Here is a 72,089-nt window from a genome sequence, read left to right as displayed (position 1 = left end):
TCTGGATCCATCTGTAGTCCCTGGCCAGAGACCAAATATCCTAGAAAAGGAAGAGATTGGCATTCAAACAGACATTTCTCAATTTTGGCATAGAGTTGGTTGTCACGAAGTCTCTGAAGAACCATACGGACATGCTGGCGGTGTTCTTCTAGATTGGCAGAAAAAATTAGGATATCGTCCAGATATACAACAACACAGGAGTATAACAGATCACGAAAAATTTCATTGACAAAGTCTTGGAAGACGGCAGGGGCGTTGCACAGTCCAAAGGGCATGACCAGATACTCAAAGTGTCCATCTCTGGTGTTAAATGCCGTTTTCCACTCGTCCCCCTCTCTGATGCGGATGAGGTTATAGGCGCCTCTTAAGTCCAATTTAGTGAAGATGTGGGCACCTTGGAGGCGATCAAAGAGTTCAGAGATGAGGGGTAAGGGGTAGCGGTTCTTAACCGTGATTTTATTAAGACCGCGGTAGTCAATGCAAGGACGTAGGGAGCCATCTTTTTTGGACACAAAGAAAAATCCGGCTCCGGCAGGAGAGGAGGATTTACGGATAAAGCCCTTTTTTAGATTCTCCTGGACGTATTCGGACATGGCAAGAGTCTCTGGGGCAGAGAGAGGATAAATTCTGCCCCGGGGTGGAGTAGTGCCCGGGAGGAGGTCGATAGGGCAATCATAAGGCCTGTGAGGAGGTAGAGTCTCAGCTTGTTTTTTGCAGAAAACATCCGCGAAGTCCATATAGGCCTTAGGGAGACCGGTTACTGGAGGAACCACAGAGTTACGGCAAGGGTTACTGGGAACCGGTTTTAGACAGTTCTTGGAACAAGAGGACCCCCAACTCTTGATCTCCCCAGTGGACCAATCCAGGGTAGGGGAATGAAGTTGAAGCCAGGGAAGTCCAAGGAGAATTTCCGAGGTGCAATTGGGGAGGACCAAAAGTTCAATCCTCTCATGATGAGATCCGATGCTCATAAGAAGGGGCTCCGTGCGGAAACGTATGGTACAGTCCAATCTTTCATTATTTACACAATTGATGTAGAGGGGTCTGGCGAGACTGGTCACCGGGATGTTGAACCTGTTGACGAGAGAGGCCAAAATAAAATTTCCTGCAGATCCTGAGTCCAAGAAGGCCACTGTAGAGAAGGAGAAGGCAGAGGCAGACATCCGCACAGGCACAGTAAGACGTGGAGAAGCAGAGTAGACATCAAGGACTGTCTCATTATTGTGCGGAGTCAGCGTACGTCTTTCCAGGCGGGGAGGACGGATAGGACAATCTCTTAGGAAGTGTTCGGTACTAGCACAGTACAGGCAGAGGTTCTCCATACGGCGTCGTGTCCTCTCTTGAGGTGTCAGGCGAGACCGGTCGACCTGCATAGCCTCCACGGCGGGAGGCACAGGAACAGATTGCAGGGGACCAGAGGAGAGAGGAGCCGAGGAGGAGAAACGCCTCGTGCGAACAGAGTCCATATCTTGGCGGAGTTCCTGACGCCTTTCGGAAAAACGCATGTCAATGCGAGTGGCTAGGTGAATAAGTTCATGTAGATTAGCAGGAATTTCTCGTGCGGCCAGAACATCTTTAATGTTGCTGGATAGGCCTTTTTTGAAGGTCGCGCAGAGGGCCTCATTATTCCAGGACAATTCTGAAGCAAGAGTACGGAATTGTACGGCATACTCGCCAACGGAAGAATTACCCTGGACCAGGTTCAACAGGGCAGTCTCAGCAGAAGAGGCTCGGGCAGGTTCCTCAAAGACACTTCGGATTTCCGAGAAGAAGGAGTGTACAGAGGCAGTGACGGGGTCATTGCGGTCCCAGAGCGGTGTGGCCCATGACAGAGCTTTTCCGGACAGAAGGCTGACTACGAAAGCCACCTTAGACCTTTCAGTGGGAAACAGGTCCGACATCATCTCCAGATGCAGGGAACATTGGGAAAGAAAGCCACGGCAAAACTTAGAGTCCCCATCAAATTTATCCGGCAAGGATAAGCGTATCCCAGGAGCGGCCACTCGCTGCGGAGGAGGTGCAGGAGCTGGCGGAGGAGATGACTGCTGAAGCTGTGGTAGTAACTGTTGTAGCATAACGGTCAGTTGAGACAGCTGTTGGCCTTGTTGCGCTATCTGTTGTGACTGCTGGGCGACCACCGTGGTGAGGTCAGCGACAACTGGCAGAGGAACTTCAGCGGGATCCATGGCCGGATCTACTGTCACGATGCCGGCTGGCAGGTAGTGGATCCTCTGTGCCAGAGAGGGATTGGCGTGGACCGTGCTAGTGGACCGGTTCTAAGCCACTACTGGTTTTCACCAGAGCCCGCCGCAAAGCGGGATGGTCTTGCTGCGGCGGTAGTGACCAGGTCGTATCCACTAGCAACGGCTCACCTCTCTGGCTGCTGAAGATAGGCGCGGTACAAGGGAGTAGGCAAAAGCAAGGTCGGACGTAGCAGAAGGTCGGGGCAGGCAGCAAGGATCGTAGTCAGGGGCAACGGCAGAAGGTCTGGAAACACAGGCAAGGAACACACAAGGAACGCTTTCACTGGCACTAAGGCAACAAGATCCGGCAAGGGAGTGCAGGGGAAGTGAGGTGATATAGGGAAGTGCACAGGTGAACACACTAATTGGGACCACTGCGCCAATCAGCGGCGCAGTGGCCCTTTAAATCGCAGAGACCCGGCGCGCGCGCCCTAGGGAGCGGGGCCGCGCGCGCCGGGACAGAACAGACGGAGAGCGAGTCAGGTAGGGGAGCCGGGGTGCGCATCGCGAGCGGGCGCTACCCGCATCGCGGATCGCATCCCGGCTGGCAGCGGAATCGCAGCGCCCCGGGTCAGAGGACGTGACCGGAGCGCTGCCGCGGGGAGAGTGAAGCGAGCGCTCCGGGGAGGAGCGGGGACCCGGAGCGCTCGGCGTAACAGTTATAGTATTATATTCAGTGGGTACAGAGTGTGGCAGTATTATATTCAGTGGGTATAATGTGTGGCAGTATTATTCAGTGGGTACATTGTGTGGCAGTATTATATTCATTGGATACAGTGTATGGCAGTATTATATTCAAAGGGTAAAGTGAGTTGTAGTATATACGGAGGGTACAGTGTGTCAGAATTATATTCAAAGGATACAGTGTTTGGCAGTTTTATAATACTTGTTTTCATAGAGAGGTTCAGAATCCGCTGACATAGTGAGGAGCCGTCTGGGCATCACGTTCTTCAGCGAGAACATTTAGCTGGACCTGGCGGTATGTACAATCTGAATTAGATAAGGAAAGACTATAGAGAAGACGTCACCTGTAGTCACTGATATCATTGTGTATTGTCCTGACTGTCCCATCAGAGCTGTAGTCACTTGTAAGTTTTGCAGTAATGATGGGTGAAACAACAACTCCCAGCATAACCTCACCACTACTTAGGTCATACTGAGAGCTGTAGTTTTAAATTGTAAAAACTTCTTTAGCGCTTTCCCATTCTGTGGCAATTGGTATATTTGATTATTATACTGGATACATTTAATAATATTGTAAGTTCTTTAAGAAACACCTTATTTTCTGTCCACCAAAACGAAATTCTCTAATAGTGCCCCTCCCGAGACTAGACTCTGGATCCGCCCCTGGTCCCGATACTAGTATCAGGGCCAGGGGCAGACTGACCGGCTGGGTAAAGAGCCCGCTGCAGTTGCTGGGGATATCCCTGCGCTGCTCCTGGTCTGCGTATCATTAGCAGAGACAGGCAGAGCCGGGATGAAGGTACCTGATGATGGCTCCACCCCCAGCACAGGAGAGGATGGGGGCCAAGAGCTGACAGGCCTCCGGAACACAGAGCAGCTTCATGTGAGGTGAGTGATGTCCTCCCTCTCTCCCCCCTGATCAGTAGTATATCCTGGGGCTGGGTCATGTGTATAGTAGCAGTCCAGTGGGGTCACTTTCCCTCCTTCAGTGTCCACAGGTCACATTATCAGAACAATTTTTGGGAAAAATCGCGGCAAAATTGCCAACGGCTATCCGGGCATGCTGGGAGTTGTAGTTTTGCAACATCTGGAGGTCCGCAGGTTGAAGATCACTGTTGGGTTCAGAATCAGTTTTTTTTTCTAGATTTTGCACCTTTATTGCCTGTGCGTCCTATAGGACGAAAAATATGGTATATTTCATAGTGAACCCGAATTGAGGTTAAAAACATATATAAAATATAAATCCCATTTATTAGATTATAATGCAATATACATCAGTGCAGGGCCCTTGCACAAGATGTATTTAATATAGTACAACTCTTAAAAATATTAAGATAATAAAATATAGCAATCAGCCACCTTTTGATAAAAGTACATTTTTGGAATTTTTTTTTGGCTATGCTATAGATAAATTGATGTCCGTTCAGCGAGTTTAAAGGGGTATTCCAGGAAAAACTTTTATATATATATATATATATATATATATATATATATATATATATATATATAATCAACTGGCTCCAGAAAGTTAAACAGATTTGTAAATTACTTCTATTAAAAAATCTTAATCCTTTCAGTACTTATGAGCTTCTGAAGTTAAAGGGGAACTCCGGTGGAAAAAATTTTTTGACAAATCAACTGGTGCCAGAAAGTTAAACAGATTTGTAAATCACTTCTATTTAAAAATCTTAACCCTTCTAGTACTTATCCGCTGCTGTATACTACAGATATACTACAGAGAAATTTGTGATATTCTTTTCAGCCTGACCACAGTGCTCTCTGCTGACACTCTTTTTATTATAAATATATAAAACTTAACAAAACCGAAAAACAGGCTTAACTAGCAATAACAAAGCACAACACAACAAAACCTGCCTAACCGGCCAGCCCAGCTTAGCTAATCTAACAAAACACATAACATTATACCTACATATAAATTACCTACATATAAATTATGAAAAATACTATCACACACACACACACATACCCACGCATTCTTTACATAAACATAAAAATAGCTTTACTTAGCTTTAAACTAAACAACCAAACTTGGTAAAAACTCAACTGCACATTACATTCACAACTAACATCCACCCTTTTTTTTTTTTTTTTTTTTTTTATATAATTTTTTTTTTTTTTTTACTTTTTTATTTTATTCATACACATATATATATATATATATACATACACATATCTACATATATATATATACATACATACACACTTTTTTTTTTTTTATAATTTTTTTTATTTTTTTTTACTTTTTTATTTTATTCATACACATATATATATATATATATATATATATATATATACATACACACATCTACACATACATATACATACATATACTTTTTTTTTTTTATCTACACTACCATAATATAACCAATATTTAAAGTAATATAAAAATGCTAACTAAATCTGATCCGACTGCCTATCCCCATCCCCTCATAAAATAAAATAATCAATCCATACTATATAATAATATATACAATACAAATATAAAAATACAAATACATAACCTAAATGCAAATATATACATAAACCATATACACCAAAAACCAAACTATACATCTACAAAACACATGACATCCTACACTAGTCTAACCCATCACCCACACAACCACCCACCTTGACATGGGTCAGAGTCCATAGTCCATGGATATCCAGTCCAGTCCATAACTGACCCATGCAAGCCCCTCCAAACATCCACCAACCCACCAATTCCCCCACCCAACCTAATCTATACCCAAACCAACTATACAAATACAACTTCAAAACACAACATAACATCATATACAAATACAAAACAATACAACCCACCTTAGGCCCAAGTTCGGTCGCCTGTAAGCCCTTTAGGCAATACATATTCTGAAAACAAAACAAAAAGACTAGGGTGTACATGCATAGCCCACCACCAGGAAGAAGGATGGCAATCCTGATATTACTTTTTTAAACTCTCTCCACTAACGTTTCCCTTCGACTCACCCTACCGTTATCCCTTCAACAAACTGACCCTGCACTCACCCTCTCTCTGTCCCTATATTGCTATCCCTAACCAGAAACAGGGGTACTCTACCCAAGAGGTCTAGTACCTAGGGCACATCAAATGAAAAACCTCTCCACAGGAGAGAAGCCCTACTGTTACCAAGACTGCCATACTCCAAAGACCTGATCTTCCCGAGGTCACCGGTGATGTTCCTACAGACCTCCACCTCGGAGAGGACTTTCCGCTGTGTAGATACTAGACACCGTGCATTCCACGTGTAGTACCTAACCACTAAACTGACTACAAATAAAGTGCCCCGGTCTCGGCCACCCAGGTTCCTGAATGCCCCATAAGCCCACTCCGGATAGGTAAGGCCAGCAAGGTGACTCCAGCCAATGGAAGCGCCCACCCGGTTGTAGACCCCTACATTAAAAGGACAATGAAGCAGGAAATGGTCCATGCTTTCCAGCGTGTCCCCGCACTCTTCTCGGGGACATCCCCGGTCATCAGAGCTCCTACACTTCAAATTGTCCTTTACATATAGCTTCCCCTGAAAGCAGCGCCAGGCCAAGTCCCAAAACTTCTGGGGGATCCTTTTCATGTTTAAAAGGTACAACCCCACCCTCAGATCCCGACCTGGGCAGTCCCTGAGCGCCAGAGGCTTCTGGAAGTGGGTCAACAGAACCCGTTTGTCAAGGAACTGCCTTGACTGGGTCCTGATCTCCCACACTCCCAGACCCCACCGACGTATCGCCTTCAGAGTCGGGGTAGCATAAGCCGGAAGATATCCGTGTGGCGTACGGAGGTCCTTCACTCGCCCTCCTCTCTCCCATTCCTGGAAGAAAGGCCGAAACCATTCCCTGCAGGAGAGTACCCACGGAGGAGCCCTCTCTGACCAGAGGTTTGAGATGTTAGCTTTCAAGAAGGTGTTTGTTAAGAACACCACAGGGTTTACCATAGATAAACCCCCTAGTCTCCTCGTGCGGTACGTAACCTCCCTCTTGACTAGGTTCATCCTGTTTCCCCATAACAGTTGGAAAAACAGGCTGTAGATCTTAGTGTAGTAAGCCTCTGGCAAGATACATACGCTGCCCAGATAGATAAACAAGGGGAGCAGGTACGATTTGATCAGGTGTACCCTTTCCCTGAGGGTCATAGACCAACCCTTCCACTGGTTCACCTTCTGAGTGGCATCCTGGAGCTTACCATCCCAGTTTTTGGTGGAATAATCATCCTGACCGAATGTGATGCCCAAAACTTTTGCTGACTCTTGGGGCCCTGGAAGGGTGTCCGGGAGATCAAACGTGGGATCTCCCCCTCCCAGCCAGAGACTCTCACACTTATCCCGGTTGATCTTAGACCCGGATGCCTCCGAGTAGCGGTCCACTTCTGACATCACCACATCGACCTCCTCTCTCAAGGACACGAAAATGGTGACATCATCAGCGTACGCCACTACTCTCTGGGGGACATCCAGCTCCACCAGACTCATCCCGACTCCCGCCAACGGCCCACAATCTACCCTCCTGACGAAGGGATCGATTGCGAACACGTATAAAAGCGGGCTCAAAGGACAACCCTGACGGACTCCGGACCCCACCTCAAAAGAGCGGCCAGACCACCCGTTCACTAGCGGGAAACTCTCTGCCCCTGCATACAAGATCTTAAGCCAATTAACAAAAGTACTCGGTAAGCCATATCTCAGGAGGACAGACCAGAGGTACTCATGGTTCACCCGATCAAATGCTTTGGCCTGATCCAAGGACAGCAAGTACCCCTTCCAGAGACCCGCACTACTCCGCTCCACTGCCTCCCTGACACTAAGGACCGCACTTAAGGTGCTTCGGCCTGGAACAGAGCAGTGCTGGGCCCCCGAAAGGAGCCGGGGTGCAAACTTCACCAGCCGATTAAACAGTATCTTGGCCAGAAGTTTCCTGTCCGTATTGAGAAGAGCTATGGGCCTCCAATTCTCAATACGGCTGGGATCTTTACCCTTTGACAGGAGAATCAGGGCTGACCTCCTCATTGACTTCGGCAGAGTGCCCGAGGAGAGACACTCATTGAATACCTCAGTCAAGAGGGGAGCTAAAGACTCCTTAAAGGTCCTGTACCACTCGGATGTTAAGCCATCCGGACCTGGCGACTTCTTAGGGGCGAGCCCCTCGATCGCCAGTCTCACTTCCTCTTCCCTGATTTCTACTGCCAAAACATCAAGAGAAGGGTCTACCCCTGGCTCAGGAATGGTTTCAGCCAGGAAAACCGACATCTTGTCTCGATCCAGATCCTTCCTCCCCAAGAGGTGCGAGTAGAAGGATCTGACAACCTCCAAGATCCCTGATCTGGACCGATTCAGAGATCCTGTACTATCAATCAGTCCTGAAATGACTTTACTACTCACTGACATCTTACAGTTTCTGTAAGGGTCGGGCGAGCGGTACTTCCCGAAATCCCTCTCAAAAACCAAAGATGCGTGCCTATCGTACTGACACCTCATCAGCAAGGATTTCACTCTGGAGATATCCTCTCGGCTACCTCCAGTCGAGACAAGGAGCTCGAGTTTCCTCCTCAGACCCTGATACAGGCGATACCTGTTCAGGGACCTGAGGCTCGAGAGCTGGCGGAAGAACCCCGCAACCCGCTTCTTGAATATCTCCCACCACTCCAGCTTATTACTACAGAGGCCCAGTAAAGGTACCTGACTCTGAAGAAAATCCTCAAAGGACTGTCTCACCTCTGCTTCCTCCAGGAGGGACGAATTCAGCTTCCAATAACCTTTACCCATCCGGGGGGTCTCTGAAACATTCAGGGAAAACAAAATCATACAGTGATCGGAGAACTCCACCTCAACCACGGACACTGCGGAAGAGACGGCTTCCTCCTTTAAATAAAACCTATCTATCCTAGACCTGCGACTACCTTGATGATAGGTGAAACCCGCGTGGCCCGAGGGGCTCCGGATGTGGGCGTCCTCTAGGCGAGCTTCTCTAGCTATGCTAATCAGTGCCACACTATCGCAAGTCAGCGGACCATTGGAGCCTCTCCTATCTTGGGACCTCGTGACATTATTGAAGTCCCCTCCAAAGATCACTTGCCGACTCGTAAAAAGAAAGGGCTTAATCCTCATAAAGAGATCTTTGCGGCCCCACTTGGTTTGTGGGGCGTAGATGTTAATGAGCCGGAGCTCTTGTCCCTTCATGAGGACATCTAAGATCAGGCACCTCCCCATTTCTAACTCAATAACCCGTCTGCATTCAACTGGAGCGGTAAAAAGGACCGCCACCCCACTATACGGCTCAGCCGCAAGAGACCAGTGGGAGGGACCGCGCCTCCACTCTCTTCTGGCTTTTACCAGAGAGGCTAGATCTGACAACCTGGTCTCTTGTAAAAAGAAAATGACGGCTTCAACACGGCCGAGAAAATCAAAGGCTGCGAATCTAGCCGTATCCGACTTAATGCTGGCGCAGTTAATAGATGCCAGCGTCAGTGGGGTGAGTGCCGCCATCCTGGGTGATTGAGTTAGATGGCCTCACCCCTTATACCTTCTTCCTCTCCTTCCCTCTATCCCCATCTGAATCAGAGGAAGACCCTTTACCCCTTTTTAGGCTCAGAGACATATCCATCCCAGGATCTTTACCTCTGGCATCTGGTGTTACCTCCACCCCTGAGGAAACTGTCCCAGAGGAAGGAGGCTCGGCACCTCCTGGAGGCCGCACTGCTTCCTGAACCTCAAGAGGAGGAGGGAAGGTAGTATCCCCGAGGGCCTCATACCGATTTGAATGGACGATCAGAGGGTCGGAGACTGAATTGTTCCTTCTATGGTCTGAGGCTACAACTGAAGAGGAGGATGGCGCCACCTTACTCTTACCCTTTTTCCTCCTCTTCTTTTTCTGGCCACCATTTACTGTCTGCCCCTCCTCCTCCTCCTCATCCACAGTTTCGGATTCAGAGGCATGACTGGAGGAAGGAGCATCTTGACCTTCTTCCCTACGCAGTCTCCCCATCTCCTCGTCCAGTTTGGCCTCACCCAAAGCCTCAGAATTATTCTGACCTCCTTCTGAGCCAGTGTCTGGAGTGGGACCCCGAGCTACCCCTGGCACCTGGGCATTCTCAAGGGCCCTCTCCAACCTGCGCTTCTCCTCTCGCCTCCGCATAGAGGGGGTCTTATGTTTTTCCTTCACTGGCTTTGGTGCCCCCTCTCCTCCACTGGTCCCTTCCCCCGCCGGGGCAACCGTTAGGCTTTCCCCAGCCGGGGCGGTCACAGCATTAGAGAACGAGCGCGGACACCGGCTGAACGGGTGACCTAAGTCACCACACAAGTTACACCGAATTTGTCCACAGGTGGCCGCCAGGTGACCCACCCCACAGCAGAGGGCGCATATCTGCTGAGTGCAGTTGGCACTAAAGTGGTTTGGGTCACCACACCTGTGGCACAGCTTCGGCTGCCCCTGGTAGAAGATCTGAATCCTGTCGCGTCCCAGGAAGGCGGCCGAAGGGATGTGGGTGACCGTGTTCCCTGAACGCCTGAGACGGACGGAAAACGTCCAGGCCCCTGACCATATATTGTGCTCATCAAAGTTCTTCCGGGGGATGTCCGTCACCTCCCCGTACCTGCCCAACCAGGTCATAATGTCATAACAAGAAAGTGACTCGTTACGTGTCAAAACGGTCACTTTCTTTACCATACTCTGGCGAGATACCGCTTTTACAGCGAAATCTCGCCATCCGGGCTCGTTTTTCATCAGCTCATAATTAGACCAAAAGAGATCTAGTCCCTCCGGCCTAACAAAGCTGACGTCAAACTCGGAGGAGCCGAAGGGGTGAATCAGGGCAAAGATGTCCCTAGCCCTGAAACCCATCTGGAAAAGAAGCTCCACCACCTTGCCCCTTTGGGGGCACGCATCTTCGCCTTTCCAGACCAGACGGGCCACATTCCTGCGACCTATCTCCTGCCCGGGTGTCTGGAGGGACCATACGGTCTCCCCATTCCTCTCTCGGAACGCTCCCAGACCATGTCTCTCCACCCAAAAAGACAGGTCCATCTCCTTTCCCTCTACCTGGAGCGTCCTTTCTCCTCTCTTCAGTGCCTCCAGGAGGCGCCGTTGCAACTGACCGTCACCAGATGCAGGAGGTAAAGATCCCACTGAACCCCCAGCCGCCACACTCGCATAACTCCTGGCAACCGGGGGGGCAGCCGGACCAGACACCGTCCCTATGTCCCTGCCTAGGCCACCTGTACTGCCACAAAAGCCACTACCACTCCTCCCATCTGCACCACTACCACTCCTCTCATTCACACCACTACCACTCCTTCCATTCACTCCACTACCACTCCTCCCATTCACTCCACTACCACTCCACCCATTCACACCGCTACCACTCCTCCCATCTACACCACTACCACTCCTCCCATCTGCACCACTACCACTCCTCCCATCTACACCACTACCGCTCCTCCCATCTGCACCACTACCACTCCTCCCATCTGCACCACTACCACTCCTCCCATCTGCACCACTACCACTCCTCCCATCTGCACCACTACCACTCCTCCCATCTGCACCACTACCACTCTTCCCATCTACACCACTACCACTCCCACATACACCCCTCTCATCCACAGCACTACCACTCTCATCATTCACACTCTTTGTATTTACATTGCTTTCATTTACAGTATATATGGGATCAGCAGCTGCTTCACCCACTACCTCTGGGCTGGCCTGGATGTGTTTTAGCTTGGGCTTCTTGCTCCTTCTTAGGTCACCGGCGGCTGCCGACACTGACTCCTCCTCTATACGAGACGCCACCGTAGACGTCAAATCCCGAGGCTGCCCCTCCGGGCGCACCTCCACCCCTCCTTCTGCCACTGATGTGCAGGGACTCCCCTCCCTATCAGGGGAGATCCCTGCAGCATCCGCGCTACACACTGCGCCCGACCGCACAGGCTCAGCAGTAGGTCCCGGTGCCTGGACACTCCCCCCCCTCTCAGGGGAGTGCCCTGCAGAGCTGGTGACATTGCCCACAATACTCGGGGAACCGCTCCCCTTGCACACTGCCGCATAACTACTGCCCACCATTAGCCCGTCCTGCTCTTCCCTACCAGCAGGACGCATGACTGTAGCACCCGCGGCCATGTTGGATGCAGCACTGTACCCCCCGTGCTGGTCCCGTTCCACAGCAGAAGCGGGATCTGGCAGGGTGGGGGGCCCAGCAGCCTGAACCAACTTTTCAGGTAGCCCAGACTGCTGGATAGGAGAGAAAACAAACTTCACTTGCTTCCCAGCCTTTTTCTTCTTCTTTTTCTTCCTTTTATTCTCCTCAGGGCCCAGGTCCTGGCCAAAACTGAAATTTTCCAGACGGGTGGGTGACTCCTGCATCACTATGGCCCGCAGGAGCCCCCCACCGACCGGGCTGCTGTCACCGCCATCACTGCTGTCACTTTCCTCTGAGGTGGTTGGTAAGGCGACTTGGGCAGGGTTAATATATTCTGCACTTGGGGTGACAGAGGTCTTAGGGGTACACGGGGTATCACACACATCCCCCTCACTCTCATCACCCTCACTGCCGCCATCTCCCTCACCACCTTCCTCCATCTTCTCCTCTGTATCAAACAGGCATTCTTCCTCCCCCTGACTATCCTCTTCCTCCTTCACAGGGGTCTTCATGATTTTATAGCGGTCGTTATTTTTTAACTTTTCCTTAAATATACCCGCTCCCTCTACGATCTGCATTCGGGCTCTCACCACCTCCTGCTCCTCTGCCTTCAGTTCACACACCCTGGCAGCAAACTTAGCCCTCATGGCCTTGGCAGAGTTATCTGTCTGGTAGCGAGCAAACTTCAGATCTTCCCTTAACACCTTCAGCTTCTTTCCCAGCTGCTCATATTCCACCAGCTTTGCCTGCATGCGGGATCCAAAGGTGGCAAGCGACTCCCTGGGTCCCTTCACCCCCCATTGCTGGGGTTCCATAACAACAGTCCCTGAAGACATAACTGTAATTTTCTTACCGGACGCCTTGCGGTTTCCAGCGACGGACGGGGGAGTGGGCTCCACATTACTGCGGAGCCTGCTGGATCTTCTCACCCCGTCCTGAGAATCGGCCGTAGCTCTCTCACTCCCACCCCCCTCCGGCCTAGTTCGAGGGGTGGAAGTCTGGGGCTCCATAGCAGGAGGTTCTCCCAAGGAGGCTGCCACCCTCCTGGGAAAAAGGCTGTAGGAAAATCTGCTTCAATCCCCTCTCTCTGGAAAGCCCTGGAAATCAGACACACCCAACAGCTGCTGTGTTCCACAGGAAGTGCTCTCTGCTGACACCTCTGTCTGTGTCAGGAACTGTCCAGAACAGGAAGTTTTCTATGGGGATTTGCTTCTAATCTGGGCAGTTCCTGACACGGACAGAGGTGTCAGCAGAGAGCACTGTTGTCAGGCAGAAAAGAACATCACAAATTTCTCTGTTTTATATAGCAGCTAATATGTACTAGAAGGATTAAGATTTCTTTAATAGAAGTAATTTACAAATCTGTTTAACTTTCTGTCACCAGTTGATTTGTCAAAAAAAAAAAAATTCCACCGGAGTTCCCCTTTAAGGTTGTTCTTTTCTGTCTAAGTGCCCTCTGATGACACGTGTCTCGGGAAACGCCCAGTTTAGAAGCAAATCCCCATAGCAAACCTCTTCTAAACTGGGCGGTTCCCGAGACAGGTGTCATCAGAGAGGATTTAGACAGAGAAGAACAACCTTAACTTCAGAAGCTCATAAGTACTGAAAGGATTAAGATTTTTTTAATACAAGTAATTTACAAATCTGTTTAACTTTCTGGAGCCAGTTGATATATATATAGTTACATAGTTAGTACGGTCGAAAAAAGACATATGTCCATCAAGTTCAACCAGGGAATTAAGGGGTAGGGGTGTGGCGCGATATTGGGGAAGGGATGAGATTTTATATTTCTTCATAAGCATTAATCTTATTTTGTTCCAGGAATGTATCTAATCCTGTTTTAAAGCTGTTAATTGTTCCTGCTGTGACCAGTTCCTGAGGTAGACCGTTCCATAAATTCACAGTCCTCACGGTAAAGAAGGCGTGTCGCCCCTTGAGACTAAACTTTTTCTTCTCCAGACGGAGGGAGTGCCCCATATTAGTTTAGTCGCGCGTCTCTGCACCCTTTCCAACTCCGCAGTGTCCCTTTTATGGACAGGTGCCCAAAACTGAACAGCATATTCCAGGTGAGGCCGTACCAATGATTTATAAAGGGGGAGTATTATGTCCCTGTCCCTTGAGTCCATGCCTCTTTTTATACATGACAATATCCTGCCGGCTTTGGAAGCAGCTGCCTGACATTGCATGCTATTCTGTAGTCTGTGATCTACAAGTACACCCAGATCCTTCTCTACCAGTGACTCTGACAGTTTAATCCCCCCTAAGACATACGATGCATGCAGGTTATTAGTACCCAGATGCATAACTTTACATTTATCCACATTGAACCTCATTTGCCAAGTGGATGCCCAGACACTTAGTCTATCCAAGTCATCTTGTAACCTATGCACATCCTCTATAGACTGTACCGTGCTACAAAGCTTGGTGTCATCTGCAAAGATAGAAACAGAGCTGTTAATACCATCCTCTATATCATTGATAAATAAATTAAACAGCAGCGGGCCCAGTACTGAACCTTGGGGTACACCACTAATTACCGGGGACCAATCAGAGTACGAATCATTGACCACCACTCTCTGGGTACGATCCATGAGCCAGTGTTCAATCCAGTTACAAACTATATATATATATATATAAAAAGTTTTTTCCTGGAATACCCCTTTAACTTTAGTTCAATGATGGTGTATAAGATGCCAGGGTGTTCACAGTATTGTGAGAAATATTCAGCAAATGCTGTACATACAGAGTGGTACCTACAGTCCGCAATGGAGTGTAGCTCACAATGAAATTGCGTGCTGTCCTGCGGCAAAGATGGCACTCGGAGCTGGCACGGAGTGGCGTCCGGCCCTGGGATGTTTACTCCAGCGGTCCTGGCGGTGGGTGTAGGCGGGCACAGACGTGCGTCCGGCCGAAGCAGTTCTAGACGGTGTGAACAGGTAAGTAAGGTGGCGTCCTTGTGCTGGATCGCGCGCGATCCCAGTAGTGGTCCGAGATTGAGGGTTCTGCAGCGCTGCAAAGGGCTATACCATGGGTTTCAGGTGGTCACAAAGGTGCTGACAGAAGGTGGATATATGTAGCAAACAGGGCTATACGCGTTTCAAGACAGAGGTCTCATTCTTCAGTAGCCAAAATTATATATTGGTTAGTCAACATAAAACTCGGGTTTAAATAGCACAAAAAATGTGATGTCACAATTCAAGAGGAACAAAAAAACCTGGAAAACCAACCCATGAATGTGTATATGGTTAGGGCAATTTGGAATAGAAGGGATGGTATAAAAAAAGAAAGAACATACATAAGAAGGTAACAAGAAATAGGTGTTTCTGGACAAGGTAATAATGTCTATCCACATAAATCTAGTATCCATAATCTGTAATATTATATTTTTCCAGAAAAACATCCAGGCTGCCCTTTAACTCGTTTATTGAGTCAGACATCACAACATAATGTGGCAGAGAGTTCCATAGTCTCACTGCTCTTACAGTAAAGAATCTCTGTCTGTGACAAGGGCCGACATATCGCCTGTGAAGAGAAAACAGGGATCATTTATCAGGAATAGGACAAAGATATGTTCACACATTGAGGTTTTTAGATTTTTGAACCCAAAGCCCAGAAAAAACAAGCTGTAACACCGCTCCATAGATAGATAGATATGAGATAGATAGATATGAGATAGATATAAGATAGATAGATATGAGATAGATAGATATGAGATAGATATAAGATAGATAGATAGATATGAGATAGATAGATATGAGATAGATAGATAGATATGAGATAGATAGATAGATAGATATGAGATAGATAGATATGAGATAGATAGATAGATAGATAGATAGATATGAGATAGATAGATAGACAGATATGAGATAGATAGATAGATAGATATACGATAGATAAATATAAGATAGATAGATAGATATGAGATAGATAAATATGAGATAGATATAAGATAGATAGATAGATATGAGATAGATAGATATGAGATAGATAGATAGATATGAGATAGATAGATAGATAGATAGATAGATAGAGAGGAGATAGATAGATATGAGATAGATAGATAGAAAGATATGAGATAGATAGATAGATAGATAGATAGATAGATAGATATGATATAGATAGATATGAGATAGATAGATAGATATGAGATAGATAGATATGAGATAGATAGATAGATATGATATAGATAGATATGAGATAGATAGATAGATATGATATAGATAGATAGGAGATAGATAGATAGATATGAGATAGATATGATATATATATAGATATGAGATAGATAGATATGTAGATAGATAGATATGAGATAGATAGATAGGTACAAAGATAGATATGAAATAGATAGATAGATATAAGATAGATAGATAGATATGAGATATATAGATATGAGATAGATAGATAGATGTGAGATAGATAGATAGATAGATAGATAGATAGATAAAAATTATGCTGCAATTGTACTGACCTGCAGAATATAGATAACATGTCAGTGCCACTCTACTCTGTTGATGCAAAAATATAAGAGTTATAGGGGGGGTATTACCCTTGTTTTCCTGGGTAAATGTTTCTCAATATTTTGGCGCAGTGCCTTTTTTGTGACTTTTTGTGCGAATTTTCATATACGTGCATTCCTGTGTTTTGCAGTGGTAGATGTGTTTTCAGTTGAGTTTTTGGTAGCGGTCAGGAACAGGCCCGTAGTTATAAAGGTAGCAGAGGTAGCAGTCGCCCAGGGCCCTGGTGCCTAAGGGGGCCCCAAGGACCATCTGCCCCATTAGAACACCAGTAATATAATTGGCATATGGGGCCCTATTGCAGATTTAATGAAACTGTGTCTTTTTTAAAAAGTAGCATAATTTGGCGCAAAGCACCCAAATGGGCACAAATCACCACCAAATAAAAAACAACATGCAAACTAACTGTGGACAGCATTATTAAAAAAGTCACATAATTGTCGCACAAGTTAAAAAGTTGCACAAAAAGTCGCACAAAAACACTACGTGGAGTACTGATGTAAGAAATGTCCTGCACCATGTAAGAAGTTTGGTGCAGGTACCCAGTTTCTATCACATGAATTAATGGAGTATAAGGACGTGTACCTCCTCCACTTTTCATGAATACCCCCACAATAGTTCTTAGAAGACAAGAGAAAAAAAAAACAAAATAAAAATGATTGTGATCTTAAGGGGTTTATAATTTATAATTTTTTCCTGGATTTGGCTTTAAACACTGCATCAAAACACTTAAACATGGGAACATACTCTGGGTTTACAAACAGGAAAGAATTTATTATTTTTCTATTTCTCTACTGCCACCACTGGTGAATTGTATGTGTAGAGATGAATGAAACATTGGTCACGTGACTCCCCTCAGCTAGTTGCTATCTATAAACTACTAAAAAGCCTGAGGTAGGGATCACGTTTCAATGCCAGTAAGAATGAAGACATCAATGTCTTGTCGTGGTCCACTGGCTCTTATATTCACTTGTACCATTAATTTATACAAAGTTATGTGACTGTTAAATTTTCAGGTTAAACACAGGCATCATTTACATTATGTATCCCAGTCTAGCCATCACATAATGTGAAACCCTGCTGTTTGCCAAAGCATTGCTTCCCGCATTGATTGGCCCCACTATTCAATTCAATGGGAGCTGAGCTGCAGTAATCTAGCACAGCCACTATACATTGTAAGGGTCTATTCACACGGCGGAATTCCACTCAAGATCCACGCAGAAATGCATTGCTGTCTATGGGGACTAGTGCAGCCCATGGGATCTCCGGCGGAAATTACGTCCGGAGATTCCGCAGTGTGAACCCGGCCTTAAAGGGTACCTCTCATCAAATAAACTTTTGATATATTTTAGATTAATGAATGTTGAATAACTTTCCAATAGCATGTTAATGAAAAATATGCTTCTTTCTATTTTATTTTTCCCAATAAGTCCTGTCAGCAAGCATTTCTGACTCATGCTGGAGTCCTAAACACTCAGAGCTGCCAGCCTGCTTTGTTCACAGCCAAACAGGCTGTGAACAAAGCAGGCTGGCAGCTCTGAGTGTTCTCCTTTGTGAACAAAGCCGACTGGCAGCTCGTAGTGTTTAGGACTCCAGCATGAGTCTGAAATGCTTGCTGCCAGGACTGGTAGGGAGACCCCTAGTGGTCATTTCTTCAAAGTGGAAAATTAAATAGAAAGAAGCATATTTTTTTTAATAACATGCAATTGTGAAGTTATGCTGCATACATTAATCTATAATATATCAAAAGTTTTTTTGATGAGAGGTACCCTTTAAGGAGCTGTCTGCTTACAGCTCTATTCACTGTGTATGTGGTGGCAAGCAGCTTATCGGTGAGGTGGAGGGTGTTGGACCCCCCCCCCCCCCAACCAAGTCCCGCCCCCCCCCCTCCCCAGCCCCCCATCAATACCTGAGGATAGGCCACCAATGGAAAAGTCTTAGAAAAAAATCTTTAAAAACAATAATTTAATATCTTTACATGAGCCATTCAGAATGCCACTCGAGATCAGGAGGGACATTTTCCTTTATAGTGCATATTGTTCTATGAAAAATAGGACTAACAGTGTCCAGGATGTGCTCTATAAAACTTAACTTTTAATGTCAAATTAAAGATATTAACAAGTGTCTAATATTGTGAAAAAGTATGATTATCTCGGTCTAATAAGAGACATTAACAAGGTGTGTCCGGGACTCTGCAGGGCCCAGCCAGTCCCGAGTCACCTCTCACTAGAGGGTGCAGTTTAGTTGCACACCTATAGAGTAAGTAATCAAATAACCCAACGCGTTTCTGCTCGCCAGTATATAGCGGGCGTCCTCAGGGGGTATAGACAAAAGAAGAAATCAATGACCGAGAGGATATGATATGTAAATTCCGTCATTCATATCCAACAACTGTTAAGAGAAAGGTACATCTCTATATATGCAGAATAAAGGAGTCAATTAAATATGCAATGACATCCATAGCATAAAATATAAATAAGTATAGTGACCCAGGAACCTGGAAAAATTTTTTTATATAAACTCTATCCCTAATAAAACCTGCAAAAATTAATGTATGCAAGGTATTTATTCCTGTGGGGAAGAAAAGAGCTATCCCTGGAGTCACTTATGCATACATAGATATAATGCAGTCGGCATAAACCGGGTCCACCTATAAGAGAAAGAGAGACCATTTTGAGGGAACGGACCTGAAAAGAAAGCCCCACACTATACACAGATAGTGTATCATTACTCACGGTTAGCCGAACTGTGAACTGTATGCAGGCGCAGTCCCGCTGTCAGCGGGAGCCGGAATTGTCCGGCCGCTCTCTCCTCGTGTGGGGAGCGAAGGCGTCTGACGTCATATCCGTCGGCTATTCTGCTTATATGCAGTGCGGCGCGCACCGCCCCTGTGACGCCAGAAAAGGGGGCGTGCGATCGCATGTAAACAAAGACATGCCGCGCTGTCAATGTCAAGTAGCAGATGCCGATGTCTGTGGGCGTTTTAATTAAGCAGTAAAAGAACAGGTAAGGAATGGAGGAGTTCAATTATTCTGAATACAGACTAAAGATGGCGAGAAACCGAGGCATAGCTGACTGTCACTCATATGTAGCTGTCATTGTCGCAATTGACAGAAATGGTCAATATGCAAATAAACCTGGTGTAGGGACAATGCTATCAAAGATGCATTGTTCTGATCCAAGATTGGTGTATCTATGGTCATCCCACAATCGGGGTATTAGAATCAATTGTATTGTATATAAAGACCAAAACCCCTTAGTGGGGCTATAATTAGTGAATATATATACAGAAGGTGAAAAAGAGGCAAGAATCCAGACCACACCACGGTAAGTGGTAATACTATTGTTGGTTGTAGGTAACCCTCAAAAAAAGGGTGGGTGAGGGTAACGTAAGTTGGCTGTGGAAGGGGTAGGAGGGGGGGGGGGGGCGATCCTAACTGTCTATAGGGAGGGAGTGGGGATAGCGGGGCCCTAGGGATCCTGAACTCGCCCTAGTAGGCCCTGTAATCAGTCCCTAAACCTAGGCGGGGTGGCCGCCCTAAAAAGGGCGGTCCCGCACAGGAACCTCCTAGACTCAAACTATAAGGCCCTTTGGATAAAAGGGTTCGGGTGATAGTTATCTCCTGTCCGACCAGCTACGGTCGTCCCTAACTGCCTGGAGTACACCCGTGGGGAGAAAGTGTAAACTATAAAAAACATGCAAAATGGAGCTGCTCATTTAGACCTCTGGGAGATAACGAATCTAGATGGTATATCCACCTGCATTCTTTTTGTAGGATCAACCTGTCCAGGTTGCCTCCACGTACAGAGGGAGTTACTTTTTCGATTGCTGTAAATTTAATCTGGCTCAGGTCTCCTCTATGTACTTCTATGATATGTGTTGCCACAGGGGTGTCTCGTGCATTGCGTATATCGCCCACATGTTCCAAAATTCTTTTTTTGAAAGGGCGAATGGTCTTGCCTACGTAGAGGAGCGGGCAGGTACATACAGCTACATAGATGACACCTGTAGAGGAGCAATTCATAAATTGTTTGATTTTGATCGAAGACTGTGGGACTGTGGTACTTTTCAGGACATATTGGCATGCCCGACAATGTCCGCATTGGAAACACCCCTGTGGAGGTTTAGAACTATTAAGCCAAGTATGTACCTGAGTGTCATTAGTGGAAAGATGGCTATGTACCAAAAGGTCTCCCAAACTTTTACCTCGTCTATAAGTTATCTGAGGTTTAATGCCTACTAGGTCAAGGAGATCAGTGTCCATTCTTAGAATTTCCCAATGACGGGAGATAATCTCCCGTATTGGAGCAGCCATTTTATCAAAAGTTCCAATTATTCTCGCTTGGTGCGAGTGATTGGATTCTCTTGTTTTTGGAGTAAGTAGTTCCGTGCGTGGTCTGGATGCTGCCTCTCTGTATGCCTGTTTGATAATGTATTGTGGATAGCCTCTATCTCTGAATCTTGTGATCATATCTTGGGCCTCCACCTGAAAGTCCTGGGTTCTCGAACAGTTCCTCCTGAGGCGGAAGAACTGCCCCTTGGGGATCCCCCTTTTAAGGGGGCCCGGGTGGCAGCTCTCCCACCTCAAGAGGCTGTTAGTAGATGTCTTTTTGCGAAAAATTGTACTCTGCAAGGTATGGTCACTATCAATGAATATCTTGATGTCCAGGAATGCCAATTCTTTATCCTGAATCTCATGAGTAAAGAGCAGTCCCAGACCGTTTTGATTAAGAGATTGTATTAATCGAGAAAAATCATCTCTAGTCCCGTTCCACAGAACAAACACGTCATCAATATACCTCAGCCAAATTATGGCTAGGTCACTAAAATGTTCCCGCTCATCGCAAAACAAAGTGGTCGCCTCCCACCAGCCCAGGGTGAGGTTCGCGTAGCTGGGGGCACAGGGGCTCCCCATCGCGGTGCCCCTGAGCTGGTGGAAGAAGCGACCTTGAAACAAAAAGTAATTTCTTGTAAGAGTGAAATGTAACAACTGAAGTATTAACTGGTTATGCTCTTGGAACTGGGATCCCCGTGTACTGAGATAGTATTCAACCGCATGTAGGCCCACTGTGTGGCGGATGGACGAGTATAAGGCCTCGACATCTACGCTAGCCATCAGAGTATTATTGTTGACAGTGATCCCCTCAATGCGTTTCAGCAAATCCATCGTATCCCTCAAGTGTGAGGGTAAGCTGAATACGAATTGCCGAAGAACCTTGTCAATATAGATCCCCACGTTTTGCGTGACACTTCCCACGCCTGACACTATAGGACGGCCTTTAAGTGGTAACAGGCCTTTGTGAATTTTGGGAAGGGCGTAAAACGTGGGGATCGTGGGAGTGGTAGGTGATAGATATTCAAATTCTTTTTTGTCTATGAGACGCTTGTCAAGGGCTATTTTGAGGATCACATTAAGTTCTCTACAGTAGGCTGACGTCGGATTAGAGGGGAGGATCTCGTAGGTGTCTTTGTCATCTAAAAGTCTTTTGGCCATCCGTACATATTTGGATTTGTCCATAAGGACGATATTACCGCCCTTATCAGATGCTTTTATGATGAGTTTATCATTATGCTGGAGTTCAGACAGGGCTCGTCTCTCCATGAATGAGAGGTTGTCCCTGTATCCCCTCGTCATGGGAACTGTTCTGAGGTCCCTCAGAACTAATTCCAAGAATACATCTATACATGACGTATCGGATACAGGGGGAAACAGTTTGCTTTTAGGCCTAAGGTCCGTAAAGGGTCCCTCACCTTCTATTCGCTCGCCCTCATCCATTAGTCCAACTAATTGTCTGGCGACTGCAAGTTCATCCTCAGTCAAACCCTGATCTATACACGCTCTTTTGTCTTTCATTTTAAAGAACTTGTGCCATTTTAATTTTCTGGCAAATAGATGTAGATCTTTTGTCCATTCAAAAGGGTCATGGTTGACTGAGGGAACAAATGAGAGGCCCTTTAGAAGGACTTTCGTCTGAAATTCAGAGATGGAGACACTAGATAGATTAATAACTTGGGTTTGTACAGAATTGGTTAGTGTCGGTATTGAGGTCTGCGAGGTGGAGGTTCGCGAAGCTGATACGGATCTCTCTGATTGTTCCCTAAAAAAGGAGAGGGTGCAGAGGATGATTGTTGAGTAGAGCCACATGGTGGAGTGTGGTGAGGGTATGAGCCCCTGGGATCTGATGGTGTATAATTATTATAGGCTCCCCTGGACTCTCCTCTCCCCCTTCCTCTCTTGTTCCTCCCAGTACCTCTATAAGGGCCTTTTTTACGAGATTGTGATCCCCCCTCCGATTGATCTGTGTCAGAAGAAGTAAGGTCAGTTTCTGTGTCTCTTGATTGGGTATTTTTCTCCAACACACTGTATACCCTATTTTCTTTGAAGTCAGCCAGATCTCGGATAAATTGGGTGTGCTTACGTTGTTTGATCAGATATTGATATTTCTCTATTTGGGACTGTAATTGTGATTCTTTATTAGCAAAATCAGGGTCTGTTTTAAATCTTAACACCACTTCTTTTTGTTCTTGTAGTTTGTTAGTTAATTGTTCTAAATTAAGTTTCTCTGCTTCCAAGAGGATAGTCATAAATCGTAGGGAAGAGGCTGTCGCCTCTGCCTCCCATTTATTTAAAACTGCAGGAGTTCTAAGACGTCTTGAGGGCAAAATTGGTACCCTCAATCCTCTAGGAACTATGTTATTCTTCAGGTAGCTTTCGAAACCTTGAATCTCCCAAAAGGAGGTAAGATGTTGTTTATAAAGGTTCGTAAGTTCTCTGAATGCAGATCGTATGGACGGTGTATATTTGGGTTGTGTGAAGTTGTTCTCTGAAAAGACGTCTCTAGCCTCTGTTACCCAGCCATTAGTATCCAAAACGGTATTGATAAAACCTGCCATTTATAAATATTCAGAAAAATACAAAAAAACGTAGAACATTAGGGGGGATCTACGCGGTGCCCCTAGTATCAGTTATTCCATCCAGCATAAATAATTCCACAGCCAACTTACGTTACCCTCACCCACCCTTTTTTTGAGGGTTACCTACAACCAACAATAGTATTACCACTTACCGTGGTGTGGTCTGGATTCTTGCCTCTTTTTCACCTTCTGTATATATATTCACTAATTATAGCCCCACTAAGGGGTTTTGGTCTTTATATACAATACAATTGATTCTAATACCCCGATTGTGGGATGACCATAGATACACCAATCTTGGATCAGAACAATGCATCTTTGATAGCATTGTCCCTACACCAGGTTTATTTGCATATTGACCATTTCTGTCAATTGCGACAATGACAGCTACATATGAGTGACAGTCAGCTATGCCTCGGTTTCTCGCCATCTTTAGTCTGTATTCAGAATAATTGAACTCCTCCATTCCTTACCTGTTCTTTTACTGCTTAATTAAAACGCCCACAGACATCGGCATCTGCTACTTGACATTGACAGCGCGGCATGTCTTTGTTTACATGCGATCGCACGCCCCCTTTTCTGGCGTCACAGGGGCGGTGCGCGCCGCACTGCATATAAGCAGAATAGCCGACGGATATGACGTCAGACGCCTTCGCTCCCCACACGAGGAGAGAGCGGCCGGACAATTCCGGCTCCCGCTGACAGCGGGACTGCGCCTGCATACAGTTCACAGTTCGGCTAACCGTGAGTAATGATACACTATCTGTGTATAGTGTGGGCCTTTCTTTTCAGGTCCGTTCCCTCAAAATGGTCTCTCTTTCTCTTATAGGTGGACCCGGTTTATGCCGACTGCATTATATCTATGTATGCATAAGTGACTCCAGGGATAGCTCTTTTCTTCCCCACAGGAATAAATACCTTGCATACATTAATTTTTGCAGGTTTTATTAGGGATAGAGTTTATATAAAAAAATTTTTCCAGGTTCCTGGGTCACTATACTTATTTATATTTTATGCTATGGATGTCATTGCATATTTAATTGACTCCTTTATTCTGCATATATAGAGATGTACCTTTCTCTTAACAGTTGTTGGATATGAATGACGGAATTTACATATCATATCCTCTCGGTCATTGATTTCTTCTTTTGTCTATACCCCCTGAGGACGCCCGCTATATACTGGCGAGCAGAAACGCGTTGGGTTATTTGATTACTTACTCTATAGGTGTGCAACTAAACTGCACCCTCTAGTGAGAGGTGACTCGGGACTGGCTGGGCCCTGCAGAGTCCCGGACACACCTTGTTAATGTCTCTTATTAGACCGAGATAATCATACTTTTTCACAATATTAGACACTTGTTAATATCTTTAATTTGACATTAAAAGTTAAGTTTTATAGAGCACATCCTGGACACTGTTAGTCCTATTTTTCATATTATTTATGCTGGATGGAATAACTGATACTAGGGGCACCGCGTAGATCCCCCCTAATGTTCTACGTTTTTTTGTATTTTTCTGCATATTGTTCTATGACTGGAGGTTCTCTTCCCTTACTCTGAATCAAACATGGGGAAACAAGGTTCTAACGGTACCCACAATCTTTGGTGGAACGTGATGGACATATTTCTTTTCTTCAATCATGCTATGTAGCAATTTACATTAAATGTAGGTTCGTTTCTGTTTATTTGTTGACATAAAGAAGGTTACAAATGTTAAATAGTTCAGTCCTATTGTAGAAGCATCCGAAATGTGGATTAAAGTGCTGAGAGGCTACTCTTGCTTTTGGTCTCCTCAGGAATATCTTCTTGATGGAACTGCTCACTAAATTCTAAACCAAGATACTCCTCCCAGTTTTCTGGTACGATGACCAACACTGTTCCAATACCAATAGCCAATATCCCCATCAACTTTCCAGTAGAAGGAACTTCCCATCGGTGATCCACAGCTGAGAAGGCAAAGAAATAATAGTGTACAGGATCTGTAATGTGAACAAAACCTAACAAGTAACAAGATACAGGAAGTTGGAGAAACTGTTGCAAATAAGAGGTAAATAGATGCCGCTGGTTGCCCGTTTTATTTGATAACCTTTGATCCTTTTAAAGAGTACCCGTAACTAGTGTTGCTCGCGAATATTCGCAATTCGAATATTAATCGCGAATATCGCATATTCGCGAATTCGCGAATTTCGCGAATATAGCGCTATATATTCGTAATTACGAATATTCGTTTTTTTTTTTGTTTTTTTTCTTCACAGTACACATCACAGTGATCATCCCTCTCTGCTTCCAGCTTGTGTGGTGTAAAGAAGGCTGTAATACTACTGTGTGAGACTGGCGTGCGAAAATTAGCATATGCTAATTTTCGCGTATGCTAATTTTGAATGTGCTAATTTTCACATATGTTAATTTTCGCATACGCGAAGTTTCGCATATGCGAAAATAAAACGAGAATATAACGAATATGCGAATATTCGCGAATATATGACGAATATTCGTCCATATATTCGCGAATATTCGCGAATTCGAATATGGCCTATGCCGCTCAACACTACCTGTAACCAAATAAACTGTTCTACACTACCTCAGGCTATGTTCCCTAACTACTCCTAACACTCCTCCCACCCTTAAAAAAAAATTTCAGAGCTTTAGAAAGCTGTGTATCATTCCTTTATTCCTGCTCACATAGTGCAAACTCCCAGCAGAAAAAAAGTGGGTGTTTCCCAGCAGGCATGACATCACTGAAGCCTGCTGGGGGACCACTTCCACCCTCACATGGTTGCAGTGCTGTGATGAATAGAAGACCTCAGGCTTTATGCATGTTTCTTTTTGCAGCTTTCAGTGAGGCTCTGTGCATGTTTCAGTCAGGCTCTTTGCAGCTTTCTGTGAGGCTCTGTGGAGCTGTCAATCAAGCTCCATGCAGAGAAACACTTCCTGAATTTGGTCTGCTGCCAGGCCGGGAGAAGACCAAACTCACTGTAATAATTGTGGCAGGGAACAGAACAGAGCAGCCTAGTGGCCATTTTTTCTATTACATTTTAAACACATTTATGTTGATAATTTTAAAAGCGAGTGAATGGGAAAGTGTCTGCTAATTACACAAGGAACACTATATTAAAAGTTTTATTTGGTGACAGGTACTCGTTAAAGTAGTAATATAGAACATGGAGAAATTACTCTTGCAATTCAAGGCTTCTTCTTTCATTTTTATTAAAGAGCATATAAACTTTACATCAGCTCCACATCAGAAATCCAAGAATACTCACACGAGTGCTCAGGTCCTTCATCCTGACATAATGATGTATATAATGTCCCGAGGGCCCAGTCTAGCTTCTGCATGAATGAAACTTGGTGTTTAGGCATGCTCTGCAATGTTTTGGGGGGGCACCCCCTTTCTCTCTGAATATTTTGGGGGTGGGGTGCGATTCAGATCTCTTTTGGTCAGCTCCCTTCTGGAAAGCAGACTGAATGTGAGGTGATGATGATGCATAGATTATTGTATGCATACCCCATTGTATGCATTTAAGATCTTATTTTGAACCATACAGTTAAAAAATGAGCCGAACAGAGTCACCAGCTTACTCCGTCCAGCTCATTAAAGTTAATGTTGTACAGCGCGGGTCCGGCGGGGATATGGCAATGGCCAGTTTTGAAATTCCCAATGCCGGATCCAGCTGCCATATACCCTAAACGTGGTGTTAATGCACCTGTCATGTCCAACTGTGGGTACAGGGAGAGTGAGCCCTAAGCTGTACCTAATAACACTCTCTCAGCCTACTTGCCCATCCACTCTAAATGGCAGATCGACAACCAAGTTGCCGGTCCCTACCTGCACTAAAGTGCAGTGGGCATAAAAAACAAAGAATAATATACATAGTCGGTCACAGGCTAGAAACATAATGGGAAAACCACCAAACAAGCAAATATACCAGACAGAATGTAAACATACAAACAGGGCAAAATATAGTGTACTATGAAACAGTTCAGAAACCGGACTCCAGATAAACGGCAAATATGAATAAGTGAACTAGACAAAGTATAGAATGAGTAAACAGCAGAAACCAGGACATGCAGGGGATGAACAGAAGAACTGAATGTAAAACACTAAACTGATCAGGAACATAGAACACTGTTCACACTGGAAACATACAAAGAACAAACTAGACTCCCCACTCCAATCATGGAGGGACAACAATATTAACTCCAGATAGACTTCTAGCCAGCGGGCACAATCCATCATGTGATCAGTATACTGGCCTAGAAGGAAATAGAAATATAATACACAGAACACTAGACTGAAAAACTGAACAGACCCCACAAAACCAAATTTCACAACATGAAGGAACACAGGTCAGGATACTAGACAGGATATATTTCAAGATACAAGATAGGATATATTCAAACTTGAACTCACAGTGTGAACACAGACTAAGTTACAAGGCACAAGCAGAACGGACATTCAATAATCCTAAAAGCAGACAATTGTACTTCAGACTAAAATCTACAATAAGCAAGACTATTAACCATGGTTAAAAATTCAGAAATATCACTATATAAACACAAGGTGCATGATTAAGCAGACAGAGTAGCACTATATCTAAGTTGCATGATAAAACATAGTCAAAGTAGTTAAATCACTAGCAACCAGAGTGGAGCAGAGCTAGGGTTTTAAAGCCACACCCAAGCTGCAATTGGATGAGAACATTAACTCTTCCAAGGCTAGGAAGAATTCACACAGAAACTGCTCAGACATAAAAAATATATATATATATATATATATATATATATATATATATATATATCTGAACAGAGCCAAAGACAGAAAAACACAAAAACAGACATTACAGCACCCTAAGCAAGAGAGCCGGCTCACAAGGATAACATTGTTTATTAAAATGCAATAAGGAACATGAAGCAATAATGTATTTGAATGACTGATAATGTGAGTGATAATATACTTTAATAAAACCTCACAAGCTATGCTAATTTACTATGCCAGCAGTATGTATATCCCTTTATACTGGTCCCAACAGGATTATCAATCAATATAAAATAACTATTATTGTGTTTCTACAGTATTTGATTGCTACTGAAGAAGAAGCTGTTATTACTCAGTAATAATACAAAACTAAACCTGAGCATGCATTTTTTTTGTCTAGACAGAAGGTGGGCCCCTCAAAATCACTTCCAATGATGGTCATGCATACCTCCAATTCGGAGCTGCTGATAGTCCCAACTAGACGCTTACCCTAATTAGAGTTATATTGTGGACTGCTATTTAAACAATTTGTTATACATGTATTATATAGGTCTTGTTTAAAGTGTTCCTATCATTTGGCATAAAATTTACTAAAAGTCTCATGTCAGTGTACTTATATGCCCTAAGACCTGTAAGCAGAATAATATGCATGATTTTACCTGGAAAATACCTTTGCGCCAACACTGTGCTCAGTGGTTTTGCAGGCGAGTTGAAACCTGGGGGCATTTCAAAGTGCATGATATGGTGCAAATGCACAAGACAAAACTCAATTTTGTCACCACACAAACAGTTTTACATATGCAAAACTTTTTACCCATAGTGCATGCTTTTTATATAACTGTAATACAGCCATCACCACCTCTATATGGTGCAGATACACAAGAAAAAAAAGTTCATAAAATGACCACGAAGAAATCATTTTGCATATAAATAATAATTTAGGGCAAGATTTATCAAAACCTGTCCAGAGGAAAAGTTGTCCAGTTGCCCATAGCAACCAATCAGATCGCCTCTTTCATTTTTCACAGGCCTCTTTAAAAATGAAAGAAGCGAGCTGATTGGTTGCTATGGGCAACTGCACCACTCTTTCTTTGCACAGGTTTTGATAAATCTCTCCCTTAGTACTTTGTACTGCTTGTCAGAGTGCATAAAATGCTCCTCATCTGAAGAGGCTGCAAGCTGTCTGGATCTTAAGATGTTCTCCTCACACAGTTGAAAGCTGGCTGATACACCGCACTAAGGCACGGGAGCGAGCAGAGGAGAGAACCACACCCCCACTCCCCCTCACCTCCGAATTTTGGTCCTTTTTGGTAGTAGTGAGGACCAAAGAGCCTTGGATACCAGGGTTCATTTTCAAAATGAAAGAAACAGAGATTCCTAGTGGCTGTTTTTAAACATTAATTTCATATCTTATGCAAAAAAAAATTTTTAATGTAGTGCATTAGGAAAAAGCTTATTTTTATTTTATTTTATTTTTTTAGCTTAGTTGTTTATAATGATAAAATAACTTGAATTATGAATTATACTAGAGACATAATTATAGAAGGGTCCTGTGAGGGGCTCATTGCTACCTTAAAGTGTACCTAACAAAAAGATAGACAACGCTCTGTAGTGTATTAACGTTGGTAACTGGATAAGAGATAGTATAGTGTTGATTATCATAAGGAGTTACACTCAACCAACTGTAACTATGGGAAACCGCCAAGGTAGGTATGCCTGCAGCCACTCCATGTCCAATATGATATATGTAAAAGAAGTACCTCCAACAGGGGGACGGGATTAAGGCGCTGGACAAGCCGTGTCGAAAGATCCAAAAGTTTATTCACCCATGCCTGATGAAACAGCTTTGCTGAGAAACGCGTTGCATGATGGGTGAATAAACTTTTGGATCTTTCTACACGGCTTGTCCAGCGCCTTAATCCTGATGAAACAGCTTTGCTGAGAAACGCGTTGCATGATGGGTGAATAAACTTTTGGATCTTTCTACACGGCTTGTCTAGCGCCTCAATCCCGTCCCCCTGTTGGAGGTACTTCTTCTACATTAAAGTGTACCTGTCCTTAAAGAAATTTAAAAACCTACATGGTTTAGTGCTCTCACTGCTGTCATTGAGCCCCTTAGATTCCCCCTCCATGCTGCACAATTATTTGCCAAACTCTCCATTTTAGCTGACCAGAGCTGAGCTGTTTGCCAGCAGTACACACATAGGTACTTCCTCCCAGATCTGTTACAAAAATGTCTATGGCTGTCTTACTGAGTTGAATGGAACCATTCCAATGTCTATATTTTTTTTTATTTTTATTGATAGACATTTCTCCAACCAAGGGCAGCAGCGAGAGAATGCACTGGTCTACAACATGTTATTACAGTTTACAGAGAATACATTGTTTACCTGTTATAACTGCCACGCTCAGAAAGATACCAAGAGACACTCCAGATGTGGGAAAGAACTGAACTCCTATTTTCTCCATGAATTGAAATACTGAGGATACACAAGAAATTAACACTTACAGCCAGTAGCTCTTGAGTCAACTAAATCGCTACAAACTTATTTTGTCATTAGTAAAAACTTTCGACATGATGGCCACATGTCAACAGTTTTGATCCCACTGTGTCTCACTTCTTAGAGACTCAAGTTTGTTTTTACTGACCAAAACTCATAATCCCTATGGGGTGCAGTATAGTCATTTCTTAAAAAAAGGCATCGGTAACACATTTAAAGTAGTACTCCGCTGCTCAGCGTTTGGAACAAACTGTTCCGAACGCTGGAGCCGGGAGTTTGTGATGTCATAGCCCCCTCATGATGTCACGCTCCGTTCCCTCAATGCACATCTATAGGAAGGGGCGTGGCGGCTGTGGGGGCTATGACGACACAAGCTCCCGGCGCCGGCTCCAGCGTTCGGAACAGTTTGTTCCAAACGCTGAGCAGCGGAGTACCCCTTTAAGTGAGACTTGCTCAAGGGGAGTTTTTCGCTCACAGTGTTTTTTTTGGGAAAAAATTTAAGCAGTCAGACCTGAGGCTGTGAATGCCAGACACAGGGCTTCAGCCCCTTTAGCCCCCCCTTAAGCGACATCCCTTTTTATGACCCTATGAAGTTTATGGCAGCACACTCTACTCTTTGGCCGGTCACCTTATGTGACCTTTTCCCTCCATAGGGTATGCAGTAAAAAGGTTGGGTTTGAGTGACTGTCAGGGAGTGAGGCATGCAGCACACTTCCCCTGGCAGTAACCTGTAATCGCAGCAGGTCTCAGGAGTGGGACTAGGTGCAAACTAAATTTTTGACATGTCAGGACAACGAGTCAAAAATGTATTCAAATGACAATGACACTTTTACCTTTGAATAAATGAAGTTCACAGTCATAGATTTCTGCTGATGTTATGCTGAGTATCTAAATGTATTCAAAGAATAAATGATAAAAGTGGTGTAGGTCATAGAAGTAGGTTAATGGTTTTTGCTGATGTAACTGAAACTGAACAGATGTAAGTGTCTCGGTATTATTACTGCACCAATTTAGATCAGCCCGAATGTCATACATGTATAGCTTATCCTTGTCACATTATTTCAGAATTAAAGGGGTATTCCAGGAAAAAACTTTTTTTATATATATCAACTGGCTCCGGAAAGTTAAACAGATTTGTAAATTACTTGTATTAAAAAATCTTAATCCTTCCAATAGTTATTAGCTTCTGAAATGTTCTGTCTAACTGCTCAATGATGATGTCACGTCCCAGGAGCTGTGCATGATGGGAGAATATCCCCATAGGAACTGCACAGCTCCCGGGATGTGAGTCATCAGAGAGCAGTTAGACAGAAAACAACAACTCAACTTCAGAAGCTAATAACTATTGGAAGGATTAAGATTTTTTAATAGAAGTAATTTACAAATCTGTTTAACTCTCCGGAGCCAGTTGATATATATATATAAAAAAGTTTTGGCCTGGAATACCCCTTTAACCCCTTAAGGACGCAAGACGTAAATGTACGTCCTGGTGAGGTGGTACTTAACGCACCAGGACGTACATTTACGTCCTTAGCATAACCGCGGGCATCGGAGCGATGCCCGTGTCATGCGCGGCTGATCCCGGCTGCTGATCGCAGCCAGGGACCCGCCGGCAATGGCCGACGCCCGCGATCTCGCGGGCGTCCGCCATTAACCCCTCAGGTGCCGGGATCAATACAGATCCCGGCATCTGCGGCAGTTCGCGATTTAAATGAACGATTGGATCGCCCGCAGCGCTGCTGCGGGGATCCGATCATTCATAACGCCGCACGGAGGTCCCCTCTCCTTCCTCCGTGCGGCTCCCGGCGTCTCCTGCTCTGGTCTGTGATCGAGCAGACCAGAGCAGGAGATGACCGATAATACTGATCTGTTCTATGTCCTATACATAGAACAGATCAGTATTAGCAATCATGGTATTGCTATGAATAGTCCCCTATGGGGACTATTCAAGTGTAAAAAAAAATGTTAAAAAATGTAAAAGTAAAAAAAAAGTGAAAAATCCCCTCTCCCAATGAAAAAGTAAAACGTCAGTTTTTTCCTATTTTACCCCCAAAAAGCGTAAAAAACATTTTTTATAGACATATTTGGTATCGCCACATGCGTAAATATCCGAACTATTAAAATAAAATGTTAATGATCCCGTACGGTGAACGGCGTGAACGAAAAAAAATAAAAAAAAGTCCAAAATTCCTACTTTTTTTATACATTTTATTTAAAAAAAATTATAAAAAATGTATTAAAAGTTTTTTATATGCAAATGTGGTATCAAAAAAAAGTACAGATCATGGCGCAAAAAATGAGCCCCCATACCGCCACTTATACGGAAAAATAAAAAAGTTAGAGGTTATCAAAATAAAGGGATTATAAACGTACTAATTTGGTTAAAAAGTTTGTGATTTTTTTTAAGCGCAACAATAATATAAAAGTATATAATAATGGGTATCATTTTAATCGTATTGACCCTCAGAATAAAGAACACATGTCATTTTTACCATAAATTGTACGGCATGAAAACAAAACCTTCCAAAATTAGCAAAATTGCATTTTTCGTTTTAATTTCCCCACAAAAATAGTGTTTTTTGGTTGCGCCATACATTTTATGATATAATGAGTGATGTCATTACAAAGGACAACTGGTCGCGCAAAAAACAAGCCCTCATACTAGTCTGTGGATGAAAATATAAAAGAGTTATGATTTTTAGAAGGCGAGGAGGAAAAAATGAAAACGTAAAAATTAAATTGTCTGAGTCCTTAAGGCCAAAATGGGCTGAGTCCTTAAGGGGTTAAGCACAACAAGGGCACAAAGTAAGATACACCACATGTACATGTGAACTTACAGAAGAAGAGGATTACTGTTACACTAAGGTATTCCATGGATGGAGCTGCTGATAGCTCAGGGACCTCGATCGGTTGCTGCAGATATATTAAAAGAGGAATCCACCACAGGAAAAGGCTGCTGCAGATGCTACACAGCCCCAGGAATATAGCCGATTCCTGACTGTTTAGTCTACCAATAAGAAGACGGAACAGAACCTGTGAATATTAGGAGAAAATATACAATAATCATTCATATAATTTATGATGCAGTCAAGAGTAAGTCTAAAACAGGCTGCTTAACGTTTCTCAAATCAGCTCAGCTTTGCCCTGTGTCTGCAAGACAAGCAATACAAGTCTATGGAGGGGGGAGAAGGAAGCTTCGCCTAGCAGATTTGGGAGAACTGTAAATTAGAGATGAAGCCTGTAGAGCAGAAATATGCTAAAAAATACCCTATACAAGTTATATATGCTCTATATATCTAATGAATGATAGTTAGACAATAAAATTGATGAGAGGGGCTATGTCTTTAGTTCCCTGGAGTACCCCTTTAAGAAAAAGAATGTCTGGCAGTAGTGTACAGTAAAATGATGCTTTGTTATTAAAGCCAATATTCAAGTAGACAGAGCAGGAACACCAACACGTTTCTGGTTAAAACAACCCTTAGTCATGGTTTCACAGTGTTAAGACCCGAAATATGTCGGTATTTATGTTATGTCTTTTTGAATATAGAATTGGATATTTAAAATAAAAAATAAAAATAAAAAAAAACAAGCATTCTTAAACTGCACAATTTGCTGATGGACATTTCTTTTCTTGATTCTACTACAACTGGATGCTCTTTTTCAAATCAGCTGGTGCCAGAGAGTTAAACAGATTTATAAATTACTTCTATTAAAAAAAACTTAATCATTCCAGTACTTATCAACTGCTCTATGCTCCAGAGAAAGTTCTTTTCTTTTTGAATTTCTTTTCTGTCTGACGACAGTTTTAGTGCCGTAATAAATCAATTATGAATTATGGTCATAAAAATTAATAATTATGAAATATTACTAATTACGAAAATGATTAAAAATCTCAAAATTATGACCTGGAGAATTGTAGACAAAGCCAATCAATACAATTCACATCTGAGTCCGACTATTTCCTCACATATCAACAAGTTCTTTTTATGACGGGACGACATTAACACTTAAGGATGTAGTTTTGCAATATACAATAATACACAGGTATTATAAAAGTATGCAGGTTTATTGGTTAAAAGATTATAAACATAAATGAGTAATAAACACAATGATATATGCAAATGAATATCAATTAAATATTAGTAAACAGTACAAGATTGTTAATTGACTACATAAAGTAGAACAATACATGTGAGTAGTAAGTAACTTGTCACAATAAACAAAAACTACTAGGTTAGGAATATCATACGAGAAAAAGGTTACATATCACTCTATCCAGAGGAACCTCATGATATTAACCCCTTAAGTAACGAGGGTTTTTCCGTTTTTGCATTTTCGTTTTTTCCTCCTTGCCTTTAAAAAATCATAACTCTTTCAATTTTGCACCTAAAAATCCATATGATGGCTTATTTTTTGCGCCACCAATTCTACTTTGTAATGACGTCAGTCATTTTGCCCAACAATCTACGGTGAAACGGAAAACAAAATCATTGTGAGACAAAATTGAAAAAAAAAAAGCTGTTTTGTAATTTTTGGGGGCTTCCGTTTCTACGTAGTACATTTTTCGTCAAAAATTACACCTTATCTTTATTCTGTAGGTCCATATGATTAAAATGATTCCCTACTTATATAGGTTTGATTTTGTCGTACTTATGAAAAAAATCATAACTACATGCAGGAAAATTTATACGTTTAAAAATGTCATCTTCTGACCCCTATAACTTTTATATTTTTGTGCATATGGGGCGGTATGAGGGCTCATTTTTTGCACCGTGATCTGAAGTTTTTAGCGGTACTATTTTGCATTGATAGGACTTATTGATCGCTTTTTATTCATTTTTTCATGATATAAAAAGTGACCAAAAATGCACTATTTTGGACTTTGGAATTTTTTTGCGCGTACGCCATTGACCGTGCAGTTTAATTAACAATATATTTTTATAATTCGGACATTTCCGCATGCGGCGATACCATATATATTTATTTTTATTTACACTGTGTTTTTTTTTCTTATGGGAAAAGGGGGGTGATTCAAACTTTTATTAGGGAAGGGGTTAAATGATCTTTATTCACTTTTTTTTTCACTTTTTTTTTTGCAGTGTTATAGCTCCCATAGGGACCTATAACACTGCACACACTGATCTATTACATTGATCACTGGTTTCTCATAGGAAACCAGTGATCGATGATTCTGTCGCTTGACTGCTCATGCCTGGATCACAGGCACTGAGCAGTCATTCGGCGATTGGACAGCGAGGAGGCAGGTAGGGACCCTCCTGCTGTCCTGTAAGCTGTTCGGGATGCCGCAATTTCGCCGTGGCTATCCCGAACAGCCCACTGAGCTAACCGGCATACTTTCACTTTCACTTCAGACGCGGCGTTCAACTTTGAACGCCGCGTCTAAAGGGTTAATAGCACGCGGCACCGCGATCAATGCCGTGCGCTATTAGCCACGGGTCTCGGCTGTTGTTAGGGGCCGGGCCTGACCCGCTATGACGCGGGACCACGCCGTGGCCCTGTGTTATAGATCGGGAGCAGACACATGACGTTCCAGTACGTCATGTGTCTTTAACGAGTTAAGATGGGCAATATCTAATCATAGATATCAATATGGAATACTAAATACACTCCGCCCCCTTCTAACCAACTACAAATCACATGACTCCAAGAATGAGCAAATCCATACGGATATAAATATGGAAGAATTATGATCTACTTCCACCCCATTCTGGACTATTTTTCGATACATGATCTTGGTAAGACTTTAAGACAATTAAATAGCCAGGATATATGATCTTGCTCTATATTTTAGGAGGAAGAACTTGAAGCAAGTTTCCTGTGTGGTGAAATATACTTATAACAGTTAGTTTGGCGAGTAGGAATTCTATCAATGTCTAAGCAATTATTTCATGCTTTGATAGATTATGAGTCCTGATTCTTCTGCAGGTAGAATGAAGTCTCACAATATCCTAAAACTATAATCTCAACATGGAGATAAGTAATTATTTTATTTAATTAATTTATTCGCCAATCTAAATTATATAATCCCATCCACATTATCCCAATTAGTCTTCATTAAATGGAATACCATTTTTGTGTCTCTTACCAAGTTTATGTAAGAACCTTCTTTCAGCTCTTAGGAACACTGAACGGTCCATCTCATCGTCAGGGACAGCCATTGGTCTGGTACTGTGTGATCAGTCTGACTGCTGGGATCTCACATGGCTTTCATGGCTTCCATCTTGTGGACCTCTTTTAGTGGAAGACCTCTTTGTCTTTGTCTGTCCTTTTCAGCCTACAGTCTACAGTTCAGAGAGTCTACTGTCCCCTAACATCTGGTTTACCAGACTTTTTAATTAATTAGACACACCCTCCTAAATTGGAATTCCCCAATGAATGTAGGTTGGGCGTGTACATATGGTAATGACTATGGCATCACTTTAATACCCAGAATGCCTTTCCTGTTGGTGTAATGTCACCTACCCATCCACTAGGGGCTGCTATTGCATAAGCAATTAGCATAATTACCATTAAGGGTTAACTGTCCAATGTTGGTTTCAAGCCCACATTCCACACTTGACATATGGAGCACTATAATTCAATAAGTGTGACACATAAGTAATCAAACCATGGTTTCTCCAGACAACTTGGACCCCACAAGACATCCTCAACACTATCAAATGTATGGGAAAGATAAGAAATACAATGGATGATTCTCCAACACAGATGTGTGAATGCCTATGTGTCCAGTCAAATGGGTAATTACCTGTTAGTTACAATAACATTCACAAGACTGGCAAACTTGCCCTTAACAAAGACTCATCTTCACAGTCTACACTTGAGACCTTTCCTTATCTAAACATTGGGTGAATTGTATTAGTGTCATCTAGAGAGAGTAACTAGACCTTATCAGTCTTCTCTAAACAGCCATAAATAATCTAAGTAGACAAGAAGCATTCTCTCAGGCTGGCACTTGAATAGGAGAACTTAGAATACATTTTGGTCTATTAAGAACATACACAAAATGGCTGACATCATGCTATTATGCTATGAAACATACTGATTCAATTTTGGGGCCTAATTAGCATGACACAGTGCTCTCTACTGACACCTCTGTCTATGTCAGAAACTGTCCAGAGTAGGAAAGGTTTGCTATGGGGATTTAATACTGCTCTGGACAGTTCCTGACATGAACAGAGGTATCAGCAGAGAGCACTGTGGTCAGACAGAAAATAAATTCAAAAAGAAAAGAACTTCCTGTGGAGCATACAGCAGCTGATAAGAACTGGAAGGATTAATATGTACCTGTCACCAAAAAAGCTGTATATCATACCTTTCTTCTTGCTTGCATAGTGCAATTTCCCAGCAGGAGAAAGTGGGCGTCTCCCAGCAGACATGATGTCACTGAAGCCTGCTGGGGGACCACTTCTGCCCTCGCATTGTTGCAGCATTGTGATGAATAGAAGTACTCAGGCTTTGTGCATGTTTCAGTATGCAGATTTCAGTGAGGCTCTCCTTCAGCTGTCAGTCTGTGCAGCTTTCTGTGATAATCTGTTGAGCTTTCACTTTCCGTACATCTGTCAATCAAGCTAATTGCAGAGAAACACTTCCTGAGTTTGGTCTCCTGCCAGGTTGGAAGGAGACCAAACTCACTCTATTAATTGTGGCAGGGAACAGAACAGAGCCACCTAGTGGCCGTTTTTTTATATTACATTTTAAACATATTTATGTTGATAATTTTAAAAGTAAGTGAATGGAAAAGTGTCTGCTAATTACACAAGGAACACTATATTAAAAGCTTTATTTGGTGCCAGGTACTCTTTAAGATTGTTTAATAGAAGTAATTTACAAATCAGTATAACTTTAAGCAGCAGTAGGTGCAGTTGTGGCAGTCAGTAGATCAGCTAGACTTCCAGTATTCACCATATTACTGTACCTCATTAAATGCAGTCACAACCGCTGCAGAGAGTGCCAGAATTTGGCCATTTTGTGCCTCCTCTTCAGGTCTTTCTGCATAGGACATCATCACCACCCCGGCCATACAACAAATCACAGCAACAACCTGCAAACCAAAATAGAGCTGGTGTCTTTACATTGTGTTAGATGTGAACCATCTACTTCAGATGTAAACATGGGATAGGTTCTAGGGACATCATATGGGAGGAAACTGATCACAATAAGTAAATATTTGTAATTACAATGCACTACTTACTCTGGTCCCCAAAAACTGATCCCTTAGTATGGTCCAGGAGAGGAGGTAACAGAAAGCCTTGTTGCAGGAATAAAGAGCAGCTGCTTCTGAAGTGCACAGGCTGCGTAATGCAAGAAAGTAGAGGGAGCGGGCAAGCAGAGACAAACTACAGATTGGAAGGATTCTTTTCATGACCAGCACAGCAGTCACGGAGTGAGGACCGAGTTTCCAGCTAGAAGAGTTGAAGATTAGATGGGCACGGTCAGATCTGAAAACTTTTTATATGTTGTTACTAATGAAAATTAAAGACATTTTGTATTATGGTTGTTAACATTTTTGGGGATATTTAATAAAGAAAACAGCTCCTTAAAATAGCACCACTAGGGGTCCACATGCCTACTGGGACACTAACCAGTCCTGCAGCAGCATCAGACTTGTCCATTAGTCATGGACAAGAGATGACACATGGACAAGGCTGTATGAGCAGACACACCAATCACCTCCCGCCACCACAAGGGAAGGACACACCCCCTCCCACCACACACCAATCACCTCCCACCACCACAAGGGAAGGACACCCCCCCACCACACACCAAACACCTCCTACCACCACAAGGGAAGGACACCCCCCTCCCACCACACACCAATCACCTCCCACCACCACAAGGGAAGGACACCCCCCTCCCACCACACACCAATCACCTCACACCACCACAAGGGAAGGACACCCCCCTCCCACCACACACCAATCACCTCCCACCACCACAGGGGAAGGGCACACCCCCTGAGAGGATTTCTAACACTGTGAGCTAATGAAAAAAGGGATTTTTATAATAAATATAGGTGATGGAGGCATAAAAATTACATGTATATGGTCAGGAATAGGAGTAACATATACATTTTTATTTTTTAGTGCCATCTGACAGGTTCGCTTTACAGACAGAAAAGAAAGACAGTTAATAAAATTAAATATCTAACGTGTTATAAGAATATATATATATATATATATATATATATATATATATATATATATTACATTTGTAAAGTCTTCAGACTTTTTCACGTATTTTAAATGATGTTATTATGTTACAGCCTTGTGCTTAAATCTAGTTTTCCCCACATAAGTATTCAGACCCTTTATTCAGTATTTATTTGAAGCCCCTTTGGCAGCGATTACAGCCCCCAATCTTCTTGGAGATAGTGCTACAAGGTTTTCCCACCCAAAATTGGGGTTTTTCTGCCATCGTTCTCTGCAGATCCTCTCAAGCTCAGTCAGGTGGGATAGGAACCGCCAGTTTCATTGGGTTCAAGTCAAGGACATTTACAAAGTCATCGCTAGGCCACTACTTTGTTGTCTTGGCTGTGTGCTTAGGGTCATTTGGGGAGGTTTATCAAAACCTGTCTAGAGGAAAAGTTGCTGAGTTGCCCATAGCAACCAATCAGATCGCTTCTTTCATTTTTGAAAAGGCCTCTGAAAAATGAAAGCAGCGATCTGATTGGTTGCTATGGGCAACTCAGCAACTTTTCCTCTGGACAGGTTTTGATAAATCTCCCCAATTGTCTTGTTGGAAGGTGAACCTTTGGCCCAGTCTGAGGTCCAGAGCGCTCTAGATCAGTACAGGCAGTTCTTTCTACCTTATGGCTTGGTTTTTGCCCTGATATGTAATGTAATCTGTGAGACCTTATACAGTTAGGGCTGTGTTTTTCCTTATTATTAGAGATGAGCGAACTTACAGTAAATTCGATTCGTCATGAACTTCTCGGCTCGGCAGTTGATGACTTATCCTGCGTAAATGAGTTCAGCCTTCAGGTGCTCCGGTGGGCTGGAAAAGGTGGATACAGTCCTAGGAAAGAGTCTCCTGAAAGCTGAACTAATTTATGCAGGAAAAGTCATCAACTGCCGAGCCGAGAAGTTCGTGACGAATCGAATTTACTGTAAGTTCGCTCATCTCTACTTATTATGTCCAAGTACCTGAATTGACCTCTGATGACTCCAATCAAGGAGCAGAAATATCTCAAAGATGAACAAGATATATAGGAGGCCCTAAAGCTAAATTTCAAGTGTAAAAAAAAAAAAAGGTCTGAATATTTATTTCCATGCATATTTTTAATTTTTAATAAAAAAAAAATTTGAAAATATTTTTAAAATTCAGTTTTTAGATTTATCATTATGAGGAAATATGCTGAAGAATGATGGGGATAATAGATTTATTTTTTGTTTAATCTTAGCACAAGGCCCCAACATAACAAAACGTGAGCAAATTGAAATGGTCTGAAAACTTTCTTAATGCTTTGTATATGTTTACACAAGACACCTAAGAAGATCAGTACAATAAGCTGAGATGATCCTATTCATTCTTAAAGGGGTTATCCAGTAATAGAAAAACAAAGCTAATTTCTTTCAAAAACAGCCCCATGTCTGTCCTCAGGTTGTGTGTGGTATTACAACTTGGCTCCCTTCACCTCACTGGTAATGAGCTGCAATACCATACACAACCTGAGGACAGGGGTGGCGCTGTTTTTTGAAGAAATTAGCTTTGTTTTTCAGTTACTGGAAACCAACCACTTAAAAAAATTATGATCTGATTGAATCATAATTTACAGAAATTAGAAATCATCAGGTGAAACTTTGGCACAGATTTGCTAAAACTGTCGAATTCTTAGGTCAGTGTTTCCCAACCGGTGTGCCTCCAGCTGTTGAAAAACTATAACTCCCAGAATGCCCACACAGCTGTTGTTTTGCAACAGCTGGAGGAACACTGGTTGGGAAAGAATGTCTGAACAGGCTGTCACTGGTAGTGGGAAGCAAATCAACGAGCGGGGGACAAGATGACATCACAGCGGGAGCTACGGGGGACCCGGGTGGGTGAGTATGCCTTTTTCAAGATTTCACATGGGTCCATGCAAAATATCAAATATTGTATATATTCGATGCACTTTATATATAAGGATGTGTTGTTTTTTTTTGTTTTTGTTTTTTTTTGTTTGTTTTTTTCATTTAAAGGGGAATTCCAGAGGAGAAAAAACTAATGTAATTCATCTTGTGACAGAAAGTTATACATAATTGTAAATTAATCCTTCCAGTACTTATCAGCTTCTGTATGCTCAACCAGAAGTTGTGTAGTTCTTTCTAGTCTTACCAAAATGCTCTCTGCTGACAACTCTGTCCATGTCAGGGACTGTCCAGAGCAGGAGAGATTTGCTATGGAGATTTTATCCTACTATGTACAGTTCCTGACGCGGATAGAGGTGTCAGCAGAGAGCACTGTAGTCAGATGGAAAAAAAACTACACAACTTCCACTGGAGCATACAGCAGCTGATAAGTACTGGAAGGATTAAGATTTTTATTTAAAAAAATCCTTTACAAATAAGTATCCCTTTTTGCCACCAGTTGATTTAAAAACATTTGTTTTACACCGCAGTACCCCGGTATTCCAGGAAAAAAAAAATTCTTATATCAACTGGCTCCAGAAAGTTAAACAGATTTGTAAATTACTTCTATTAAAAAATCTTAATCCTTTCAATAATTATCAGCTGCTGAAGTGTTGTTTTCTGTCTGGCAACAGTGCTCTCTGCTGACATCTCTGCTTGTCTCGGGAACTGCACAGAGTAAAAGTGGTTTGCTATGGGGATTTGCTTCTAAACTGGGCCGTTCCCGAGACACGTGTCATCAGAGAGCACTTGGATAGAAAATAACAACTCAACTTGAGCAGCTCATAAGTACTGAAAGGATTAAGATTTTTTATTAGAAGTAATTTACAGATCTGTTTAACTTTCTAGAGCCAGTTGATATATATATATATATATATATAAAAAGTTTTTATATATCAAGATTTACATGCTATAAGTACCGCTAAAAAAGGATTCTGCTATATGCCATCCATTTTCCATTGACTTACATAAAAAAAACGGACCATAATGTGTAGTTTTTTTGTCTTACCCAGCAGCATAGTTGACTACAAATTAAATGTACTATATAAAAATGGAATGTGAACGCATCCTAACCCCTTTAACCTCACATGAAATATTTGTAATTTGTTCATTTTCAGGCACCAGCGTAAGAGAAACACATAGCAGCGGTGGAGAGAGTCTACAGGCTGGCAAAGCACGTGAATCGGGCAAATGGATTGCAGCATCATTAAGGAAGATTAACAAAATTGGTGCTTTTTACTTTGAAGACAAGACGGCTTAGAACTGACCTAATTACAGTGTAAATACAGGAGGATACAAAGATCTTACCCAGGCTGTGGTGACAACGGGACGTCCATTGTGTCTAGAGGGAAAAATACGGCTTCTCCATGGCTATAGAAGGGCTCCCTTGGACTATGGAATTGTCTGTGTCTTGCTAAATATATAAATAAATAAATACTTCAATGGGAAATGGTTGTCTTGTTGGAATCTTCACAATCTATTTGTATTCTGTTACATAAAGGGGCACTCCAAAGAAACATTTTTTTTTTATTAACTGGTGCCAGAAAGTTATACAGATGTATTAATTACTTATATTTAAAAATCTTAATCCTTCCAGTATCTCTCAGCTGCTGTATGCTACAGAGGAAGTTTTGTAGTTCTTTCAAGTCTGACCCAAGTGCTCTCTGCTGACACCTCTGTCCATGTCAGGAACTGTCCAGAGTAGAAGCAAATCCCCATAGCAAAAGTCTACTTCTCCAAATATTTCCAGACACGGACAGAGGTGTCAGCAGAGAGCACTGTGGTCAGACGGAAAAGAACTACACAATTTCTTATTGAGCATACAGCTGCTGATAAGTACTGGAAGGATTAAGAATTTTACATAGAAGTAATTTACAAATCTGTATTCATAGCACCAAAGGATTTTAAAAATATATATTTTTTTCCTCCAGAGTTCCCCTTTAAGCTGGGTCTGTCACAGTTTACACTGCAAACATGCTTCATACAGCATCTATGTTTTATTTAAAAACACCTGATGAAGAGGCCGTTGAGCCGAGAAACGTGTTGCATTGTGGTCCAATAACCTTATCCTTCAGAAGTACTCTACCTCAGGCAGATCCTACAATCAGAGTGCTGATGTATATGAACAAAGCAATGCAATAGCATAGCATTGTTTAGTATAAGCAATATAATAATTGCTTATAAAAGTCCCCTAAAGAAACAAATATAATGTTTTTTTTTAAATGTTTTAACCCCTTTAACGACATAGGATGTAAATGTACATCCTGGTGCCCTGCTACTTAATGCACCAAGACATACATTTACGTCATATACATGAGGAGAGGACTGGAACTGCTATCAGCAGCCAGGGACCCGCCAGTAATGGAGGACAACAGCGATCACGCTGAGGTATGCCATTAATCCCGCAGTTAAGATGATCAATACTGAGCACGGCATCTGCGGCAATGCGGCACTTTGAATGGTTGATCGGATCACTTGCGGCACTGCTGGTTGATGAAGATCTCCTCAACTGTGTCTGTCTTCCCAGCAGACCAGAGAAGTAGATTGCCAATAACTCTAATTAATGCTATGCCTATGCATAACTCTAACCAGTATCTGCAATCTCAATATTTCAAAAAATAGCCCCTAGTGGAGACATAAAAAGTGCAACAAAAATAGTAAAAAAAAAAAAAAAAAGTTAAAAAATAATTGGTCCCTTTTTCCCATTTTACCCCAAAAAAACGTTAAAAAAAATTAAGAAACATATTTGGTATCGCCGCGTACATACAAATGATCGAGCTATCAAAATATAATGAAAGTGATCCTGTACGGTAAAAGGCTTAAACGTAAAAAAAAAAAAAAAGGCAAGAATTTCTGCTTTTTTGTCACATCATATTCCACACATTTTTTATAAAAAAAAATAATAAAAAGTCACATATATGCAAAGTGGTACTGATAAAACTACAGATCATGGCACAAAAAATTAGCTCTCATACAGCCCTGTATACTGAAATTTTTATTTAATTATAAGTGGTCAAAATACGGCAATTTTAAACATACCGTATTTATTGGGGTATACCACGCACCGGCCTATAACACGCACCCTCATTTTACCAAGGATATTTGGGTAAAAGTTTTTTACCCAAATATCCATGGTAAAATGAGGGTGCGTGTGTGCGCGTGTATACCCCGATACATCTCCAGGAAAGGCAGGGGGAGAGAGGCCGTCGCTGCCCGCTTCTCTCCCCCTGCCTTTCCTGGGGTCTAGAGCCCTGCTGCCGGCCCTTCTCTCCCCCTGGCTATCGGCGCCGCTGCCCGTTCTGTCCATCTGACTATCGGTACCGGCGCCCCACTGCCGGCGCCGATAGCCAGGGGGAGAGAAGCGGCGCCGACAGCCAGGGGGAGAGAAGGGGCAGCGGCACCCATTGCCGGCGCCGCTGCCCCGTTGCCTCCCCCCATCCCCGGTGGCATAATTACCTGGGTCGGGTCCGCGCTGCTGCCGGCCTCCGGTGTGCGTCCCCTGCGTCGTTGCTATGCACGGCGCGGCGCACTGACGTCATGCGCCGCGCCGTGCAGCGCATAGCAACGACGAAGGAGACGCACGCCGGAGGCCTGCAGCAGCGCGGACTCGACTCAGGTAATTATGCCACCGGGGATGGGGGGAGGCAATGGGTGCCGCTGCCCCTTCTCTCCCCCTGGCTATCGGCGCCGGTACCGATAGTCAGGGGGACAGAACGGGCAGCGGCGCCGATATCCAGGGGGTGAGAAGGGCCGGCAGCAGGGCTCTAGACCCCAGGGAAGGCAGGGGGAGAGAAGCGGGCAGCGACGGCCTCTCTCCCCCTGCCTTTCCTGGGGCGGTATCGGCGTATAACACGCACATAGACTTTAGGCTAAAAATTTTAGCCTAAAAAGTGCGTGTTATACGCCGATAAATACGGTACTTATTTGGTAAAAAAGTTATATTTTTTTTATAAAAGCAGTATAATAATAGAAAAGTATCTAACCACAAGTATGATTTTAATCGTATTGACCCACAAAATAAAGAAAACATGTTGTTTTACTGTAAAGTGTTCAACGTGAAAACTACATATAAGAAATATAAAAGAGTTATGATTTTTAGAATGTGAGGAGGAAAAAACTAAAATGCAAAAACAAAATTTCCTGTGTTCTTAAAGCCAAAATGGGCTGTGTCCTTAAAGGGGTACTCCGGTGGAAACCTTTTTTTTTTTTTTTTTTTTTAATCAACTGGTGCCAGAAAGTTAAACAGATTTGTAAATTAATTCTATTAAAAAAATCTCAATCCTTCCAGTACTTATTAGCTGCTGAATACTACAGAGGAAATTCTTTTCTTTTTGGAACAAAGTGCTCTCTGCTGACATCACAAGCACAGTGCTCTCTGCTGACACCTCTATCCATTTTAGGAACTGTCCAGAGCAGCATATGTTTTCTATGGGGATTTTCTCCTACTGTGGTGATGAAGTCAACAGAGAGCTCTGTGTTCCAAAAAGAAAAAAATTTCCTCTGTAGAATTCAGCAGCTAATAAGTACAGGAAGGATTAAGATTTTTTAATAGAAGTAAAAAAATGATGATTAAAATTTTTTTTTCCACATGAGTACCCCCAGCATTTTAAAAATTCCAACACCCCCTTTTCCCATTTTTCAATAAAAAAACAGGATTTGGTATCACCGTGTGCTTAATTGTCACAACTATTAAAACATAAGACTATTGATTCTGTGTTGTAAACAGCGTAAACAGTAAAATTAATAAATAAATAAATAAGAAAAAAAGGTGTAAAAAAGAGATAAAAATGTTGCATCTAAACACAACATAAGTTCCAGCAATAAAAACAACAGATCACAGCACAAAAAAATTATCCCCACATAGAAAAGAAAAAAAAATGTTATAGGGGTTAGAATAGGGCGATTTTAACTATACGTATTTTGTTAACAAAAAGTTGTTGTTTTTTTTAATTTATTTTTTATTTTTTTCAAAGTAAAGTTTTATTGTTTTTAGGGCGATTTTAACCATACGTATTTTGTTAACAAAAAGTTTTTTGTTTTTTTTCAAAGTAAAGTTTTATTGTTTTTAAGAAAAAGAACAATCGGTAAGTCAAGATGGTAACACATAGTAACAGGTATCATATAACAGAAAAGCCATGAAGAATAAGTTGTTGTTTTTTAAGTAAAAGTAGTAAAATTTGTACTGACATATAGTTTTATGGTAACGTGCACTGTGTAAAAATAAACCCCCCCAAAAAGTCGCAAAATTGCTTTTTTGGGGGGATTTTTTTTTGTATTTCACCACATTTGTTGAGAAAAGAAGATGTAACATTTCCAATGAAACAGATATACTGTATAACTAGTTAAAAGGTAAAATAACATGAGATGTAAATAAGTAAACTTTAAAAAAATGTACATGGATTTAACATAAAAGAAATATTATGAAATATAAAAAACAAAAACTTAGTACCTGTTTCTTTGTTCACCACGTCCACATGTAATAATGCACCACAAAATAGTGGCCAAGACTGATGTGACACTGCACAGCCAAGCCAAGAACACAGGGCTCCATCCATCCTCCACTGCGAATGAGGCAGTATGGGTACCACAACCCCACAAGGGGGCAGAGAGGACAGCTGAGAGTAGGAAACGTCCACAGCCACGCCACTGAATCGCTGGTTGTTCTGGAAAGTGAGAGACAATCAAACAACAAGCTTTAATGTGAAATGATATTGGATAAACCATAATACTAAGACAATGGCCCTGATTTACTATTGTAAACCCAACATGTTTTGTCGGGTTGTGCACCAGAATCTGCGCTACAATGTGTGCCAGAATTTAAAAAACACCACCAACTATCCATTTTACTGAGAAAACTCGAAAAGGGTGTGTGGCTACCGAAAAGGGGTTTGTTCCCGACATTTTCACTAAAAAACAACATATTTACTAAGGTTTCCACAGAAAATGTGGTGGATTTGAGCTGAGGAAAACCCTACAGATCAGAGCATGTGTAAAAAAAAAGTAAAATGGATAACGTGGAAAAGTAGGCAATTAAACCCACAAAGAAAACTCCACTCCACTCTTAGTAAATCAGGACTAGAGATGAGCGAACTTACAGTAAATTCGATTCGTCACAAACTTCTCGGCTTGGCAGTTGATGGCTTTTCCTGCGTAAATTAGTTCAGCCTTCAGGTGCTCCGGTGGGCTGGAAAAGGTGGATAGATTCCTAGGAAAGAGTCTCCTAGGACTGTATCCACCATTTCCAGCCCACCGGAGCACCTGAGAGCTGAACTAATTTATGCAGGAAAAGTCATCTACTGCCGAGCCGAGAAGTTCGTGACGAATCAAATTTACTGTAAGTTCGCTCATCTCTAATCAGAACAAATATACGATTCATGGTGGGACAAGCTGTGCCTAACTAGCTTGTCCCTTGACTGTTGAGCAGGTCAAAAGTTAATAAACCCCCGCTGTATGGGCTTGTCCCCCTCCACTAACTGTTTTCTGCCTAGTAACTAACTTGTTATCTCCTAGTAGTTGCTCGTCCTATCAGGGGTTTATTGTGCCCTCCCCCTGGTTTATATATCTGGGCGGCCCCCTCCCTTTCCTCAATTTGCCATCGACCCGGAGATTTGTTCTGTCTGCTGGTAGGACGGATATTGCTTCACAGATGCAAGCAAGAGTAGAGCAAGAGGGGGAGGGCTGGCTTGCTTGCTGAGCTTGCCTCCGGTTCTACTGTCAGCCCCGGCGTCTCACATGGGAGGAAGGCGGTCCTCTCATCAGTCTCGCCCTTCAGCGTGCCTTAGCCCCAGTGATTCGGCCCTGCCCACTCCCAGAGATAGGTCACATGGTGTGGCTTCTGGCTCTGCGTAGCCGCACTCACGTGCTTCCTATTTCCTTTCCTTTGCTCCTCACTTACCTCACGCTCCCCTGGTCTTCCTGCACCCCCCCCTCCCCTTACCTGCTACCTCTGCCCCCACTGCTACTGCGGCTGCTGCAGCTCCTCTTCCTCCTGTTTTTTCGGAGGCCTACAGGAGGAGCAGGGAGTGTAGCCATGTGAGCTCATGCTGCTCTTCCCCATCTAGGTCCAGGGTGGGACTTAGGCATGGTCGCCACCGCTCTTGCTCTGGATCTAGGAGGCGTTACAAAAGATCCTCCAGACCTTCCTGTGCGTCCGGACAGAGCAGGCGCTCCAGGACCTCCCTCTGGAGGTCTCCATCTTCCACTTCTGGGTCATCTAGTTCATCGGTTTCTTCAGATAATGGATCCCAGCGCAGTTCCAGGCGCCATTCCAGGAGGCGACTGAGTTCCCTCGGTCAGGCGGCTGCTAGTGCACCTCTGCCCCACGCTTCCAGCGGAGGTGATGCTCTGTTGCTCCTGTTCCTTCTATTCTGGGGCTTGGGGGGCCGGTGTGGGTTCTGCATTAGTTCAAGCCCTTAGGGCCCTGGCCAATCAGTTGTCCTCGATTGGCTCAGCGGTGCAGGCTAACCCCTCCCTCCCTTCCCCTAGGGCTAGTGAGCTTAAAGATGCTTTCTTTTGTGGAGTTAGCCCCCTGGGTTCTCACTTGTCTGATGAGGTTGAGCAGAAGATTTATGGGAATGGTTATGTTGATATTTGGTCCCTTGTTTCTGCGAATCAACATACGGGGACAAGGAGCGTAGGGCTTTGGGTGAGCGGTCTTTTGACCGTAAGCCCAAAGTGGCTAAGACTATGTCAAATTGGTTTCAGGCCTTCAGTGTTTTGGGCTGTGTGATGGGCAAGAAACACCCTGAATGTTGTGCTGAGCTTTTTATCAGGAAATGATTTGCTCATCCTACAAGTCTCACGGCAGTATCGCATGGTGGCAGTATGACGAAGAGTTCAGGCGGCGTCTGGCCCTTCAACCTGATATGGGATGGGGTGTTAAGGTTACTGATTTGTGGCTTCGTCTTATGTTGTCACCCAAGCTGCCGCCCTTTCAGCCCGGGGCCGCTGCAGCTGGACAAGGGTCTGGGCACAGCTCAGTGGCCGTGTGGCGCCCGGGGGCATGTTGGCTCTGCAATGAAGGACACTGACGCTTTTTTGGGCTGTTCAAGTACAAGCATGAGTGCTCCTCCTGCAGGGGTGCTCACGCTGCTGTCAAATGTCCACGCCCTTCCTCCAAGTTGCCCGGTAAACCCGCAGCCCCTAGTTACCAAAAGGACCCCCATGAGCGTAGCCGCAATGGGGCCTTGGCTCGACCTGTATCCTAATAAGGAGGCGGCTGGTCATTTGCGTTTTGGCTTTACTTTTGTTTTGTATTTTAATCCCCTTTTTGTTTGTTAGTTCTCCCCCTTTTGCCACTAATCTTAAATCGGCTAGGGAACATCCGGAGGTTCTTCGGGATAAATTGGTGGATGAGGTGTCTAAGGGCAGGATGGAGGTTCCTTTTCCGTTTCCTCCTTTCCCGAATCTCAGGGTTTCACCCTTAGGTTTGGTGCCTAAGAAGGAGGTGGGGAAGTTCTGTTTGATTCATCATCTGTCTTACCCTGTGAGTATTCCGGAAGAGGATTCTTCTTTTCAATACGTGTCATTTGAAAGAGCTGTGGATTTAGTTAGGAAAGCAGGCAAGGATGCCTTGTTGGCTAAATCTGATGTTGAGGCTGCTTTTGCCTCCTCCCTGTACACCCTGATTGTTATCATCTGTTGGGTTGTTTTTCTGATGGGGGTTATTTTTATCATGCATGCATCCTGATGGGCTGTTCCCTATCTTGCCAGTATTTTGAGCTATTAGGCTCCTTCCTTGAATGGGTGGTCAGGTATGAGACTGGTTCTTCGTCTGTGACGCATTATTTGGATAATTTTCTCTTTGTTGGTCCAGTGGATTCTGAACACTGCCGTTTTTTGCTTGATACTTTCTGTTTTTTTCATGGAGCGCTTTGGTGTCCCTTTGTCCAAGGACAAGATGGTGGGCCCTTGTACGGTGATGTCTTTTCTAGGCATTGAGATTGACACACTGGACATGGTCTTTTGCCTCCTTCTTGACAAAGTGGAGAGATTGTGATCATTGTTGCTTGGTTTTCACAGGGCTCAGAAAGTTACTTTGGTGCAGTTTCAGTCCTGGCTGGGCTTATCGAATTTTGCATGCAGAATTATGCCCATGGACAGGGTCTTCTCCCGCAGGTTGTCTCTGGCCACCAGAGGTGTTAAGCACCCGGGTCACCGCATCCATGTCACCAGGGCATTGAACGCTGACGTGTCGGTCTGGCTAGGATTTTTGGAGTCGTGCAATGGACGCACTTGTTTTCAGTCCTCAGTAGTTACGGGTGGTGAGCTGGCCCTGTTCACGGATGCGGCTGGTTTGGTCGGTTTTGTTTTCAGTTCCCGTTGGTGTGTGTCAAGCCGAGCGCTCCGGGTCCCGCTGCTTCCCCGGAGCGCTCGCGGTGTCCTTCTGTATGCAGCGCTCCGGTCAGCACCGCTGACCGCGAGCGCTGCGTCCATGTTCTCGGAGGGGACGCGATCCGAGGTGCGGGACGTGCCCACTCTCGGATCGCGTCCCGTGTCTCTCACCCACCACGTCCTCCTTCACTGCCCTCCCGGTGCGCGCGGCCCCGCTCTCTAGGGCACGGTGCTTGATAGGTTGGAGGTCATGTTGGATTATTTGCTGTCTTTGAGGGCGAAAGGGGTTTCTGGTGCTGTTGCTGCACGGCGCATGGTGGGTGTTACATTTTATTTTCAGTTCATGGGTTGGTCGGACGTCACAAAGTTTTTTGTCATCCGACAGGCCCTAAAAGGTTGGTCCCTCGAGCAGGTTGGTCTTGATGTCCGGCGCCCGGTTTCCTTTCCGTTGTTGTGTCGCTTGGTTGAGGCGACACGGGGTGTGTGCTCGTCGTGTTTTGAGTGGGTTTTGTTTTCCACGCCTTTTGCGCTAGCTTTTTTCAGGGCCATGCAGATTGGGGAGTTGCTCCCGCCTTCCCGTTTCAGGCATAGTGGCCTCGAGGAGTCCAATGTTTTTGCATTTGCAAATCCAAGATCAGCCAGGCGGGTCGCGGGTCTTGGCTTGTGTTATATGCTGTGTCGGGGATTGCATGTCCTTTTCTTTTGGTGTCCTCCTTTGGTGTTTTTTCCTTTTTTAGGGCAGTGCATGTCCTCAATGGGACTGGATTTAAGTGAGTTCGGCACTCATTCTTTTCGGATTGGGTCTGCTACAGAGGCAGCGTGTATGAGTTTGCCGGAAGCAGAGGTGCAGCATGTGGGGCATTGGCGGTCTGCGTGTTATGCTAGGTATACCCGCCCGGATTTGCTGGTTGATTTCTGAGTTTTGTTTTCACAAGTGGTGTTCGGCAGGTGGTGTGGGTGCTGGGGCACTCGTACGTTTTCTGGCCAGCTCAACATGCTGAGAACCGTCCTGGCAGCAGGAACCTGGGATTCTAAGATGTGGAGATTTGTTGGAGAGGTATCGGGGGGTGAGGTGGCCCCAGGTATTGGCTGAGGTGGTGAGCATCAGTTGGTTGACCCAGGGGCCGGTGCTACTTGCCTTACATGTCGGTGGTAACGATCTCTGTTCCACACCGTTGGCGGAGCTTCTGACCATTATGCGGGCGGATCATGTGCCTCATGGGTGGGGGTCGGAGCCCAGTGTAGGGCTAACTGGTCTTCTCTGTGGCGGAAAAGAAGATAAGCGGGTCATCCTGGGGTAGACCTGTACACCGGAGGGTGTGACAATACCTCCCAGAGTGACAAGAAGCCATTGATGCCTTGTTTTATATTATATTTATGGTTATTTATATGGTTATTTATAAATAAAGGCTGTGGCCAACCTTCATCCATACAAAAAAGGTATATGGTTGTGATGTTATTAAATTAAGTAAGTAAGGGGATGGGGAGGGGTAATTAAGGTGGTTAGTAAGGTAAATGGGGTCTAAGCAGTCTAGGTTGCATCAACCAAGCCACTCTGCTCCACGAGCACAGCCACATAGGTCACACCTTGCCTTGCCCAAATAAGTAACAGCTATTCTGTCCATAAACAGGGGACCTGCACAACATATACTGTATATATATATATATATATATATATATATATATGTATATGTATGTATTCTATAGCGTATCAGTGTATGTGCTAAAATAGGAAATGGCAATATACTCCCTCTATGGTAGGCCTGTCACGGAACACCAGACAATATGACCACCGTAGGTTTCACTTACTGTTATTTTCCATATTCACCTCAGGGCATGTGTATATTTTTTGGTAGTTGTTATTCATGTTTTTATTTTAATAGGTGTGTATTTTATTGTATTTCTGTAAGTTTTTTTAAATAGTATTATTTGCACATTATTTTGTAACTTTAATACTTTTTACTCTACTTTGTAGGCTTTAAAATTTACCAGGGTTCCGAAACCAAAGAATGGGGCTTCCGGAATAGGCTAGATTGTACACTGTGGTCCAAACTCATGCCCACTCAGATTGGATGACCTAACTATGGCGCTACTGCATTCATTCTGGAAGACTATATAAGGGAACACATCATATTGGGCACCTGCATGGCAGGCAGGGCCTTGTGGTTTCACAAGCTTAAGGGGTGGCCACTAGAGATGTCACGAATTGTTCGCCGGCGAACTTAGCATGTTCGCGTTCGCATCGCCGGGCGAACATATGTGAAGTTCGATTCGCCCCCTATACTTTAACATTGCGGTAAACTTTGACCCTGTGAGTCAGAGTCAGCAGACACATTACAGCCAATCAGCAGCAGTCCCTCACTTCCAGACCCTCCTACCTCCTGCACGGACGCCATTTTACCTTTATTCGGCATGCTGCAGGCTTAGAAAGTGGAGGGACAGAGAAGCTGCTCCTGCTGTAATAGGGAAAGCGATAGCTAAGTTGCTGCTAGGTGGTGTATTCAGGGTCCACTTTACTCCTAAAGCACTAGTGTAACATCTGCTTTAAGGACAGCACCCAAAAAAGCCCTTTTTAGGGCTCAAATATCAGTCCGTGTGTCTTGCAACAGCTGGAGGCACCCTGGTTGGGAGGGAACCGCTGGTTAAAAGGGGTACTCCAGTGTAAAACTTAAGTTCCTTCAAGCAACTAACTACAGTATTAAAAGGGCTATAAGTTCAGTCCGTGTGTTTTGCAACAGCTGGAGGCACCCTGTTTGGGAGGAGACCGCTGGTTAAAAGGGGTACTCCAGTGTAAAACTTAAGTTCCTTCAATCAACTAACTACAGTATTAAAAGGGCTATAAGTTCAGTCCGTGTGTCTTGCAACAGCTGGAGGCACCCTGGTTGGGTGGGAACCGCTGGTTAAAAGGGGTACTCAGGTGTAAAACTTAATTTCCTTCAAGCAACTAACTACAGTATTAAAAGGGCTATAAGTTCAGTCCGTGTGTCTTGCAACTGCTGGAGGCACCCTGGTTGGGGACCTCTGCTTAATCCCTTAAGGACACATGACGTACTGGAACGTCATGTGTCCACTCCCGATCTATAGCGTCATAGCGGTTCGGGCCCGGCCTCTAACAACGGCCGGGACCCGTGGCTAATAGCGCGCGGCATTGATCGCTGTGCCGCGCGCTATTAACCCTTTAGACGCGGCGTTCAAAGTTGAACGCCGCGTCTAAAGTGAAACCGAAAGCATGCCGGCTAGCTCAGTGGGCTGTTCGGGATAGCCGCGGTGAAATCGCGGCATCCCGAACAGCTGACAGGACAGCGGGAGGGCCCCTACCTGCCTCCTCGCTGTCCGATCGCCGAATGACTGCTCAGTGCCTGAGATCCAGGCATGAGCAGTCATGCGGCAGAATCATCGATCACTGGTTTCTTATGAGAAACCAGTGATCAATGTAAAAGATCAGTGTGTGCAGTGTGATAGGTCCCTATGGGACCTATAACACTGCAAAAAAAAAGTGCAAAAAAAAAGTGAATAAACATCATTTAACCCCTTCCCTATTAAAAGTTTGAATCACCCCCCTTTTCCCATAAAAGAAAAAACACAGTGTAAATAAAAATAAAAATAAACATAAATGGTATCGCCGCGTGCGGAAATGTCCGAATTATAAAAATATATCGTTAATTAAACCACACGGTCAATGGCGTGCGCGCAAAAAAATTCCAAAGTCCAAAATAGTGCATTTTTGGTCACTTTTTATATCATGAAAAAATGAATGAAATGATCAATAAGTCCTATCAATGCAAAAATGGTACCGTTAAAAACTTCAGATCACGGCGCAAAAAATGAGCCCTCATACCGCCCCATACACGGAAAAATAAAAAAGTTATAGGGGTCAGAAGATGACAATTTTAAACGTATAAATTTTTCTGCATGAAGTTATGATTTTTTCCAGAAGTGCGACAAATTCAAACCTGTATAAGTAGGGTATCATTTTAATCATATGGACCTACAGAATAAAGGTAAGGTGTCATTTTTACCGAAAAATGTACTACGTAGAAACGGAAGCCCCCAAAAGTTACAAAATGGCGTTTTTTTTTTCAATTTTGTCTCACAATGATTTTTTTTCCCGTTTCACCGTAGATTTTTGGGCACAATGACTGACGTCATTACAAAGTAGAATTGGTGGTGCAAAAAATAAGCCATCATATGGATTTTTAGGTGCAAAATTAAAAGAGTTATGATTTTTTAAAGGCAAGGAGCAAAAAACGAAAATGCAAAAACGGAAAAAACCCCGGTCCTTAAGGGGTTAAAAGGGGAACTCCGCTGGCAACCTTTTTTGCTCATTGTCACACTAGTGCAAATCACATTTAGTGTGACAGTTGTTAAAATAAAAATAAAAAAATACCTTTTTTGGCTGTGAAATAAAACCAGTGCTGCCTAAAGGGGAGCTCTAACTATGTGCTGCCTAAAATGGGGGAATCTATGTGCTGCCTGAAGGGGATCTAAATATGTGCTGCCTAAAGGGGAGCTCTAACTATGTGCTGCCTAAAATGGGGGAATCTATGTGCTGCCTAAAGGGGATCTAAATATGTGCTGCCTAAAGGGGGCTCTAACTATGTGCTGCCTAATATGGGGGAATCTATGTGCTGCCTAAAGGGGGGATCTAACTATGTGATGCCTAAAGGGGGGATCTAACTATGTGCTGCCTAAAGGGCGCTCTATGTGCTGATTAAAGGGAGGCTCTACCTATGTGCTGCCTAAAGGGGGTCTCTAACTATGTGCTGCCTAATATGGGGAAATCTATGTGCTGCCTAAAGGGGGGATCTAGCTATGTGATGCCTAAAGGGGGGATCTAACTATGTGCTGCCTAAAGGGGGCTCTATGTGCTGCCTAAAGGGAGGCTCTACCTATGTGCTGCTTAAAGGGGGGCTCTAACTATGTGCTGCCTAATATGGGGGAATCTATGTGCTGCCTAAAGGGGGGCTCTAACTATGTGATGCCTAAAGGGGGCTCTATGTGCTGCCTAAAGGGGGCTAAAGCACGTTATTCCAAAGAATTTAGGAATAATAGGTCATTTATGCCCTTTATGGATTAAAACCAGACTCTGCATCAACTATGTAATTTTCCATGGGAGTTTTGCCATGGATCCCCCTCCAGCACGCCACAGTCCAGGTGTTAGTCCCCTTGAAACAACTTTTAAATCACTATTGTGGCCAGAAAGAGTCCCTGTGGGTGTTAAAATTCGCCTGCCCATTGAAGTCAATGGCGGTTCGCCCGGTTCGCGAACATTTGCTGTTCGTGTTTGCTGTTCGCGAACCGAAAATGTTATGTTCGCGACATCACTAGTGGCCACAGGTATTTCCAGTCCCTATAGGGTTGTAACAGGCCCAGCGAAGAGTAGAGGGAAGCTTAGGGTGCTGAAGGCAGTATAGGTTTAATAGCAGCCAGACAACAAGGGTTTACAGCTGATAGACGTAAAACATTGCAGATGATCCAAAATTCAGTAGACGTAACAGGTTGCAAATTGTAGACAAGGGATATTTTTTCTCTTGATTAGTCTCTAAAGATTTAAAGGGGTTTTCTGGGCAAAAAAACGATTAAAGCATATACAGGGTGGGCCATTTATATGGATACACCTTAATAAAATGGGAATGGTTGGTGATATTAACTTCCTGTTTGTGGCACATTAGTATATGTGAGGGGGGAAACTTTCCAAGATGGGTGGTGACCATGGTGGCCATTTTGAAGTCGGCCATTTTGAATCCAACTTTAGTTTTTTCAATAGGAAGTGGGTCATGTGACCCATCAAACTTATTGGGAATTTCACAAGAACAACCCTGCCCATTGTGTTGGATTGTCAATGCAACCCTCTTCTCCCACTCTTCACACACTGATAGCAACACCGCAGGAGAAATGCTAGCACAGGCTTCCAGTATCTGTAGTTTCAGGTGCTGTAGAATGGGCAAAACAAAAATTGGAACAGGACCCTCAGTTTACGCAGAAGATTTTGTTCAGTGATGAGGCAAACTTTTATGTGAATGGTGAAGTTGACAAACAAAACCACTGCTATTGGTCTGACACTAACCCACATTGGATAGATCCCTCCAAGGCTGTTGGAACACAAAAATTGATGGTATGGTGTGGTATATGGGGTACAAAGATAGTGGGGCCATTCTTCATCAATGGAAACCTCAAGGCCACTGGATATGCGAAATTGCTCCATGATGATGTGTTTCCCTCTTAATGCACTGAAGCTGCACGTTCCTTGAGTTTTTCCAGCAAGATGGTGACCACCACATTATGGGTGTCAGGTCCGAGCATTCCTAGATGAACAGTTTCCTGGAAAGTGGATTGGTCGTCGTGGGCCAGCTGAATGGCCCCCAAGGTCTCCCGATCTGACCCCCTTAGACTTTTATCTTTGGGGTCATCTGAAGGCAATTGTCTATTCTGTGAAGATACGAGATGTGCAGCACCTGAAACTACGGATACTGGAAGCCTGTGCTAGCATTTCTCCTGCGGTGTTGCTATGAGCAGCACATTGAACACATTTTATAAGTGGTCAGAAACTTGTAAATAACTCATGAAAGAATAAAGTTACATTAAAACTAAGCACATCATTGTTTTTCTTGTGTTATTCCCAATAAGTTTGATGTGTCACATGAACCTCTTCCTATTGAAAAAACAAAAGTTGGATTCAAAAGGGCCGACTTCAAAATGGCCGCCATGCTCACCACCCATCTTGAAAAGTTTCCCCCCTCACATATACTAATGTGCCACAAACAGGAAGTTAATATCACCAACAATTCCCATTTTATTAAGGTGTATCCATATAAATGGCTCACCCTGTAGTGTAATTAATGTACAGGACCTTAGGTCATGTGATATTTAATAATTCTGTAATGCATAGGTTAAGGACCTTTGGGTCATGTGATAGGTCATGTGATGTACCATAATGCTTTGTACTAGGACGGACAGGTTTGGGGAACCAATAAGCTTTGATCCTGCCCCTTCTGTATATAAGGGTGCTGTATCCAATAATCGCTCTCTTGTATCCTGGATATGAAAGAAAGCAGATCTGTTATTGCAGTGACAAGACAATCTAGGCCTGAAGCCTTTCACTGCAGCCGCATTCTAAACCGTGAGTTAATCCAACTCCATTTTACCAAATCCTACGTGACTACTGAACCTAAACATACCCCTAAATTCAGTGGAACAGCGTACAAAAGGAATCAAAGCTTATTTCCTATGTCCCAGCCAACCTGTGAGGAGCCTAAATCCCGGTCCTCTTGTAAAGACTGTTGTTAATTGCATCCTGCATAAAATCTGCAGTAAAGTTACTTCAAGTTTATTACAATTCCGGCTGTGGACAATCCTTTATTCCTCCCTATCGCTCTTGGGATGGGTGGCAGTAAGACATATAGATACAGAGGAAGCCCGCACCCTGGCGTCACGACAATCAGGAGTTAATCCTAAACCCAGCAACACTACATTGCAACACCCCTATTCAACCCTACACCTCAAGCTATCACATTTTAGTCTCACAAATACTCTACAATTCCCAACTGCAGGGTATAAGCAAATACTTGTAGCCACTTCAGCTACCCTGATGACAGGACCTGGCCTGAATACCTGACAGGTCCATGAATGCAGTGAGGCACTTGTACAACTTATGTTATGCCCCCTCCCAAAGACTTGCATTGAGGGGGCGTGGCCGTGACATCACAAGCAGGCGTGGCCATGACGTCACGAGCCTCTGGCGCTGCACCCGACGGTCTAAACGAACACTGGGTGCAGCAGGGAGATCGTGGGGGTCCCTATCGGCAGGACCTCCGTGATCAGACATCTTATCCCCTTTCCATGGATAGGGGAAAAGATGTCTAGGGGCGGAGTACCCCTTTAAGGCACTAATGCCATCCAGGCTCTCTCCACACTAGCTACTCACTCAAACATTCTTTCAAGAAGGGACCTTCTAGGGCCTTTTATCCCATTTAGGTGTCTCATGTATTAATATTATTGGCTCTTGCCTTGTCACAAAAATACCATTAGGTGTCAGCAGAACACACAGTGTATATTACATTAAGAACAGAACAGAATTATAACATAAGTTATTGGCCTCCATCTCTTTCTTGGTCAGGGCGGATATTGAGACTGTTAGGGAGGACAAATTGGGAATAAATTGTCTATAGACAGTTCAAGAGGGCAGACAACTTGTCCAGATCATTTTGCAGACTGGTATTGGAAAAATGTATCCCAAGAATGGCAGGGAGGACTTTTTAAACACACTTTTTTCAAGCTCAGTGTATTGTACGTTTCCCCTCCGCCGCTTGGGTTGGGTTTCTGGCAGGGATAGCAGATAAACCATTCCATGAGAAGGAGAAGTCCCAGGAAGAAGATAAATTGGACAGTCATTCGACTGATGAGGTGGTGGGATCTCTCCAATGTTTTTGCTAGAAAAAAAGAAAAAACTGTGTATTGCTTGGTAACTGCTGGAGATATTTTGATGAAACTTGGTATGTTACTTTTATGTCAAAAAAAATATAGGAAAGTTAAATCAACTCTAACAAACCCCCTTACGTAAGGACAGGGTTGTTTGTCTGAAGTAATGTAAGTCTATGGGACATCCAGTACATTACTCCACAAGTTCCGCTCTACATCTCCCAATGAGTATGTCAGTCCAGCTTACAATTCACACCCCTAACAAAATCCATGTCACTCCCACAAGCCACGTTTCTTCTATTTCTGGACCTGATTTTTGTTTTGGCTGAAGCTGAAAACACAGTTTTTGCCCAATACGAGGATGGAATATAAGAAAGGGATATGAGGAGGGCATATGAGGATGGAATATGAGGCCAGGATATGAAGATGGAATATGAAGCTGGAATGTCAGGACTAAATATGAGGTTGAGATATGAGGATAGGATGTGAGGACGGTACATGGGGATGGGATATGAGGTTGGGATATAATCCTGGGATGTGAGTACTGGGTATGAGGTCAGGATATGAGGATGGGATGTGAGGAAAGGATATGAGGACGGGATATGAGGATGGGATGTGAGGACGGGATATGAGGTCAGGATATGAGGACGAGATATGAGGTCAGGATATGAGGACGGGATATGAGGACGGGATGTGAGGACGAGATATGAGAAAGGGATATGAGGTCAGGATATGAGAATGGGATATGAGGATGGGATGTGAGGACGGTATATGGAGATGGGATATGAGGTTGGGATATAATCCTGGGATGTGAGTACTGGATATGAGGTCAGGATATGAGGATGGGATGTGAAAACAGGATATGAGGACGGGATATGAGGACGGGATGTGAGGACAGGATATGAGGTCAGGATATGAGGATGGGATGTGAGGACAGGATATGAGGACGGGATGTGAGGACAGGATATGAGGACGGGATATAAGGACAGGATATGAGGACGGGATATGAGGACAGGATATGAGGACAGGATATGAGGTCAGGATATGAGGATGGGATGTGAGGACAGGATATGAGGTCAGGATATGAGGATGGGATGTGAGGACAGGATATGAGGACGGGATGTGAGGACAGGATATGAGGACGGGATATGAGGACAGGATATGAGGACGGGATATGAGGACGGGATGTGAGGACAGGATATGAGGACTGGATGTGAGGACGAGATATGAGAAAGGGATATGAGGTCAGGATATGAGAATGGGATACAAAGACGGGATGTGAGGATGGGATATGAGAAAGGGATATGAGGAGGGGGTATGAGGTCGGGATATGAGGTCAGGATATGAGGAGGGGGTATGAGGTCGGGATATGAGGTCAGGATATGAGGAGGGGGTATGAGGTTGGGAAATTAGGCTGGGATGTGAGGACAGGATATGAGCTTGAGAGATGAGAAAGGGATATGAGGAATAGATACGAGGACAAGAGTTTGCTCCTATCTTGTCTTTCCTCTCCCACAAGGTTTAGGAAAGAACAACCTGACAACGCCGGGTACTCTACTAGAGTAACATAATAAACAAAACACACAGAAGACACCATATTACTGACAGTGTCTAACATTAGTAATGACAGCAGAGCCTTGATGCTCCACACAGACAATGGAACAGTATGATGGTTTGCAGAAAAGAAAGATCATGTGATAGACTGCAGGGAAAAGACAACGTGACATTGCTGAAAATAAAGCAATCTGTGGGGAGAATTCATTCTGTGATATTTCAGAACTGAAAAGTCACGTTTTACACAAACACTGAGACATGCTGTATATGGCCGACTGAAAAGGAGATCACCCACAGGGAAGATCAGCCACCTAGGTAAGGCAAAAAAAATTGAAAAAGTAACAAAATGTATCTTTCTTAAAATTCCTGTTGTTAAAGGTCATTTGTCTATAAGGTAGGGGGCTAAATTGGTCCTCACCACGCATAGAGAAAATGGCATCTTTCTAACAGCATTGTCAAGCTTCTAATTCTAAAGATCTTAAAGGAGAACACCAAGAAATGGCTCCCAAACACAGGATACGGGAACAGATGTACATACATCATGAAGGTGCTAACCATGTATAGAACTGGCTCAGGAGCGAAGGTCTCCAAAAAAACTCTGCGGTGTGAATGGGTCCGCGGAAGGCCCAGTCACAACAATGTTAAAGGGGTAGTCCAGTGGTGAAAAACGTATCCCCTATCCTAAGGATAGGGGATAAGTTTGAGATCGCGGGGGGTCCGACCGCTGGGGCCCCCTGCGATCTCTCTGTACGGGGCCCCGGCTCTCGGCCCAGATAGCGGGTGTCGACCCCCGCACGAGGCGGCGGCCGACACGCCCCCTCAATACATCTCTATGGCAGAGCCGGAGATTGCCGAAGGCAGCGCTTCGGCTCTGCCATAGCGTTGTATTGAGGGGGCGTGTCGGCCGCCGCCTCATGCGGAGGTCGACACGCCCCCTTCCCGCAGGCTGTCGGGGCTCCGTACAGGAGATCGCAGGGGGCCCCAGCTGTCGGACCCCCCGCGATCTGCAACTTATCCCCTATCCTTAGGATAGGGGATAAGCTGTTCACCACTGAGTCACCACTGGATATCTCCTTTAAGGTTCACGCAGTCAAATTCCGGAGCTCAATTCAACGCATGTAAATTCCGTAGTGTGAACGGTATGTAAGGGTAATATCCATCATGGGGTGAAGTCTCTGGGTGGAATAAGGATTACTCTAGTAGTGTAAGGGTAATATCCATCATGGGGTGAAGTCTCTGGGTGGAATAATGATTTCTCTAGTAGTGTAAGGGTAATATCCATCATGGGGTGAAGTCTCTGGGTGGAATAATGATTTCTCTAGCAGTGTAAGGGTAATATCCATCATGGGGTGAAGTCTCTGGGTGGAATAATGATTTCTCTAGTAGTGTAAGGGTAATATCCATCATGGGGTGAAGTCTCTGGGTGGAATAATGATTTCTCTAGTAGTGTAAGGGTAATATCCATCATGGGGTGAAGTGTCTGGGTGGAATAATGATTTCTCTAGCAGTGTAAGGGTAATATCCATCATGGGGTGAAGTCTCTGGGTGGAATAAGGATTTCTCTAGTAGTGTAAGGGTAATATCCATCATGGGGTGAAGTCTCTGGGTGGAATAATGATTTCTCTAATAGTATAAGGGTAATATCCATCATGGGGTGAAGTCTCTGGGTGGAATAATGATTTCTCTAGTAGTGTAAGGGTAATATCCATCATGGGGTGAAGTCTCTGGGTGGAATAATGATTTCTCTAGCAGTGTAAGGGTAATATCCATCATGGGGTGAAGTCTCTGGGTGGAATAATGATTTCTCTAGCAGTGTAAGGGTAATATCCATCATGGGGTGAAGTCTCTGGGTGGAATAATGATTTCTCTAGCAGTGTAAGGGTAATATCCATCATGGGGTGAAGTCTCTGGGTGGAATAAGGATTTCTCTAGTAGTGTAAGGGTAATATCCATCATGGGGTGAAGTCTCTGGGTGGAATAAGGATTTCTCTAGTAGTGTAAGGGTAATATCCATCATGGGGTGAAGTCTCTGGGTGGAATAAGGATTTCTCTAGTAGTGTAAGGGTAATATCCATCATGGGGTGAAGTCTCTGGGTGGAATAAGGATTTCTCTAGTAGTGCTTCCACTCACCTGTATCTTCCGTCTCATTGATTGTAAGGGAGGACGTAGGAGTGGTTGGTGATACTTTTGCCGTCAGAACCTTCACACTCTCTCCTTCCATATTTTATCTGATAAGAATCTTCCCCACGTTCCTCAGAGCTCTCTGTGCTTCAGTCTGAACAACATCGCACGGTTCATTTCTCTTTCTATCTCTTTCTACTAATAGCAAAGGATCAGTTACAGATTAGAGGATTAATTCAACGTTCTTGTCTCCAGATTGTAGATCACAGGCAGAAACCTTGTAAGCATACTGTATGTTACCTCACAGGACTGGTGGATGTCCCCCAAACAAGAGATTGGTGAACTATTACACAACAAATTGTTACATACTACTCCCTGCTCCGGCATCACTCCTCCTCAGCTCGCCAATGTGTGCACCTGATAACCGTAGCATGGCACTGATGGTATCACCTGCCTAAGCATCCAATTGCCATATCAACAAGATGTAAACCAATTCTGATGGCCTTTAAAAGAAAGATCCCCTGACCATTGCCTGTGTATCATTTGTAGTTCTTGGACACTGTCTCTTGCCTGAATCATATTTGACCCATGGCTGGGATAGGGGATAAGATGTCTCATTGTGGGGGTCTGACCTCTGGGACCCCCCGTGATCTCTGTGAAGCACCAGTATGTGCGGATCCAGGCGGCCGTGGTTGTGATGTCACACCACGCCCCCTCATGACGTCATACAACCGTCTTTGATAGAGAATTGTGCTGCACTTAATCAGGGATAAAGTCTCTCAAGTATTTGCACCACAATGAACCAACCTATGTAGACCCTCTACAGTAGAGAGTTATGTAAGTAGACCGTATATACACCTTCACAAGCTACCTAAACAGTGTAAAGAATATCTTTAGTCTTTCAGTCAGTGCAACTGCTTAGGTTACTTTCACACTGCCGTTGTGACATGGACGTGCGACGTCCATTGTGAAACCCTGGGAGAATAGAAGGAGAAATAAAACATCATGCAACGTCTTTTTTCTCCTGATATTCCTATCAAAAAAAACAAAGGTGCCCGATGAACCCCATAATAGGGAATGGGAGCCATCGGGAGTCATTGTTGCCTGATGTGCCCCTTCCAGATTAACCAAAAAAAAAACAGACGATCTCTGACAGGGCTCAACGGCAGTGTTGAAGGGGCCTTACAGAGCAACTACCAAGAGAACTGTGACCAAATTCTGCTCACCCATCCTAAAGAACTTTATAACTTTGCAACCCTGTGCTGTAAGGGGAAATTATTGTCTGCAACCCTGTTTTCAAGTTTCCAGTTTGCCTAGACTGTCTTAATTGTACACACAACATCACAAGTACACTCCCACACATCTCACTATGTGTACCGCAGGGTCAAAGGACTTTCTGATTTGTAAAAGACCGAACTTTACAAAAGCTGCACATGGGGGCACCCACAAAGACCACCCAGCCATACATGGCACTACAATAGACTTTGCCAGTGGGCTTACTACCCTCAGCTGGCCTGTACAACCCCTATCCTTCTCATGGGCACCACACTCTCACCACATTTCCAATTGTGTTCCCACATTTGCTTTTTTGCTGTGTTTCTTTGCTTACCCAGTTGCAACCAAAATTGATTATGTGGGCTTATTAATGCCTATTAGTGCTACCAGCCGTGGCTAGAGATGCATTAATAAAAATTACAGGCTGGACGAGGACTTGTTTCTTTAAGATGGACATGCCACTGCTTAAAGGGGTACGCCGCCCCCAGACATCTTATCCCCTATCCAAAGGATAGGGGATAAGATGTCAGATCGCCGTGGTGCCGCTGTTGGGGACCCCGGGGATCCCCGCTGCGGCACTGCGCTATCATTACAGCACAGAGCGAGTTCGCTCTGTCGTAATGACGGGCGATACAGGGGACGGAGCCGCGTGATGTCATGGCTCCGCCCCTCGTGACATCACGGCCCGTCCCCTTAATGCAAGTCTATGGCAGGGGGCGTGACGACTGCCGCGCCCCCTCCCATAGACTTGTATTGAAAGGGGCACGGCGCGACATCACGAGGGGCGGAGCCGTGACGTAGCGATGCTCCGGCCCCTGTATTGCGCGTCATTACGTGCAGAGCGATCTCGCTCTGTGCTGTAATGATAGTGCAGTGCCGCAGCGGGGATCCCGGGGATCCCCAGCAGCAGCACCGTGGCGATCTGACATCTTATCCCCTATCCTTTGGATAGGGGATAAGATGTCTAGGGGCGGCATACCCCTTTAAAGTTACAAATCCTGGTCCAGACTCAAATTATCATTAAAGCATAGCTAGCAGCAGATGGTAGTGCTATGTGTACATCCTTAACTGACTGTGTGGACTTTGCAATGTGATCAGCATTACTAGGCTTAAAGAGTATGTCATCAAACCATATTTTCTAAACTAACTCAGATTATATTCCATAACTATTCCTAATACCCCTCCTACCCTCAAAAATTTTTCTGAGCTTTAAAAAGCTCTGTATCATACCTTTCCTCTTACTTACATTGTGTGAGCTCCCGGCAGGAGAAAGTGGGCGTTCCCCAGCACACATGACGTCACTGAAGCCTGCGAGAGCTGTGCCTCACCATGCCCCGCACACACTTCCTGAATTTGGTCTCATGCAAGGCCGGAGGGGAGACTAAACTTACTGTTTGACTTGTGGCAGGTAACAGAACAGAGCCACCTAGTGGCCATTTTTTTAATCACATTAAAAACATATAAAGGTGGAGAATTTTAACAGCAAGTTAATAGCAAAGTGTCTTATAATTACATAAGAACAATATATTAAAAGTCTAGTTTGGAGACAGGTACTCTTTACGAACAGCCATTTTTCTTGTCATACATGACCTGATTAAGGCGACTAGTCAGACTGAGGAATTACATTTAGAAATTACGCTTGCTAATTTTTTCCACTGGTATTCTGCCGCTGACCTTTGTCATTCTTTCTGTGAAATCAGCGCGGTCCTAGTGACAACTCAATCAGTTGGCACTGACCACCTCAAAATCTCATGCTGAAGATTCCTCAGCGTAAACCCTGCCCCGCCTACAAGTGGCAGTAAGAGCCTGCAGATGGCGCACATGGGTAATTATGCCCCTTCAAGCAATGGCAAATCGAAGTGCCGGCTGCAATCATTCCAGAAAGTCAAGCGCTAGTGGCTATTATATCTAGTCACTGGCGCTTGAGATTATGTACTATATTCCAAACAAGTAGTATCGGGATTATCAATCTTAGGGGGTATTTAGTTTGGAAAAAAAGTCAGGTGCACAGGATCATGTTCTGCCTTTCCCCTCCAGGGAGGATGAGTGGCAGGAGGGCAGCGAGAGCCTGTACCTCATAAATAAAATGGACTCCCTGCAGAAATGAGCGTCTGTCACTACTTCATGCCGCCCTCAGATAGAGCAGGATTCATTGTGATATTGTAGGTTCCTTTGTACCCAAGTGTAAGCGCTGGTTGATGAACCGATGCCATCCAGTGGTCTGTTGCATAAGTACAGTTCACGCGAATAAAAGAAAATCAAAATCAAATGCAAAATATAGAATAGCTGCTTCACATAGCTCCAAACTAGTAGGTTGTGTTTGGTCTCAGATGATTTGTCAATGACCTAGTTATATAAGGGTGCATTCACATCACGTTTTTTACATAGGGTTGCTGTATACGGTTTTCAGTGTGAAAAAAAAGGTATTATTTGACATCCCATACGATACTGTACACAACTAAACTACGGTCTACTACGGTTTTGGCCATGGGACTTTCCGATTTTGGGATCTTTCTTAATGTTATAAAAACCGTATACAGTGGTCCCTCAACATACGATGGTAATCCGTTCCAAACGGACCATCATTTGTTGAAACCATCGTATGTTGAGGCATCCGTGCAATGTAAAGTATAGGACAGTGGTCTGCAACCTGCGGACCTCCAGATCTTGCAAAACTACAACACCCAGCATGCCCGGACAGCCAACGGCTGTCCGGGCATGCTGGGAGTTGTAGTTTTGCAACATCTGGAGGTCCGCAGGTTGAAGACCACTGGTATTGGAAGTTGTACTCACGTGTTCCCGCCGCTCCGGACCGTCACTGCTCGTCACCGCTGCCCTGGATGACGCCTTCCATCGCTGTCGCCGCGTCCCCGGGGTGTCCCCGATGCTCCAGCAAGGCCTCTGCTTCCCCGGCATCCTTGCTCTCCGTCGCCACGCCATCACGTCGCTCCTATTGGATGACGGGACGGCGTGCGCAGCGACGTGATGACGACGATGGAGAGCGCCGACGATGCAGGGGATCCCGAAGAGAACACGCCGGAGCCCAGAGGACAGGTAAGTGATCGTCAGCGGACCACACGGGGCACCGTAAACGGCTATCCGGTGGCAGCTGAAGCAGTCTGCGATGCCGGATAGCCGTTTATGCGATGGCCCCGACATACAAAAGCATCGGATGTTGATGCTGCCTTCAACATGCGGTGGCCTCTGAGAGGCCATCGTATGTTGAAATGATCGTATGTCGGGGCCATCGTAGGTCGGGGGGGGGGGGCACTGTGCAGTTTTTACAACATTGCAATCAATGCAAAACAAATTGAGCATTAAAATACAAAGGGTTGTGTCAGTTTTTTGTTCCCTGATACGGCGACCGTATGCAAAAAATGAGATGTGAATGTAGCCGTATGGCGGTGCAGACGGTCATCTTATTGTGCAATTCATGAAGTTACACGGCTGTCAGATTCTGTTGGTTTCTTATCAGTTCTTCCTCAGTAGATGTTATGTATAAATAGTGATTTTGTGGTGGGAATGAACCATGTTATAAGATTGCAGGCAGTGCAAAACCTGACTGAGAGGTATTCAGGAACCAAGGGGGATTAGGAACTTAATGGGGTACTACGGTAGAAAACTATTTTTTTTTAAATCAATTGGTGTCAGAAAGTTAAACATATTTGTAAATGACTTCTATTTAAAAATCTTAACCCTTCCAGTACTTATCAGCTGCTGTATACGTCAGAATTTATTTTCTGTCTGACCAAAGAAAGAAATTCAAAAAGAAAAGAACTTCCCGTGGAGCATACAGCAGCTGATAAGTACTGGAGGGAATAAGATTTACAAATATGTTTAACTCTCTGGCACTAGTTGATTAAAAAAAAAAAATTGTTGTCCACCGGAGTACCCCTTTAAAGTGGCCCTAGAAACGGGTTAAAAAGTGTTGGTCAATAGATGGAGTTAGCAAATGTTAGTCATAATTAAATCTAATTATATAGCAGTACAACACAGACGCCCAAACCCCACAGTACAAAACCAAATTTCAGCCCCCCAATATTATACAGACCCTAGTATCAGACCTGCAGTATAATACAGACGCCCACTACCAAACCCCCAGTGTAACATAGACCTACGTATGAGACCCTCAGTATCATACAGACCCCATATATCATACAAACCACATCTATAATTCTAATTCACTTCTAGTTTTCCTGCACTGCAATCTGTTTTATCTCTGCTCAGCTGTACATATATATTTGTGTGGTGCCAGGAGAGTAATGGTGTCTAGGGTGTTGCGGTAATAGTGTAGGGTCTGGTGGTAGTAACCCTTGAATGTCATGACGTCAGGGTGCGGTTTCCTGAATAGTAATGTTCCTAACGCCAATCATCCCACAAACGGCATGGAAAAATAACGGAGTGGCCACAGCAGATTTTATGAAGTAAACTGAAGAAACTTTACTTGCAGATTTTAGGCAACGGTATTGAAAATAACAGTCTTTTCAAGAGTGAACCGGGATACAGATTCCTCACAGGTTTGCTGGGACTTGGAAGCAATGAGCTTTGGATGCTAGCCACTGTGCTACTAATTTAGAATATTTGAGCTGATAGTAGTCACACAGGATTCAGTAGTTTGAGCTTTGAGTAACTCACGTTTTGTGGCTGCAGGTTCTTAGGCTTTGGGCCTAGATAAATTGATGATGCTGATGAGATGATGAGATGTGCTTGCTTGGTAATCCGGAACAAAGAGAGAGAATTTAGTGGCAGCAGCCCCTTATATATTAAGAGGGCTGGGCAAAAGCTCATTGGCTGGCAAACCTGTAAGTTATGAACCCAGTGAACTCTGGGTACATCACATGACCTGCAAAGGTCCTTAAGCATTTTATACATTACAACTGCGTATCACGTGACCACTAAGGTCCTATTCCTACATCTTCTATACATTAAATATATATTAAACAATAGATTTATATGAGGTGACTAGTGGTAAGTCCTACAGGAGAGCCCTATGACATGGAGGGACTCTAGCTGAGGGGACCTTAGACAAGGGACAGGACAAGGTCCTGTACCGGGACACCACATTTGTTTATTGCATCTGGGTCATGTGACAGCAACACAGACCACTGGTGAATACTACTGTGTAACAGAAAGGGATTACTCCTCTGTGTTTGATTTTCTGTGAATTACTGGATTATGTCATCACCAGATCCCTCATGACACCTCTCAGGCCCCTCCCCATTCAGGTCCACCCTCTGTGTATGTCCCTGCATGTATAGAGTGCTGCTGAAGAGCTCTTTACTGCCCTATCTGAAGAGACCAGGAGAGCAGTGACATAGTAGACAAGTCCATACAATGATTTGCTGCAGAGTTATACAACTCTCCTGATTCACACAGCCACCTATTCGATGTCATCAGATTATTCAGTGTAACTTATGAGATGCAGCTTGGCACTGCTCTCCTGTTTCCTGCTTGTAATAGTTGACAAGGAGAAAATCCAATGTAGGCAGTGTGAGTAAGGGAACCAATGTTCTATGTCTCTAGTCTATCAATTGCTGCACTTTGATGAGACTCCTTCTACCCCCTCCCCACCTCTGGGAAATGTAGGCTGTATATAAGAAGAGCTATACCAGCAGGGCCGAATCAAGATGGCAGACAAAAGATAAATGGCCCATCAACTAAAATGGGTAAACAAAAGGTATACACAAGAGCTTCCACATCATTTTTTAACAATGGCCTATTCTGCATTACCTAGGGGGAGTCACTAACTTGTTCATGGGACTTTATCTGCTCAGTAGATTCCCATATGTACTGCACAGTGTATATCTATATTTTTATACCAACATATGGGGAAGATTTATCAAAATCTGTCCAGAGGAAAAGTTGCTGAGTTGCCCATAGCAACCAATCAGATCGCTTCTTTCATTTTCAGAGGCCTTTTAAAAATTTAAGAAAGAATCTGATTGGTTACTATGGACAACTAAGCAACTTTTATTCTGGACAGGTTTTGATAGATGTCCCCTACAGTGTTTATGCTTGACATGGTATTCTAGACATAGCTCAATATATTATAAGGGTACGTTCACACATACAGGATCCGGCGCAGATTTGATGCGCAGGATTTGTAACTGCAGATTAGAAACTGTGTGAACGTACCCTAAAAAGGATTTAAAGGAAATCTGTCATCAGAATCAATTGCACTAAAGCTGTAACACAGGCTTGTAGTGCGAGTGATCCTGATTAAAACGCTCCTTACCTGGTTAAAAATGGTTCAGCGGATCTTAAGATATCTTTATTTTTAGTTTTCTGTTATTCCCTGGCTTGGGACTCAGTGGGAGGTCTTATCATCTGGGACTCGGCCACACATCATTCTAGCTGGGCGGAGCTGCCGCCCGGCTCATGAATATTCATGAAGTTATCCACACAAATATATCTATATATAACCTGCTTGTTCCTTCAGTTTGTGAATAAATACACCCTCCGTCCCTCCCTTCCTCCCACCCCCGGCTTTTCACTTATGCAGCCTGTCTTCTTACTTGTATAGGGCCGCAGCTCGAGTGAAGCCGGGGGAAGAACGCCGCTTCCGGATGTACGGAACACGGCGCATGCGCGGCCCTCCCCACCAGACCTAGAAAAAGGAGTTAGACCACGAGGATAAGTTCATGAATATTCATGAGCCGGGCGGCAGCTCCGCCCAGCTAGAATGACGTGTGGCCGAGTCCGAGATGATAAGACCTCCCACTGAGTCCCAAGCCAGGGAATAACAGAAAACTAAAAATATAGATATCTGAGGAACCGCTGAACCATTTTTAACCAGGTAAGGAGCGTTTTAATCAGGATCACCTGCACTACAAGCCTGTGTAAGGTTTAGTGCGGGTGATTCTGATGACAGATTTCCTTTAACCCCTTAAGGACTCAGGGTTTTTCCGTTTTTGCACTTTCGTTTTTTCCTCCTTACCTTTTAAAAATCATAACCCTTTCAATTTTCCACCTAAAAATCCATATTATGGCTTATTTTTTGCGTCGCCAATTCTACTTTGCAGTGACATTAGTCATTTTACCCAAAAATGCACGGCGAAACGGAAAAAAAAATCATTGTGCGACAAAATCGAAAAAAAAACGCCATTTTGTAACTTTTGGGGGCTTTCGTTTCTACACAGTGCATATTTCGGTAAAAATTACACCTTATCATTATTCTGTAGGTCCATACGGTTAAAATGATACCCTACTTATATAGGTTTGATTTTGTCGCACTTCAGGAAAAAATCATAACTACATGCAGGAAAATTTATACGTTTAAAAATGTCATCTTCTGACCCCTATAACTTTTTTATTTTTCCACGTATGGGGTGGTATGAGGACTAATTTTTTGCGCCGTGATCTGAAGTTTTTATTGGTATGATTTTTGTTTTGATCGGAATTTTTGATCACTTTTTATTCATTTTTTAATGATATAAAAAGTGACCAAAATACGCTTTTTTGGACTTTGGAATTTTTTTGCGCGTACGCCATTGATTGTACGGCT

General features: G+C 43.9%; 1 protein-coding gene across 3 annotated transcripts; it reads right to left on the bottom strand.

The window, feature by feature from the left end:
• Positions 1-25,036: 25,036 nt before the first annotated feature.
• LOC130277115 (solute carrier family 35 member F3-like) lies at positions 25,037-70,883 on the bottom strand. Of its 3 annotated transcripts, none has more exons than XM_056527464.1 (8): positions 70,821-70,883; positions 47,333-47,546; positions 43,192-43,297; positions 38,973-39,183; positions 38,697-38,822; positions 33,598-33,793; positions 30,650-30,739; positions 25,037-25,449 (listed from the first exon to the last, which is right to left on the bottom strand). In XM_056527464.1, the coding sequence occupies exons 2-8, from the start codon at positions 47,436-47,438 to the stop codon at positions 25,259-25,261; spliced, it is 1,026 nt and encodes a 341-aa protein (XP_056383439.1). In that variant the 5' UTR covers positions 47,439-47,546; positions 70,821-70,883; the 3' UTR covers positions 25,037-25,258. The 3 variants fall into 3 exon arrangements, with proteins under 3 accessions (XP_056383439.1, XP_056383437.1, XP_056383438.1); XM_056527462.1 differs by lacking the exon at positions 70,821-70,883 and adding an exon at positions 63,320-63,457; XM_056527463.1 differs by lacking the exons at positions 43,192-43,297; positions 70,821-70,883 and adding an exon at positions 63,320-63,508.
• Between the last annotated feature and the right edge of the window lie 1,206 nt (positions 70,884-72,089).

Source organism: Hyla sarda, chromosome 6 (assembly GCF_029499605.1).
Source record: "Hyla sarda isolate aHylSar1 chromosome 6, aHylSar1.hap1, whole genome shotgun sequence".
Lineage (NCBI taxonomy): Eukaryota > Metazoa > Chordata > Amphibia > Anura > Hylidae > Hyla > Hyla sarda.
The sequence above is the reverse complement of the archived record's forward strand: the minus strand, read 5'-3'. Positions and strand labels throughout refer to the sequence as shown.

What these genes read in the sequence shown, in the direction of transcription:
- LOC130277115 (XM_056527462.1), bottom strand. An exon ending in ATCAGTTTTTGGGGACCAGA is followed by an intron (nt 38,823 to 38,972) that starts GTAAGTAGTGCA and finishes TTTGGTTTGCAG; the next exon opens with GTTGTTGCTGTGATTTGTTG. An exon ending in TTGTGACTGCATTTAATGAG is followed by an intron (nt 33,794 to 38,696) that starts GTACAGTAATAT and finishes TAATATTCACAG; the next exon opens with GTTCTGTTCCGTCTTCTTAT.